This window comes from Hippocampus guttulatus, chromosome 3, assembly GCF_054856545.1.
Source record: "Hippocampus guttulatus isolate MCC_2025c chromosome 3, RoL_Hgut_1.0, whole genome shotgun sequence".
Lineage (NCBI taxonomy): Eukaryota > Metazoa > Chordata > Actinopteri > Syngnathiformes > Syngnathidae > Hippocampus > Hippocampus guttulatus.
The window spans coordinates 16199324-16269346 of NC_141263.1; the positions used below are offsets into that span (position 1 = coordinate 16199324).

Genomic DNA, 70023 nt, shown 5'->3' on the forward strand with positions numbered 1-70023 from the left:
GAGCAGCAGCACATTCTTGCCACTCTGCTGCCATCAAGTGCACGGGATTATGAAGGACATCACAATGTCTTCAGCGGTTTATATTGTATCTACAGCAGTGTTGTTGTTTTTTTAAACCAAGCAAGTGCCACTTAAAAAAAAATACTTGGCTCTCCCAAATACCACCATAATGACTGGGGTTAGGGTAGAAAATAAAGTCGCTTAGTAGTCCCAAGGGTGAGGCTTTATTCTTAACATCATTGTAAGCTACAGTAAACATGCAGTTTGAAAATTCTCACTCGACTTATAGGAAACCTTTTAAATAAATATGTGTGTAAGTAACAAGTTCAATACAACTGATCTATACTGAACAATTCAGAGATGGGCAGGCCTTTGCAACACCTACGTTGGGAATCCAATTATTTCTCCCATTGATTGACGGATCAAACTGTCGCTCGCATTCGATAGAGAAAAAAATGAGTTGAGGTTTCTGTCTGAAGTGACAGTGTTGACGACAGTTACCACGACACATCCTCAGGCTTACTTGGCTGAACTAGAGACCAGATGGGCAGTTAGAGTGTTAAAGGAGAAGTCTGACAGATGGAGGCACTGATGCCATCCCTGATGACGGGACCCAAGAGGCAGGGGCCCAAATGGCCAGGCCTTTCTGGCAGCATGCACATATTTGGGCTTTTGTTCTGCTTGATCTGCTAACCTGTGGAGCTTCGGGGCAGATGGGAATTTAGATGCTTGTCAGAACCCCCCCCCCCCCCCCCCCAACAACAACAAGAACATATGCTTTCAGATGTGGCAATGCCTCAGGAATTAACAAGTTGCAACATCATTTAAAAAGGCACTAAAACGTGACATTTGTTGTGTGGCGGTGCTTAAATTGCCATGGCCAATGTCAGATGAATGATAAATCAAGGCTTAATCGTGTGCAATGTAAAATAGAATTGAATAGGCACGGTGGTCGACTGGTTAGCACGCCGGCCTCACAGTGCAGTCTTCGGGTTTGATTCTGGCTCTGGCCTTCTTGTGTGGAGTTGGCATGTTCTCTTTCTGTGTTATCAGAGCCCCAACAAAGTATCGAGAGCTGTCCATGTACATATTTTTCATGTTTATACTTTTCGGCTGGCCAACATTTTGAAAACTCCTTTCTTTGTGTAGTCTTAAGCATTATTGTAATTTTTTTATTAGTTTCCAGATATAACCATCTAAATTAAAATGAATCCCTTGAAATGCATCATTCTGTGTGAAATGAACGCATGCAGTACACAAGTTTCACTTTTTGAATATCCATCCATCCATTTTCTGAACCGCTTTGTCCTCACAAAGGTCTCGGGGCATATTGGAGCCTATCCCAGCTGTCTTCGGGCATTAGGCGGGGGACACCCTGAACCAGTTGCCAGCCAACCGCAGGGCACACAGAGACGAACAACCAGCTGCGCTCACACTCACACCTAGGGACAATTGAGAGTGTTCAATCAGCCTGCCATGCATGTTTTTGGAATGTGGAAGTAAATCGGAGTACCCGAAGAAACCCCACGCAGGCACGGGGAGAACATGCAAACTCCAGACAGGAAGGGTGGAGTTGGAATCGAATCCGGTACCTCTGCACTGTAAGGTAGACACGCTAACCACTGGACCACCGGGCCGCCACTTTTTGAATAGTATTACTGAAATAAATCAATTTTTTTGACGAGCACCTGTACAGATTTTCATTTTTTATGAGCCAGACGTGCTAACCACTATACCACCGGTCCAATGAAAATAGCAGGGGTCCATTGTAGACCGATTGTGAATTGTCTTCATAAGATGTGTGATGGATTCGCCCACAGAGCCATCATTGATGTTCTTCTGAGAGGCCCGGAAGCAGTAAAATCAAAAAGATTGTTGTAGTATTTTCAGTCGCAGGGGGGCAGCAGAGTCAGTTGTAAACATGTTGGAGCCGGGGAGATGGAATCAGGTGTCATGTTATGCTACATCTAACCCAATGGGGTAGCACTTTCTTTCACCCAATGCAGTCCTGGTGCACACACGTATCAAGTTCCTACTCATCAAAATAGAGATGGCTTCTCTTGCACCTGTGTACAGCAACAACTGTGGAGATATTGATCAATAGGTAAGTGGAAGAAAATAAACAGTACCTATGTGTCAGTGATCAGTCATCCCAAAGAAATGGAGCAAAATAAAACGTTGGGTGAGGGTCGGGGCTTTCCAGGAAAAAAAGACCACAGCACAGCCAGTTACACACACTCCATGTGACCAGCCACTGTCGATAGGAGAATCTCTGAGAGGCATGAGAGTGCTTTGGGAGAGAGTCCAGATACACAGAGGTGTGTGAGAGTGCAGCAGCATCATTATTTTATGAGACCTGTTGTGAGATGTCTGCTCTCAGATGCAACAAGCCTTCTGGAGACACAGCCCTCAGAGTGATGAAAAGAGTCAAGATATCATAACGCAGAAAACAAGAGGGGGGTGACCGCAATCTTGCATGAAAAATCACGTGCATGCAAACTCTCATCAGCCCGCATGAGTGCTGTCGTGCCTGATTCATTTCACACTCGCTTGGCGGAGGACACGGACGTTAAACAAGCTGACAAATGTGGTGGACGGTCACGTTTTGCTGAATCATTCACGTGCCCGGCCTTGCTTTTGAACAGCAGACTAGGTTTTATTTGGAGAGGAGGATGGGGGGTGGAATATAATGACATCATTGCCTATGAAAAAGTACCAATGGTGCCACTTAGAGGGTCTGTGCTGAGGAGGAGGGGGCTCAAATGGAGCCGACATGGAGGCACGGCATGAGACAGGAGAACAGTAGCAGACATACCGAGGAGAAACTGAAAAACTGAACCTTCTTTCTTAGCATCACAGTCGGGAGACATTCTCAACCAGCACCTGCTTTAAAGTGCGTCCCTCTCTAATCCACCAAAAATACAAATAGTATGACACTTACATTTAACTAAAATCCGTTATTTTTACACTTCGGCTTGCGAAAAATGTTTCTTGGAAAATAGTCAGTCCATTTTTGGGAGTTTGCATTTTTCAAAAAACAAAAACACTTTTTTTCCCCCCCTCATTTGTGAAGACTGTCAGTATGACCTGATAGTAGTACATGAATAAAATGATCCATGAAAAAAAATAATAAATCTGCCCTCTCTGGCCCCATCTTGTGGTTCTAAATTGATTTGCAAGAAACCAGCACATCCGAGGAAAAACGACCAATCAGAGACAGAAGGTGTGACTGGAGAGGTGTCAAGCATGCTGTTAATTACCAAGCTATGGTGACAACCTGAAAATGCATCTTCCCTGGATGTCGCAATTTACAGAGCAACTCATTGTCGTTATAATATTCCATGTCTGATTAACTTTACTATTGAAGCGGCCATACCACGTTGGAACACAAAGCATTGTGGTTGTACAACTCGGAGGAAGTATGTGGTCAAGTTTCTGTCATGAAATGTGAGCCACAGCCTGTTTTGTGTTGTGTATTGTGTTTAATAAGCAGTTGACCTTCCCTGAAGTGTCTGTTATGTTGACCTACACACACCGACGACACCCTAGCAATGAGGGGGCGCCGCGTCTAACCTCGTGACCTATCCGTTAGCCGGGAGGAACCGCGATTAGTTTGCGGGTTAACTGGTGGCTAGCGCCTCTCGTCGTGGCATGTAAAGACCTCCAACGACCCAGTGGAATATCTTAAAGCCTTTAAAGCCACAAAAGGCTTTTAACCAATATAATTTCACGGCTCAAACTTGAGTCGGCACAAGAAGGACACTCAATTTAGTGCTGTTTGATTGATAGTTGAGGATGTTGTGGTTTCAGTGCAACAATCAGTGGGCACACTCTTCTCTGTGGTGGGTCAAATTCACTAGATATTTATTGTCAATTTAAAAGGACTTTGAGGGCAATTTGAAAGCATTCCCATTATTGTTATAGGAAAACGTTGCAAAAACCTGAGCAAACTGGAGGTCGATCAGATTGTGTTCAACCGTCGAGGTTTGACTGTATTTAAACCATTTAATGGGTGCAAGGTGACCGGATGCTGATCCACCGTGCATTTAGAGCTTTCACCAGAAAGAAACTCATCACAACAGCTCAATATATTGTGACATCTAATATTTTAAAAGGCTTAAGAACGGTTCAGTCAATATTATATCATCCTCCGGGACACAGCCCTTGGCTCTGGTCCCGTCATATTTCTCCGATGTGCACATTGTTGTTTGCTTCTGCGTCTTTTCTCTAATGGAAACAATGCTGTACAACCGATATTTCAGGTTTTGGTACAATTCCAAATTTGAAATAGTCCTCTTACGCCCATCTTCAATATGGAGGATACTGGGCCAAAGCAAGTTTGGAGTGACTACACTTGCTTTGCTTGTATTCAATCCCCTTGTACTCAATCATTTATCCAACGAAATTAGCATCACTGACATTACATCCACTTTACAAGAGCTACGTGACCAAGAAAGGGCAGAGATAAAACACTGCTAAAGACATTCCAAAGGGCTCAGATTACTGGCAAATTGTCAGACAAAGCCACACCATTCGAGAGCGATGCATTTGTCGCCTTTTCAAATAGTTTTAAAATCTCCTATTGCATAACTAGTCCGCGCAATTTCATCTCCTTTTGTCGCTCATTCCAGGTCAATGAACCAGTATGGTTGAATGGTCATTTCCATAATTTGGTTCACACACTGAAGGACAAACAACTGAAGGGCATCTTGGGATCAAAGAGAATGCTGGGTCCGCTTGATGTGCCGAAGTATGCTGAAGAGGATACCAGCACAAATAGAGAGAAAAGCAGGACTTGTTTCTATTTATAAAAAAATAAAAAAAAAAAAAAGAAATTCGAACCAGGGATCGGAAGTAAATGACTGTCAACAGCACAGAAATGGAAAGCAGAGTTTGTTTCCAAGATGATTTACATAAATGGAAAGAAAAAGTAACAGAACACCGTTAAGTACAGGAAGTACTGAAAAACAAGCCAAACAGACAAACTGGGATCTCCCGGTCAGGAAATTGGGAAACCGCATACTGTAACAACTTGCCCAGATAACACAATCTTGTCAAAATGCTTTGATAAATGGCATGATCATTTTTGATGTTTAAAGAAAAAAAAACTGAATGGTCATGGTATTGAATCAAATTGTATTTGATCTCATCTCTTTATTTTTCTGTTTATGACAAATTCAATGAAACGCTTCATCAACTCATGTACTGTACATGTAGACAGATTTAAGATTTGTGGAAAAACACTAACAAAAGACAAGACGACATCGCTCGAAACTTTTCAAGACAACCAAACTCATTCCAAAATAGCTCAGAACTTCAGTTTACTTTGTGCGAACTCAGAACACACATTACGTAAGATGCTTTCATAACGCCACATCTCTCAAAATTGTATTTAAGTTACCGGAGATGTAGAAGCAAATGTCCAGTTTCACACTCATGCTCACGCTACACATCTACAAGGCCACAGTATTCAAGTCAGGGCTACATAAATATATCTTACTTTGAACCCACAAATGAACGCAGGGCAGAGAAAAAAAATCAAAAAGGGGTTAAAAAGATGAGACAGAGAACGACGCGGTAAGTGGGGAACTCATGATCTCTCACCACATGGTCACTGTGTGCACGCACTCAGATATGACCTCTTGCATAACCGTTTTTCCACCTGTTTCTAAGTTATGAAGCTTCCCTTGTCTCTGTTTTGCCATCTAAGGCAAAGCAGCAGGATATTAAAAGACTGGGTGGAGGAAGATTGCAATTGTATGAGAGCTCAGGAGTTGTGATGGTGGAAATGCTCAGAATGTGTTCCGCAATAAAATCTTCATTGGAGTGTCGGAATGCCATTTCACCTGAAAGGAAAATGGCTGCACACAGAGTGAGTGAGGCATGGCTGTAAACAACAGCAACAACGGATGAGAAAGAAAATGGGGTTCGATTAAATAACAGGCGAAAGTAACATCGGATTCATTCCAGACCATTAGAGGCCATGATGAGGTGAAAAAGTCACGGAAAGGGAATAAATAATTTACGGGTGGGAAAGAATGCGTAATGTTGCGCCTTTTGTTTAATTCATAGGTTTTGGAGTGCAATAACTCCCTCTGTGCTTATATGAGGAGGAACCTTGGGGTTTTATTACATACGGCCCATTTGGGAAGGCAAAGCATATCAACCACATACAAAACAAGCAAAATGGTGGCAAAGATTCTAATTTCAGGGGCTACACAAAGTCATTGAAAGTACAGATCGAGTTCACGCGAATCCATTTTTGTTTTATTCGTCTCTTGATTTCAGTTCATCGATGATCGAAAATGCACGAATGAATATTTTCATGTATTCTTGAGAGGGTCATCAAGGCTCTTTGAGCAAATCTTCCAAAACAAGGCCTGAAGTCACACATAGCCTCAAGTCATAAATTGTCTGGCTTCCTGCACATTGTGTTTGAATAATACAAGGACGTTCAGAGGTCGCTCAATCTTGACAGAAGCTTCACTTGCATTTCCTTCCCCGTTGAAGAGCACAGGAGCAGTGATCCTCACAATAACGTGCTCCTGGTTTCATGTCATGGTCATTCTTTTGATAAGGCGAATACATTTAATTAGTTCCTTTATCATATCTTGAGGAAACAATATTTCTTTGTCAGGAAGGAATTTGTACCAGAAAAATAAAAAACAAACAAATTGGGGCATTAGGATATCTTCCAAAAAAACTGTTAAGATGTTTACTTAAAGACAGGAGAGTCACGTCGGACTGATCCACCGGGCTGATTTAGATTGCTAATGATAAAAAAATACAAATTTAAAAAATAATTACAATTTTTATTAAATGCTGACAGTATGCTATGGTTGCCTTATTTGAGCATGGATCTGAAATAAACATGGGGCCAGTAAAGTCAGGTGTGCTGCCCTGAGTTAACAAGTAATGGAGTGCTAGAAACACCATCTGTACAATGCCCAACTACAGTAACTAAGGTAGAAGTCTTGATGGATTTAGTCAAAAGCGAGTCATATCATGCATACATAGAATTCTAAGTATTTTTGCGGCTAAAGGTGAGGATGTACGAAGGAGCGAGATTCAGACAGGTTCATGCATCTTGACTTTTTGGTAGATCTCTCTTATGGGCATTTGGCAATAGCCTAACATGTCTGATGTCTCAATGAGGGTGGAAAATAAGAAAGAAACATCTGTGGAGAAAAAAAAAAGAAAAGTAAGAAAAGAACAAGAGTTTCTTCCAAGGATGTAAAAGATCCATTTGCAATGTAATCATTCAGGTCCAGTGCTCATAGCGGGAACGAGGTTGGCTGCCGCCGCCGAGGCAAGGCACAGATAATTCACAGGATGCCTCATGAATCATTTCCAGTGAAATTGTCTGCGCATGTGCGCGCCAACTTAAGGGAACGACGTTAAAATTGAAGGACATATTCAAGATGAAGGGAGAAAGGCTGTGTAGGTTTGGATGTAAAAACAACTTTGTGCTTGCAGGCATAAAACAGCGGACCCCTTGCGGAGAGAACGGTCCTGCGACCACAAACAGAGGTTATGTATGCAGCTGTTACCCTGCTGCATCGCGACACCGCTTTCCATAATATGCTTTTACATCATACAACATACTGAGTGGTGTCTCTGTGTCTGACTGGCTACGCATCAAAGACATCTGATGTATTGGCGGAAATGGACAAGTACGTTAAGTAACTTGTTAAGATAAGATAAGATATCCTTTATTTGTTGAAGTGTGTTATTCTACAAAAGAAAATGTATTGTTGATAGAAATGCGCTATTGGTAGAAAAACATTTTTTTGTCTTGATGACAAGTTAGCCCAGAATAATGGTGCTGAATGTGTCCACTGGTATTTTCTTTGTCCCTGGAAACAGTCCCGGTAAAATACATCAGCACACAAATTTTTATTCCTTTGCTACCACGGATGCTATTTCACATAAGTCAAAATGTTTGACATTTTACAAGAGAAATCTGGAAGAGATAATGGTGTATTCCGCCAGAGTTACATTTGAAATACACCGTTGGACTCGACTTTCTTGACAAACGTTTTCAGTGTTTGCACAGAAACAAAGTGTATCTTTTTGATTAACTTCCCCTTGAGACCTTTTCCAAATATTTGCTTTGAAGCTCCAAAGCACAATTATGTAAACATTTTGATTCGTTTCCAACCGCAGTGGTATGTTGACGAAAGGGTGCCTGTTAAGGAGATTTTTCAGATGCAAGCCATCACTCATTTAGACTTTTTGCACGGCGCTGTCAAGTCATCATGCATAAAGAAATGCTTTTTGGTTCGAACGTTTTCCAGCATGACGTGATAGCAGAAGCACAATAACGTTTGGCTATCTATTCCATGTGAAAAGATGGTACCAGGGCTATTGGCAAGCATTGCCCGATGACCGGTTGAGGATTCGATGTGGATTTAAAAAGTCCAGCTTTCAATAACAGCTAACGCTGACCCGTAATGATCTCTTCCTTTTTTCAGGAGATGTCTAAGCAGCCAGCGCACAATATAATTGGCTACTAATATTTACGAGCATCGGCACCTCCTGCGTCTTAGTCCGACAACCCCCAGAAAAAAAAAAGGGGACAGGGGAGCATCATTCCTGCGTCATCCCAAGGACATGTCGGCAGCCACGTTGGCAATGGCGACAGCATACTGCTATCCAAAAGGGGCCAGCAGGAAGTTTTGAAAAACGAGGAGCTCAAATGATCAGATGGGATCATATTAATGTCTGCAGCTCTGCAGTCTCAATTGCACAAATCACAAAATATTAGCGGACATTAGCGCAGCAGAGTTATGGCGATACCGTTATGATGGCGTGGAGATGACAGTGGGAAAAAAAAACAGTACTATCAAAATGATTTGTTTCAACAGTTTATTGAGCATTTATTTAATAAAATAGTGGTCCTATGGTTAAACTAACAGAAAAATAAAGGCTTGTTTTTTTTTTTTTTAGTTGTGCATGCACACGAACATGATTAACATTCAGAGGAGACGGTACAGGTTAAGACATAGTAAATGACAGAACATTAAAATGGAAACGAATCACTGGCATACAAAGTTCCATATTTGACCCAAAACCATGTGAAGGCATTTACTCAAGGAGAGAATGCGGCAATGAATTAGGAAGGAGACCATATTGCAAAACTTATTTTCACAAGAAAAGCTATTTCCCCACTGTCAAACCCCGTCTCTTTCCTCGTCCTCCCTCAAAGTGCAATAACGCGGCGCCAAGTGAACTCGCCCAGAACCAGCTACAATCATAAGTCGTTCATAATCATCGCCATTGACCAAAGTGCTTTTGGCGCTCGTCACCGGACACGTTTCCAACCATCGGCAATCACACTTTCTTCACAAACAAGCACTTGCAAGCTCCCACCTCTTTCATATCGTCAACTCTGGCAACAGTAAGGCGGTGTACACTTGCAAATGGTGCAAACGGTCCAACTCAGGTCAATTACAATGTCAATTTCATTTTCCCGAATACGTTTTCCTTTTAATTATTTCGAGATCAGATTGTGTGCTTTTAAGTCGTGTTTTGTTGTTGGATCACAGGGCAAAACTGAATCTGCTTTTGTAATGTTTTGTACACACATAAAGAGTAATATGAAGGCATTCAATGAGACATTGACGATACAGTACATTTCTAAATACATCTATCCACTATCAGTCAGCTCTGATGAGAAGCCTTACATAAACAGTTAAATGAAACTCTGAAGCTGACAAACAGCCCTTCATTGGGGAGGGATGCACCAATAACAGCTGGCGAGCAGTATCACCACTTTGAATCCAATATAAAACAGTAGAAATGTTTTTTTCCAATTTATTTGGACAACTAAATAAAGTATGTTAGCGCTCGTGCTGCTATCCTGACACATCCCTTTTCTAAACTCGACTTGCTTTCCTGTACGGTCTACAAACAATGTCCAAATACAGTGGTCAAACTAAATAACCAGCAGCTGAGCTTGTACGCTACATATCGGCAAATGTCAACTCAAGACAGCCCAGCTCATTTTAGCAGCCCTATCGTGAACCGTGAATTTTTTTTTTTTTGTTGGTTTCCGATACTGAGTGGGTGTGTCACAGTGGAAGTACTTCAAAAGCTAAGTGCTTACTGGAAAACTTTTTTAATGTGCACATCAGCCGGATTGCATCATTAAATGCAGAGCTCCCTTCTGAGACTGGTGTAATGTAAACAAAGCAATGTTCATATTGCAGCCAGAGAGAAATCAGAAGTGCTCTCACTTGTACTGACAACCATTATAGCTTCACAGACAAACACAGATCAAATATGAGCAACACCAAAACAAGTTCGATTTGGAAGACAACTAATGAAAGTGAATACAAAGCTTATTTGATAATAAAAAAACAGGGTGTGCCACACTTCTCGTTGGGACAAAACTATTTTGGTCACAAGTCAATTTTTATTGGGTCATCCAGAGTTAAAATGTTGCGAGCCATTATTATTGATCAGCAATCAATCGGACAATTTCTTGGAAAATAGCCAATTACTCAGCCTTTGTTGAAATAAAAATGCTTTTAGTCACAGGTTTGTGTGCATGTCAGCATTTTGTCTGTCTGATATATTTTAATAAGATTGAGTCAAACGGGGAGCCATATTGCTAATTTGGAAGGTGAGCTGAAAAGTTCTGTTATCCCTGATAAAAATGGAGAAGCCAGTACAGACAATATTGGAGAGAATGTCACTTCAATAGTGACAGTAGACAAAGTAGACAGTGATGCTTTATACTTGCTTTCGTCCTTACAAAGTACTACAATGAACATCACCGGTGAAAATGAGCTTGGAATAAAATAAAAATAAACTGAATCTGTTCAGCAACATTTAAAAGACTGGAATTTTTGAAAAGGGAAAGGGTTGAGAGGAAATTTCTTCCCAGTGTTTTAGATGGATTCTATTGTCTGTATGCACACAATGTAACGACCAATTCAGATGTTTGGGGGAAAGTAGCTGTACTGCTACAACTGTAATCTCTGAAAATATATGATTAGTGAGCAAAATGAAAACTAACACTGCTCTGCTTCTCTTACAATGCGTTGCAAAGGCATTTAATGGCATCACATAATAGATGAATGAGCTACAGTCGATTTTAACTTTGGAAGATACTGTAAATGAGATCAACCCCCATTAACCCCAATTCAATCAAAGCAAGCTACACTTTCAGGGCAGCGACATCACATTGTGGTTCAGCCTGCCATACTGTTCACTCGTGCAAAAAAATAAAATAAAAATAAACCGACAGCTCACCATAGCAATTAACGTTGCGGCACCTCCTGCAAAGAGCAATGATGCCCGAGGTCGGAATGGCCCGGCACGTTTTTCCCCGCCGTCACGTGTTTCCACGTTACATAATGTGGACGTGCCCTCCCAAAGGGCACCGAGCTGTACAGAGCCCTGACATCAAGGCAAATTACCCCTCACCGGGCACCTCAAATGCTCACTCCAACAGTATTTGATAGTGTCAACCCCCCCCCCCCCCCCCCCACACACGACACTTACGCTAATAACGGCAGAACTAAACGCCCATTTATACACGTTAGTCATTTTAAAAGGTACCCGGGGGTTGACTGTACGCTCAATTAACGCACGCAGTATGACTGACTGAGCTTATATAAAGTGAATCCATCCGTTCTCCCATTCTTTTGGCGGAGACATCTTGAACCGGTGACGCCGGACTTTGTAGTTTTTCCCGTTGTTATTATCCCAAAAGTCCTCGCCGTCGACCGTGTATTTTATAGCGAACTGCAGCGTACCCCCGTTCTCCATGTAAGTGGGCATGACCACCTTGAAGGAGAACCGATCGGTGGCACCGTCGCTCGAGTGGGGCACGTAAGACGCCAAACTGTCCATGAAGGTGATCCAATTGTTGAGGGAGTAGCGCAAGGAGACGCTCTTCTCGAAGGCCAGGTTCAAGACGCGCACAAAGCCGGACAGGCTGAAGTCGTCTGTCTCCACGCTCTCCAGCAGCACTTTCACCTCCCGCACTTTCTGCTCGAAACCGGGCAGGGTGCCCGGGGTGGTGAACTGCAGCTCCATGAACACAGACTGAGTGAGGGGTCGGGGGAATTTCGTACTGGCCATGTGATTTAAGTCCGTGGATTTGGGCAACTTGGCCAAAATGCGCTCCGGGACCTCCGGCTCATCCGAATCGTCGAAATGCTTCACGGAGATGAGCTCCAGACCCAGGGAGTCCGCGAAGCGCACCTTTTTCTGACTTGTTGGACTTCTGCTGCGGGAGATTTCCAACTTGGCCCTCTCCGTGGGAGTGGGAAGGGACTTGCATCTCCGGCGCAGGCTGGGACTCTGCGGAGGCTTGAGGAAGGTCTCCCTGCCCCGCGGCCTCTCGTCCACGACGGGGCTCTCGGCGGGCTCGCAGGTGCCGTTCATGATGTCAAAATCGTCCCCATCGTCCAGACGAGGGTTCGCCGCGGCCAGGCTGCCGAAGAGTCCGGCGATACAGCTGTAGTTCCTGGGCAGGCAGGTCTTCGGGGGCAGCATGTCCAAAGTAGGGCGCGCGCGCTCTGCTTCCATACAACGCTGCAGCCCCTGCACTGCAGAGCCGAACACGGTGGTCGTGCGGAGACCAGCGACTGGGGAGACCAAACCGTCAGGTGTCAGTATCCCACTCGCAGATTGGCGCCGTGGCCGCGTCACTTGGACTTCTGAGTCCGGGACCAATTGACGGTGGTGTTGCTGAGCGCTGTTCGCTTCATCAGATCTGCCAGTTTAAATGTATAAAGAGGCGGTGGATAAGAAAACACTTCAAGCCTCGATATTTCCGCAATTCAAAGCACACTTCCAGTGAGTAAAGACCGCCCACTCGCGTGATAGTGTTGTGTATGACGTCAAAACCTGCCGTGACTTCACTGTGAAGTGTACGTGCAGATCTGAACGTTGCCTCGACACAAGATGGTTCCCACTTCTAGGATTTAATGACATAGTGCACGTGCAGCCTGATATGTAGTACTTTTATCGTGAGCACATTAAAAGCTTTCAGCCTTTCGCGTGTGCTACTCTGCTCCTAAAACAATTAACATAAACCTAATGTCATTACGCCGTTTATGCAAGCCAGAGCTGCAGTAGGGGAACCTCCCCCCGCCCATTTTGTACACGTCACAGTCTGCAAACGAGGTGTTGCCATGGCGACAGCGTGGCTCACCGACAAGCAGCCACACTTCGCCGCACAGTGGCCCTAAAGTGAAACAACTTGCTCAGGAAAGAAAGACAGTTTGTCATGAGTATAAATGATAAATTTGTACTGTGGCATCGGGAATACAAACCTTTTTGACAACGGAACTGCAACCCACAATGGCTGTGAACAAGTGCAGGCGTTCGGAAGGTTAAGTTACTGTTGCTCTTTATTGTATTTCCTTTCATGTATATTATCCGCGACGTTGTAAAAATATGAAATCAACCGAGCCTGAAGTTTAGTTCACAATTGGTTAGGAGTAAAATGAGCAATTCTTAAATATGCCGTGTCATTATTCCAAAACAACGCCATAATTGTTGGTATTTAAAAAAAATAAATAAAAATTTTAAAAACAGACTGAAATTGCAATGTGCCTTGTTTCCCTTTGAAGCTTTCAGGATATTTACCATTTAATCTGATCTTTATAATAAGCAACATATATATAGCACAGCATGTAATGTCTTCAGTGGCCCAAACACATATTGTATATGTTAAATTGCTCCATGTACAGCACTTTGTATGCAGCGATGGCTGTTTGAAAGTGCTCTATAAATACAGTTGAGTTGAGTTGTATACAACCCCATAATGTCATCTCTGTTGCAGATGTCTATCCTCGTCTATTTTCCATGTCGTGAGGCAGACGTGCTAACCAGCCAACTACTGTGGTGCCCACAATGTCCTCTAAATTTAAAGACCTTTTCATCAGAAGCTAGTGAGTATTCATTGTGAGAAGTTCATGTCACAACATACAATCTGCACTTGACTCCTTATTTTTCACCTGAAAACCCTTGGAAGAAAACTACAGAAAGGTTCTGTCGATTGGTATTGTTCCTATGGAATGACTAGTCGATGCAATTTATTATTATTTGTTTTCAAATAATAGTGCAGGATAATGTGAAGTTAGATTTTGGTGGCTGTTTGCCAATTTACCTTGTACAAAAATGGACTGTCACGAGATCCGAGGAATCTTTATAAGCGGAATGAGAGCTAATGTTTATTTCCTTGATCTCTTATTAATGAGAAGCTTTACGTTTCATGTTTTCATGCACTGTGAAATCCAGGAAAGCAGGACACAGCAATAATCATGAGTTCAATATTGCTGGGAAATCCATGGCAGCTTGAAACACCGTTTAAATGGGTTGACGATATCAACAATAGAACATAATGGTAACGGTATTTGCATTTCTTTTTGGAAAGAGAAATCTTTGTTTTAAAGGTTGCGGCATTGTACATCTTTAGTGGCTAATCTGGGCAAGCCCTATATATACACAGGACATAGCCATCCTTTTCGCAGTTTTTTTCAAAACCAGAAAATAGTACAGAGCCATATTTTTAACAGAGGGTGATTATTTTACAAGAGCACAATAATATGAAATCAAGATGACAAACAAGTGTAATTTGACCTTTGGTCTCTGGGCAGGAGTGTGAGGAATAAAATAAAAATTAAAAAATATAAAGCTAACTTGAGCTTGTTTTTTCATAAAAAAAGGCATAATGGATCAAATAGAAATAGGATACAGCAGGTATTACAGTAGTTTGAATTGAAGTGAATTGGCAAAATGAGGTGACTTTACAAATTTTAACTTCTGTCACATTAAGACAAATGTATGGACCTACCTAGCCACGGGAGAGCGATAAGAATCCCAAGGAGTTGCAGAACCAAGTTATTCAGACACTTGGTAAGTTAATACAATTTAAAGATCTGTGTATATGACAGAAAAAATATATTTTTTAATGTACTGAATGTTTCTGCAATGGCAGTACTGGTTTGCTTCATCAGGTCACGTGATGTTACTGCTGTGTGTCTTGTTCGGTTGCTTTACGCCTTCAGAGAAATATAACAGTAGTTGCTAAAAGATGCAAGGAAAGCAAAACCTCGCTATCGAGTGACCATTCCTGATACACTTATAAGGCTGTCAAAATCACATGTAGCATTTCGGGTCCATCTGAAGGGCCGAGTGCACTGAAGGGTTAAAAGAGACGTCGCTATGGTAGCAGTTAAAGGAGTGGAAAAAGTTCGACAACATGAAACATTCAACAGACGGCCAAGGTTCTCGCCCGGAAGGAAGATTAAAAGCCTCAGAAGAAAAAGAGTCAATAAAAACCATTTGGAGCAAGGTCAGCTTCTTTGAAAGTGCGAAGGCTTAACATTGCTCAGTTAGAATATTGCTTTAAATGGGATAAATGTGGAGTTCATGTACAGTATAACACTTGCCCTTGACTGCGTTATCTATCGAGAAGCTGTAATCCGCTTTTCTTAGTGTTGAGCTCACACCTAAGCTCCTTGTTCTCACACAATCATTCTGAAAGAACTGACATTCCATTCTTTGTCATTGTCATTTTTATAGCTCACCTCTGCCTGCTGTCTAATGTGTCCGCTTACCTCTTCTGCTTCCAAACTTTACTCGCACTCCATCTTTCTCAAATTCAGCCGCTTCTGTGCAACCGCTTTACAATCATAGACCAATCAGCTTCTGCCTGGCTTGAAACTTTCTCATCAGCTGTGATCACTCCTGTGTTTGAGAATTGGGGAGAAATTATAATTCAAACAAAAAGGAAACATTATTCATGAACAATGACTGACGATATTTTGGCCACTTGAATAAATACAGCTCCTTTTAATAATACGCTCCTTTTACAAACAATCATGGCACCTACGTTCTCACTTAGTTTGTTCACCAGTGGAATGTTCCAAACAGGTGTTTCATGAGCATTCCTCACCTTTCTCAGTAATTTTGGAACGTGTTGAAGCCACAAAATTTTGGACAACCCGTATCTACACAAATTATGTATGGTACTGGTTGAACAATTAAATGCTCTTTGATTTGAATTGTAGATGGTGCAATTATCCTGCGTAATCCACCTGTGGCACTTTATACAAACAGGCTAGGCAATCAGCTTGGTACGCAATCAAACACGCCCAGATTTTACACGAAGTAAATCAATTTGTGAGTAAAACTGAGACAAGATCATCATCATTATTATCAGTAGTCATACTTTTTGTGATATTTTTAGTTTGGTTGTGTCATTTGCCATGAGTGTTCTAATGTCAAAAATGGTGTCTTGACCCAATAAAGGTTAGAGAACACAGAGTTACACTTGTCCAAACTACAAGGATGAAATTAAAATTAATCTCGTGGTGTAAGTACTGCAATTAAAATCGGAAAAATTATATTGCAATTTCTTCAGAAATTGTGTTCAAAAGTTGTGAAATTGTGCTGCGAATCCAAAATGCAGGAGGAGAGAAATCGATTGTTTGGAGTGAGACAAGTCACTGAAACAAGTACATTTTTTTTAAAGCAACCTTATCTTAGCATTCACGTTCATTGGGATGAACAAAAAAGATGCTTCATCATGAATCATGCAAAGCATTAGATACTTATTCCTTATAAGGAAATATAAACGTATGCACTTACCTGCGTGTGAACGAGAGGAATGCACATTCAAACGACACGACAACAGTGTGACTTATAGTCCTTACAGAGACATTCTATCTAAAACACTTATGGCCTAAATAAATCTCCCTCGCGTTGGGAAACACTTCCAAATGTTTGGGACTGATTTAACAACAGCTTCTTTGCATATGTTTAAAGCCATTCACAAGTTGTGTCATGCGGCTTTGTCTTCCGGTCACGCCATATTTGGCGACTCGAGCTCGACATACACCCGCGCATTTTTTGCCCTGACGTCTCGCGGATTTTACGTAACGTTTAAAAGCACGGCCACGTCATCACGGCTGTTGTCACCCACGAACGATTGCCTGTATGTATACGTCCGCTGCATTAACTGTTTCTTCACAACGTAGTGGATATCCTAAATTACGACTGCGACTGTTTTTTTAATGTAATGTTCAAGGTGTATGTCTCTATGAATGGTAACTGCACAGACTCGGGCGTGCTTATCATCTGATAATGTTCACGTGAGCTGCAAATTAAAAACGTCTTGTGTTTTGTTGTAATCATTAGGTTCACATGCATTTTAATGAATTGAATACTTTGAAACACAGTAGCTACAACTGGAAAAATGACAAATCTACATGAAAGTTTCCTTCACGGGTCATTTCAGAATTGGAGGACAATTCAGGCGCCAACATATTTGAAAAAAACATTCTATATATTGTCCTGTTTTGAAGAAAAACAGGTAATAAACCCATCTAATTTGATTCATTCAGCTTAACCATCAACGGCACACTTTTTATAAGATAGTTTTAATCGTTTTAAATACTACAGACAGCACCTGAAAAATGCATTTTAAAATTATTGCTGAATAGCTACAATAAATACTAATTAAATTTTAGTATTATTCTAATAGAAGAACAGAAACAGAGCTAGCTGCTATGCTAACTGGTCCAGAACAAACTTGCATGTATAATTTCAAAACAAGGATAAACATGTTTTACAACAGTAAAGACTTAAAGGGCACAATTACTACGCGGATCAAACATTTACATAGAAGACATAACAAATACCAAACAAAGCATAATTTGGTGTTTTTAAAAAATATTTAGAAATCATGTTTACTAAATCTAGCTACTTTATCTCCACACAGCTACAATTGATACTAACGTATCTGTATTTGTACATGGATTATTTAAAGCTTTATGGGGCTATAGAAAGTGTTCTCCAATTCTAGAATGACCCTCACATAATCCATAATGACTACTTAAATGGAAACGATCATAATGTGCTATGGGCAATTATTTATTAGCAATATATAAATATTTTTGATAATGCCAGATGAAGTCAGGATTTAAAGATAGCATGAAATAATGTAAGTTATTACCAGCTTTTTATTTGTTTAATATAACTGCTGCGTAAGAGAAAAGCAAGATCACCGATGGGCATTTGATTGACAGATGCCAACATTTCATTATTTCAAGTTACAATTTAGCTATTTTCCATTCATGTTTGTCTGTCACGTTGACATTTGACGTTTTGTTGAAAATCAGACTTATTTATGAGATAAATGACCATTGTATTTTTTTTATCTCACAAAAAAGAATCCCACAGCAATGGACGGATCAGATGAAGAAAATCCTGATCAGGAAGATGCTGTTGAGGAGCAACTGTACAAAGCACAAAGGATTCACGTCGATGTCCTGCTTGAGATGAGTGAGGAGGCCTTTTTAAAAGAAACGGATCCACACGAGTATCATTGCTACTGTGGTTGGGAAGAGGCCGTAAGTGCATTTCTATGGTTAAGCGATTGCTACAGAGCACATAGTTTTGATGACGGTCATATCAAAACGTTTTTTTTTTTTTTTTGTATTACGGCAGGTGCGGGGCTGGGACAGAGTTGCTCCAGTTAGTTGCATTCTACTTCCTCAAAAGAAAGACAAGAAACCAAAGCCGCGTAAGGACACAACAGACAATCCTCCCTCCACGCATGCAGAGACAATTCATGGAGACACGTTAGCCATGAGTGGAGAGCACTGTGGCGAGTCCCAGTCGAGCCCTCATTACTCGAAGAAATCCACACCGTCCAGCCAGAAGGCCATAATCGAGCCAGAATCCCCAGAATGGCATGCTATGGATGGCGCAGAGGAAGACTCGTCACATCTGCTCCATGAAGAGAGGTCGCATGTCAGTGGGATTCCTTTGCACCTACATTTACCCTCAAATATGACAAAGGGCAGGCCACCCAAACCCATGAAGCGCCAAACTAAAAGCAAAGTTGTTCCCATTACCAACTTCACATTTTTACCTCCAATAAAATGATGGGCCAGCCACAGCTCTGCTTTATATGCCATGAAAAAACAAAAAACAGGAATATTATGAAAACGGTTGCTTTTTTTTTTTAAGAAACGTGGACTTCCAAATCAAACCAAAGATGAAGTCAGCAACTTTTTTTTTAAACAAGGGTTTCTGAGCTTTCTACTTTCCAAAATGCATGTGGTGAAATGTACTCATTTGGAATGTCAATTTTCAGTACTAATGTGCCCTGTCCTGTTGATTACCACGCACGCACATTAAAATATGAAGAGTGATTTGGGATTTTTGTCAACAGTTTCATTACTAATCAACATCGAATTGGTCAGAAACTGAGTGCAAAAGTTTATCGTTAATCTTTTTTTTTTCTTCAAAATATTCAGCCTGTCGACTGAAATTTTTTAAATGTACAGTATATATATATATATTTTAACATGACTAGATGAAGAGCACCCAAGACCCCCTCAAGTTTACTCGAGTGAGAAAATAAGCACACAATAATTAAGGTTCCAGCAGTTTATTAGGAACATCTGTCGTCAATGCGCGACATTTAATCAAGGCAACATATAATTCTGGTTACACTAAACGGAAAGCATTTTGTGCGTTGAAAAGACATGCAATCTAACGAAGGAAATGCTTTGTACTTGAGAAAAAGGCATCTACATGAAGCAAAAGATCAGTACAACTATTCTTCAGATTCTCCAAGAAACACAAACTGAGTACTGAGTAACAGAATGTTGTACTTAAACCTGTCCAGAATGATGAACACAATACACCTTCGTCAAAATGTTTAGATATGAAGAAAATAGACCGTGTTGTACATCAGCCTCTGCCACCATGTAAATAAGGACGGCATCAAAAACTGTTTTCAGTGAAGCGCAACATTGTATTTTCAAGTGACACAAGTCTTTGAACAGAAACTACGAGGAACAGCATGCAACCATAAAAAAAATATATAACCATGCAACTATCATGATCTTATATTGATCTTTCCAAAGCGTTAATCTTTCCAAAACGTTTATTTGCGCTAAGTGTAACAGAACAGAAAAATAATCCATCCATCCATCCATTTTCCGAAACACTTTATCCTCACAAGGGTTGCGTGGCGTGCTGGAGCCTATCCCAGCAGTCTTCGGGCAGTAGGCGGGGGACACCCTGAACCGGTTGTCAACCAATCGCAGGGCACACAAGACACAAACAACCATCCGCGCTCACACTCACACCTATTTAATACTTCAGGTTAAGGCACCAAAAAGGTCAAATAAATTAAATGTATTCGCTCTCTGTTCCCCACGTAGAGCTTTAGCTGCTTGGTGTGCCTCGGCAATTTGAGGTAACTCAATGGGCAGTAACTCAGTGCAATCCAGAAAAACTAATTCAGCAGGTTTTTAAAGACTAAAAAAAAAAAAACCCCCCCTCAGTAATTCAGGATTAAATGAACGGAATGGATAATTCTCTTAAAACAGAACAAAACATGCATGAAATTTGTGCCGAACTAGTAGCTAATGTTCATCAGCTGTGTTTCTGTGCAGTCATCGAATGCGGTCGATCCAAAGTGATGATTTGTCAGCGTGTACATTTACACCAAGCAAAAGTCAAGATAAAGACAGGCTAGTATGACATTTTCCATTAAAAGGACCACACATCCTTTCAATCAAAAGGTGTGCTCCAATTAATGACATTATTTTTTTTCTTGTGCAACTGATGTATTATTTTTTTTTGTTCTCGAAAGAGGTTTTGATTGAGGTTTCAAATCGATATCATAACACTTGTCCAGCTCTGCAATTGTGTGCTAACCTTTTGATTGACTAACCAGCCGTTAAATGCGGAATATGTGAAGATTTACTGCTCAAGCACATTTTAAACACATGTAATACAACTGCATTGTTAACTCTAGAGGTTATTTCATTTGTTGTTTTTTTTTTAAATCCAGTCGATGCTATTAATTCAGCTATTTTTATCATCTGCAGATGTAAAACTTTTGTGCTAGGTTTTAATCTGCGGGATACAGGACAAACGCCCAAAAAACATGACACAGGCTAACAGTGAAGTAAGAAATAGCGTTTCAGACAAGACACATTGTTACATGTATGTGCAAATAAATAGCCAACCGTCAGAAGCTGAAACTGAGCGAATAAAGTGCACAGAGCAGTCAGATATTGACCCGGAAACGCTCTTTTGACAAGATGACCATAGCGGAATGATTCAAAGACATTTCCAGCCTTCCTTCACCTTCATTGCTGCGCCACTGGAGCACGTCCTTATTCCAACGATAGCGGCAAACACAGGAAGCGTGTCGCAAAGATGAGGCAGCGTCATACAGAATAACCTCAGCTGTTTGGTTTCTCGGGCTGCTGAAAGAGAGAGCAGAGCTCCTGGCACGTCTGCGTTTCCACCGAGCTGAAATGGGAATCCATGTTCCACAGCAAGTCGGCCGACAAGAAGTCGTCCACGACCGTTTGTGTTTCGATGCTCGTGAGGAAGAGGTGTCCGAAGCCTTCCGCCTGGCTGGTCTGCGTCTCCGTGCTGTTCGAAAGCCTCCCCTGCTCCCCCTGACCGAGAAGTGATTGAACAGGGAGGCAGGGAGCAAATGAATGCAGGTCAGTCTGCGTTTCTGTGTCGGAGGACTCTGTGCTCATCGAAAAGCTTGGATGGCGCAGAATGCTACTCAGTGGCATGTTGCTTCCGGCGCTCAGAAGGAAGTTGAGGTCAGTCTGAGTCTGAGTATCGAAGAGCTCCAAGTCACTGGCTTGGCTTCGACTTGGTCCATCGCTTTCGTCCAGTTCATCCATCAGGAAGAAATCGGTCTGGGTTTGGATGTCTAAGGACTCCAAGGGCGTGTCACTGTTCAGGCCCCCCAGATCGCTTTCCTCTGTCTGTGTCTGAATGTGTACGGAGCTGAGAAACTCTTCAAAGTCAAAGTCAATGGCGCCGTGGTGCTCCTGAACAGGACCCAGGTTCGACCCGCAGCCAGCTGCGGAGGCGGTGGTGGTCAGCACCTGATGGCCTGACATGCTGTCAGAGAGAATGTGTTCCAGGTCGTGTAACAAGGTCATGGTTTGGGTTTGGTTGTCTGCCACGCTGTTGGAGGTCAGCAAATCCGTCTGAGCCCCGAAACACAGGCCTTCGGCTACCTTTGCGGCCTCGTATAAGCTGCTTCCTGCGGCTGCCAGATTCTCGTCTACGTGCAGCGCTGTCTGGGTGGAAACACTGAGTGCATCGCTGCTGAAAAGGTCAGGGTACATGAGGACCTGATCCTGAGCCTTGTCATTGGATTGCGGAACGGTGAAGCAGGTCTGCGTCTGCCTAGTTTTGCTGAATGCCGCGGTTGAGGAAAAGGAGGGGCAAATACTTTGGTTCGAGGATTGGCTGTCAGTCTGAGCGCCGATAGAGGAGGTGGGTCGAACCCGGCTGTTGAACGTCTGGGTTTGAACACTGACTGGCAGGAGGACCTGGGCACTCACACTGATGTCAGTCTGGGAGCAGGATGACATCGAGGACTCCCCCACAGAACACAATTCGATCCCCTCCACAACCCCCATAGGTAGTTTGGATAAGTAGGACTTGTCGGTCTGAATGTTGGTCGAGGTGCTCCTCCCTCGCTGCGCTCTCAGGATGCTGCCCGAGTCATGTGTCACCAGACTGTCGAGTCCAACCTGTACCCCTGTGCTGATGGGCCCCAGGCAAGAGCGAGAAGTAGGCATGCTATCCTGGAAACCTAAGCTCTTAGCATCCAGCTGGGGTACCACAGCTCCGGAGGCCTGTGGCAGAAGATGAAGGGTGCTAACGGAGCCTTGGCTGTTGACCGCCAGCACCACGGACCTAAGTGTGCCGCTTTCTGTAGATGGAAGGAGGACAGGGAGGTGGGCCAGCTGCATTACAGGCACACTGACCAATGCCATGTTGGGTTTAGGTAGAAGCTGCTTCTGGAGGCTCTTGTGGCCACCAGACGGCTGACTGGCAGAGTCTGGACTTTGGACGACGTCAGAAGATGAAGAATCCTCCATTAGCTCGTGAGTAGAAGGAATAATCACAGAATCGGTGATCTTAACCTTTTCAGAACTGGTGGAGAGTTTCTCCATTTTTCGCTTTTTTACGGGTGGAATTCTGAAATTAAAACGGACACATAAATCAGGAAAAACAGCGGAGCTTCTCTCATATGAAAAGCGACAGTTACTTTGGCAGAATACCTGTGCTCCGTAGGAATCTCGTGTCCCGTCCTGAAGATGTGTGACAAAAGTGCAGCTCGGCTGGCATACGGGCAGCCACACGTACACTGGTAAGTCTTTCCGCAGTCCTCTGCGTGTCTCTTGAGGTCCCACTCGGTGCTGTAGCCATTGTTGCATTTGGAGCACTTGTGTTTCTTCTCTGCGTGCATCTTCATAAAGTGCTGGGAAAATATGAACAGATATGTTTACAACACAACTGACATGACAAAACAAATATTGCATTTTGCAGCTGTGGCTGAAAACTACACTGCTGCTTTTAGGTCCTGGGTGCAGAGGCAGCTTTGTTCTGTAAATGTTGTCTCTGATAATGCTTTCGGTTGTCGCAAAAGGCGCCATTCCAGATGGGATCGTCGGTGCTACGCGAATGTTTGGCGCAAAGTAAGTGCTGTCTCTACTGTAGGGTATTACAGCGTCATGCATGGACATTTATTTTTCTCTTTTGGCATACAGGAGATCTGCACACTCCCCTTTTGTTTAATGTTATTGAAGAGTTCGGGCATGGTTTTGTCAGTTACCCCTGAGTGCAATTTTAAAAAGTGGAAAAGGGATAAGCCCACACTTAGGCGAGCTGAAAAATAAGGTCAATGTGGAATTGGTCGTCCCCAAGTGTGAATGTGTACCGCTGTGATCAGCCATAAATCAGACGTGAAAACAGATTGATGAGTGCAATCGAAAATTATTTGGATAATATCATCAATAGAAGAAATAAAACACAAGCTGACGAGTCTTGGATATTTGGGCCCAGTGTAGGCACGAGAATTTATTGATGGAATAATTTCAAGAGGATTTGACTCACACATGATATATTTGTGTGGGAGGTTTCTTTGTACTGGATCTGTGTAAGCTACTGTATCTATTTTCCTGGCATGTCCACTGCATTCGAATGAAACACAGCACTTTTGGTGTTTCGATCAAATGAAAATATGCTTCGATGGGCAGCTGTAGACTTTGTGAAGTCTTACTTGTTTCACCAGGGAAAATTGGGAGAAGGGTCTTCCGGGCCCCCTGGGACAGCCTTCAATGGGGCAGCAGTAAAGCTTTTTCGATGCCTTCATGTCCTTTCTCACGGTGGGGTTGACGATACCATCCTGGGGGGGGGGACAGAGGACACACAACACAAGCATTTTTATTTTTACTTCTCTTACAAGGATAGCGCTACCCTCTGAAGCTTGACCTGAGACTATTTACCGCTTGAAAGACATTGTACGACCAAGTTTGTCCCCTCTTTACTGAAAGGCAATAATATCATGATAAATGATCCAAATTGTGCTCCTCATTGCAGAAGAAAAAAAAAACCCTCTTGCGCATTGACAACTATTGAGGCTTCACAACACTGGTCACTACGCAGCCAGAATGTGGTCAACGTCACCTTCATCTGAGGGAGCAGAAGAGAAGCTAAAGCTGATAAACACACCCTTCGCTTTATCACAAGGAGTGAGCAACATCTGAGATATATAACGACTGCTTTAGCAGCCGCTTTGAACAGAATCCGATGCATGGAGGGAGAAGCCAGAGTGGTGTTGAATAAGGGTTCATTCCAGACGATGAGATACATTCATGCTGTGCAATGATCTCGAGAGGCAAAGGCCACATGAAAGAAAACGCATCATTCTCTCTGTTGAACCTCATCAATAATGCGCACGACACATACAGAGTGAGTCATTCCAGCACCTAAAAGTGCTCTGTCACGTCGACCAGAGAACAATTACTGCATCTGACAAAAGTGCCACTTCAGTGCATTAGAAACAACACACTCAATCTGTGTCCCCATTCAGCATACTGATGCGGCTTTTTGGTCTTTATTATCAGGCATTCTTTCCAGGTACAAATTGGATCGTTGTGCTCATAGAACTGTGTGGTGTCAATGTGACTTGAATTTCTTTGCGATGGGGGGGGGGGGGGGGGGGGGGGGGTTATCGCATTAATTCACATGACAAAGAGTATAGATCAAGAATGCCATTCAACCGACCGAGCCAGAATCTTCACCAAAGCTTAACAAACCAAATTTGAATCAGCATCGAATGGTAAACTTTAATCAAAACCTATCTCTCATGCCTGAATTCGGTCATTAAAAACTATGTTACTTCAAGATACCCAAATTCCAAAGAGGTGGAAAGGTTATCTGTATCTAATCTAATTACACCAAGCACCACTTCAAAAAAGACAAAAGAAATGTGGCTCTCAAAGTACTACAATGGCCAACGTTAAAATACAGTAGCACGCTGGGTCCAACAGTTAATCAAAAACAAGGTTCTTGTCCTAACCAGTTTATCCAGTGGTGTCAGCTAATGTAATATTATACTCAAATTGAAAGTTAACACTGCACCTTAAGAGAGATTTTTGGGGGTTATTTTGTCCATAAATTATTCAATTAGAATGTTGTGCAAACTAAAGTTACATCAAAAATATCTGGTACGTGGGTAAATGCTAAACCAACTTCTGCTTTCTGCAAAATAGATAATACAAGCACTTCCTTCAGAATCAGAATCATCTTTATTGGCCAAGTATGTAGAACACACAAGGAATTTGTCTCCGGTATAACACGCTGCATTAGTATCATCGTAAACAACAAATCATTGAACCATTTTAGAGTAACCAGTAGCAGTATTTGTAGTACAAGAAGAGTGACTACGTCAGTGACTGTTTAAGGAGTTAATGGCTAGAGGGAAGAAGCTGTTTAAGTGTCTACTGGATTTGGTGCGCATGGATCTGTAGCGTCTGCCTGAGGGGAGTAGCTGGAAAAGGTGGTGGGCAGGGTGCGGGGGATCCAGGAGGATTTTCCGTGCCCTTGTCTTGATTCTTGCAGTGTGCAAGTCCTCAAGAGTGGGTAGGGCGGTGCCAATGATTTTTTCCGCCGTCCTAACTGTCCGTTGAAGTCGGATTTTGTCCTTTTTTGTGGTGGCCCCAAACCAAACCGTGATGGAAGAACACAGGATTGATTCGATAACTGCCGTGTAGAACTGTCGTAGCACCTCCTGTGGCAGGCCATGCTTCCTCAGCAGCCTCAGGAAGTACATCCTCTGCCGGGCCCTTTTCAGGATGGAGATGGTGTTGACTTCCCACTTCATGTCCTGGGAGACTGTGATTCCCAGGAACTTGAAGGTCTCGACGGTTGACACAGGGCAGTTGTATAGTGTGAGGGGCAACTGTGGAGAAGAATGTTTCCTGAAGTCCACGATCATCTCTACAGTCTTGAGCGTGTTCAGCCCGAGGTTGTGTCGGCTGCACCAGAGCTCCAGCTGCTCCACTTGTTGGCGGTACGCAGACTCGTCGCCGTCTTTGATGAGACCGATGACCGTGGTGTCGTCTGCGAACTTTATGAGTTTGACAGCTGGATCTGTTGAGGTGCAATCGTTTGTGTAGAGAGAGAAGAGCAGTGGAGAGAGGACACATCCCTGTGGGGCTCCAGTGCTGGTGGTGCGTATTGATGATGTTGTTGCTCCCAGTCTCACCTGTTGTGTCCGTCCCGTCAGGAAGCTGAGGATCCACTGGCAGATCGTAGGGGACACACCGAGGTGGAGAAGTTTGGGGGTGAGGAGTTCCGGGATGATGGTGTTGAACGCAGAGCTGAAATCCACAAACAGAATCCTTGCGTAGGTCCCTGTGCTGTCGAGGTGCTCGAGGATGTAGTGCAGACCTATGTTGACTGCGTCTTCCACAGACCTGTTTGCCCGGTAGGCAAACTGGAGAGGGTCCAGCAGGGGTCCGGTGACGTTCTTTAGGTGGTTCAGCACAAGGCGTTCAAAGGACTTCATAACCACAGACGTCAGGGCGACAGTTCAGTTCCGATGTTGCCGATTTCTTGGGAACTGGGATGATGGTAGACTGTTTGAAGCAGGATGGGACCTCACACAGCTCCAGGGATCTGTTGAAGATTTGTGTGAAGACCGGAGCCAGCTGGTCAGCGCAGACTTTCAGGCAGGAGGGGGACACTTTGTCGGGCCCCGCAGCTTTCTTGATCTTCTGCTGCTTGAAGAGCCGTCTCACGTCCTGTTCGTGGATCTGTAGTGGAGAAAAAGAGGGTGGGGGGGTAGGTAGAGTGGTTTCTGGTAGAGGTGGGTGTGTGTGGGAAATGGGGGTGACCTTTTCAAATCGGCAGAAAAACATGTTTAGTTCATTAGCAAGACCCTTATTGTTCACTGTTTGGGGGGGGGGGGGGTGGCATTCTATAGTTAGTGATTGCTTTCAGGCCATTCCATACAGATGCAGAGTCGTTAGCAGAGAACTGGTTTTTCAGCCTCTCCGCATAGCTTCTCTTAGCGATGTTAATTTCCTTTGTCAATTGGTTTCGGGCGTGTTTGTACAGTGCCCGATCTCCACTTCTAAATGCGGCCTCTTTCTCTTTCCTGAGTTGCCTGAGTTTGGGAGTAAACCATGGCTTGTTATTGTAGGCAAGGGTACCGTCAATGGCCGGACCTTAGGCTGTCAACCATCATGTCAGGAATCTGCTGTTATGATCGTTCTCCCAGCACACACAGGAAGTTGGCTCACCTGTTTTCCGGGTTTGGTGACGTGACATTTCACATATAGTGGATACGGTACATTTTTAAAAGCAACGCTTTCTTAGTATCCATCCATTATCTGAACTGCTTCATCCTCACCAGGGTCGTGGGCGTGCTGGAGCCTATCCCAGTTATCTTCGAGCAGTAGGCAGGGTACACCCTAAACTGGTAGCCAGCCAATCGCAGGACACACATACAACAACCATTCACACTCACAATCACACCGAGGGACAATTTAGAGTGTTCAATCAGCCTGTTATGCATACTCTTGGATGTGTGAGGAAAACCGTAGTACCTGGAGAAAATCCACACAGGCACGGGGAAAAAAATGCAAACTCCACAGAAGGTCAGAGCCCGTTTTCAAACCCTTGACCTCTGGACTATGAGGTGGACGTGCTAACCAGTCAAGACACCCAGTCGCCATTGCTCTATAATAATAATTAAATGCAAATTGTTTGTACTTTAAAGTGAAATACAATCGAACAATTACAAGTACTGTATTGGTTTAAACAAATGAAGCCATAATCTCATGACGCACAGGTTGAACATTTAATTCAGTGGTTCTTTTGCATTAAGATTTTTTTAAAAAATTTTAATCAGAAACTATTGTCATGACAGTAGTTTCGATCGAGAACACATTATTTCAATTAGAAAAAAAAAATTACATCAAAAGTTACTACAGAATGGATTTGGTTGTGAGCCTGTCGTTCAACGCTTCAAAAGCCTGTTGACACTGAGGTGTCCAAGCTGACCTAAACAACTATTAAAAGTTTCTTTCTCACCCAACTCTTGAAAATAGTTTAGAAATACTGTAGTGTGCTTTTCACATGATCCTGATCATATCTTAACTGTTGCTCGCAGCACTTCTCGAGTTCTGCATTGGCATTCTCTGAAGACATGCGACTTAATTTGAGTTGAAGCAAACCAAAGGAACGATATTTGCCCCCAAAAATGGAATGCGGGCCTGATCTAAGAACTTATTAGGGATGGGACATTGCGATTTCCTAGTAATACTGCATAAGTGATGATTTCAAAGTGTAAACACTGATATAGATATACTGTATGTGTAAATATAGATATGTATAAACACCTGCTTCCTGCTAAATCATTGTTGATAAACATTGTTAGAAATCATCAACATTATCAGTGCCTTCACTCAACTGTATTTATAAAGCACTTTCAAAACAACCACAGCTGCATAAAGTGATGTGCATAAAACAAAGACATCAAAACAAAGATAGGTGAAACGATAACTTCCTAACAAAAACTGCAAACACAATAAAACGCTAAAACATTGCTGAGTAAAAAGCCAAAGATCAGAAATGTTTTCCAATGAATATTCAAACACACATTAATTATAAAAATAACACAATTAAAGGTCATTTGGGCAATCGTGTTGTTTCAGAAGTGTGGATCAAAGCAGTAGTCCTTCAAATTAAATTAATATCCAAGAAATAGCGCTTGGTTTAAAAAGATTATTGAACCCTATTGGTCACAATTACCGAACGGGAAAATCATTGCATCTCAGTGCCACAACAAAAATATTGATTTGACGTACAATACAAATATTTGAAGACAATAACCTTAATGCTTCCTTGATTTTGAGAAGGGCCGAACTCACAACACCCATTCCTATCGAGTCAGTTTAAACAAAGAGCTTTGGCCTGTTGGAGAACAACAGGCATCCTTAGCATGCTCAAATCTCATTCATGGTGGACTGTGAATCACGACCTCCTACGAATGAGCCTCTTAGCGTGGGTCGCCACATTCACTGCCTCCACATTGGTTAACAATGAATAACGCCTTTGAGTGACGAAGAATGGACTCAAGAAATCAGCAAGTGGGGGGGGGACAAGGCACGGACCAAGCCCACGTGAACCACATCATCACTCGGTGAGAGAAAGCAATATAAGCACCAGTGAACTTGAGTTTTGCGACTTCCCTTACGTAAGGCATGCCCGAACTTCTTGCTAAGGTACACCGTAAGGCAGCACGTCATCACTACATTACAGCTATATGGCGAAGTTCGGAGGGATGACTTGCGTTTTCGATTGCAACATTTTCAGGATTCTGAGCTAAGTTAGCTAGTTCATAGGTTCCCCCTGAGAACGTTCCCGTGGTTTCTAAGCCATTTTACCTTCACTCTGTGCGACTTTACAAGATGCATGTTCAATGCAGGTGTGTTGGGAAGGATCTTGCCACATCCTTCAACGGTGCACAGGATGTTGGTCCTCACTTCTTTGGTCAGCTCCAGTATAGAAGGTTTTATTATCTCTCGAGAATGCGACACGAGCTCCTCTTGACAACCAGGGTTGTCTTTGGCGTTGCTATCCCCGTTCCTTGCCTTGTGGCTCGCCGAAAAGGCAGCCATGTTTCTGTGTTGACAGTAACTCCCGAGTCAACGTTACGATTGAATGGGCCGTGACATAACGTCCTGAGATTTGACGGACAGCCTGCTTGACCAATGAAGGAACGAGAACGGGACGCACGATGCATCAATTTTATGGCTACTACCGGAAAACGCACCGGATATTAGATTTTCACAATAACAGCATGCCAGGAAAGAGGTAGAAGGACTCAAGCCATTGAATTAAAGTAGATACTTAAAAAAGACTGATATCAGCACAAGTACTTAATAAAGTAAAAATAAGTAAATAAAATAAATACATACAGACTCAGCAGGGGGCACCAACCTTTTTGAAAGTGAGAGCTACTACAAGTGCTGCAATTCTCTCTTAAAAATACCAAAACACACCAAAATAAGTCATACAATATACCATTTTGAGTTACAGTGCAAGGAGAGTGGATCAGTTTTGATGTTTATTGAGTTCAATCTAGGCATCATACTGTAATTAATTTGAACAACAAACAAAATAAAACCGCTATTTACATTGACTATATAAAATAAACGATATAAAAAAAACATCACGGTGAAAGACTTTTTTTAAAAAGCCAATTTCAGTGAATGCGGATTAGTTAACAATAACAAAAATGTCAATTAACAGTTTGATTGATTTGTGAAGAAGGTCCTGAGACTTTGTCTGTGATGACGAAATAATTTCTTCCTCTTCGTGGGATGGATGAAAGCAGAGGTGTTATAGGAGTGGAAGCAATTCCTGTAAAGTATATAAGCACATAATATGCATTACTAAATATCAAACTACGCTGCAACAACTAAAATCTAACCAACATTAAATATCTCAAATCAAGGGAAACTATTGGGATTCTTTATTTGCCAAGACATTTTTCTTATCATGCAATTTTTGTCTTCAAGGCTTGGTAGAGTTCTAATTTCAATATTTTTCTCTGTTTGTAAAAGCCCAATTTTTGCAGTCCAACAGACTTCACCTGTAAGAGTAACATTAAGCGCCGTGTGACTTTGATATAATTAAAATCATTGACTTCACCATGGTATACATTTTTGGGTCTGTTGGTTAAGCTCGGGGACAAACATCTCATAAATGAATGAGATACTGCAATCTGGTAAATTTGGAAAACTATCACATTCCAGACGTTCCCCGCCAGAACCGTTAATGCTTAGTTTGTACATGCGCGCCCTCTTGTGGATCAACTAAAACAATGATTTTTTTTTAATTAACTGGTTCAACACAAAAATAAATGTCAATGTCTGTTGCATAAATATACTCTAATGTGTTATATCATAATTTTGTAAATAAGAACACCGTTTCGGTCATATTCAATGACAATCTTGTACACGTTGACGAAATGACAAAATGAGACCATGATAAATCAATACAAAAAAATATAATTATAGTGACCTAAATCCTTCAGCAAGTCTTGATATTTTTTTTAATTTAGAAAGTCTGAAATGTATACAGGCACCTTGAATGATGGCACGTGTGAGCCTACTTCCTTTTAACGTGGTAGAATTTGACTGGTCAATCAATGTGGAACATAAAGCAGCCACACCACCAGTTGGAAGGGGTTTGTCTTAGTTGTATTTTACTTCCCCACTCGAAAAGATTTTTTATTTCTTTTCAATGGAATTGTACAGATTGTAGATCACATTAAAGGTTGAAAAAGTTGGGTCTGATTTCATTACATCACAAAACCCTAGCGTTTAAAAGGGGCGTGTAGACTTTTTATATCTCCTGTAAATGTATTCCTACATATTTCTATATGTGGCCAACAAAGTGCTGTTACCTGAAGAAGCGCAGTGCCGTAATGACTCCAACAAATTTGTGCTTGTAAACGTGACGACACAATTGAATGGTTTCTCTCGTTCTGCAATGGTCTGGTTTGGTGGGTCTTTGAACTTGGTCTCCAGCTGCCGACAAGTCAATACATCACAATCAATGTTCACTGAACGATATATGCGGTAGAAATGAGTGCACTGAAGGGGTGACTACACAAACTTAGTGATTAACAGTGGATGTGTGACATTTCGGAGAAGTCTGGAATCATTTCACAATGCAAAAAAGAAGTGCAACATGCGTTTTGTGAGGCACAAATGTCTGAAGTGACACAGTTGCACAATACAGTATCATTAGCTCATTTAAAATCACCTACCACGACTAGTTATAACGAATTGTTTCAATCGGTGTACAGTATTGAACAAATATAACACAAGAACATGTTTGCACACAGCCTGCCATTTTGCACAAGTGATGCCGAGTCAGTCAACGGCGAACAGTGAGCCAGTTAACAGACAGCCAACTGAAACCGAGTCCCACATCACTGTACACACCAGGCTCAGGCTTTTAAAGTCACACAGTCAGTCACAATCACAGATATATTCATGTCGAATGTGAGAATGCAGCACCAAGTGGACAAAAATAATACCTACACCTAATATGCGTGCAGTATTGGCATTATGAATAAAGCTTTGAAATACATATAAACAATAAAAAACAGAAAGTTTCCACTTTGCAAATTTCATCTGTCGTCAAGGTGGTCTAAAATAGGGGATGACTGTCCAGTATTTCAGAATATAAGCAAAATTTAGGTTACCTTGTAAACTACAGACTGTAGCTGGGGTAACTTGCCACCACCAAACGCTTCACAAGCCATCTGAAGGCGGTTTACTTCAGCCTCAGCTTGCTCTCGCTCTATGTTGGGGACTGTGGAAGGAAAGATAGTACACCGTGATTACGAATTTAATGACCCCCCCCCCACCCCATCCCATCCACATAATAAATATCGTTATGATGTGAGAAAATGGTTAAGATCACATGATTGTACATACGTGCGGCTATTTGATTCCTTTCTACAAGAGCGCTGGGATACTTCGCAGGGAACACCTGCACAACAAATCATAGTATTTGAAATTACATCCGAGTAAAGCACAGTACATACGTTTATTTTCTTACTTGATGCCTATCAGCAAAGTTCAAGGGTGACAAATGGATGATGGTGCTTTTTAGTGTTTGCACCCAAGAATGGACTTACAGTACCTGTTCATACTCCTGCATCAGCAGGTCCCGAATTGCTGAGAAATTTCGTCCACTGAGGTGAGCATCCTTAATAGCCTGATGTCGGGTGGCTATAATCATTGCCTGAAAGTTAAAGTGGTATTTTTAGACAAAAGTAGGTCACAGTAGCCATACAATGTCATCTATGCTCCTTATCCCCACCTGGGACAACAGTGGCTTTTGCTTGGACGTCAGTCTGGTCACAAACACATATGGAGTTTGAAGATAGTGAACAACATAAGTTGGTCTCATGTTGTTTGGCCGAGAGCAGCTGTCCCCCCATGCAATGCGGATCCAAATCGCCTCATCTGTATTCTTCTTCATCTTGACAGACACCTTGGACGTCAAACATAAAGATTACGTGAAACACTGAAAACATTTGGTGCACGGGGACTTCAGAAAACAAAAATCTATCAACCGTATCATGTGTACGACTTACATTTCTTACGAGCTCATTGAGGTGAGATTTGAATTGTTCCTTGAACTGCATCAACTCAACAGCGGGAGCATCAGCTTGACAGAGTGAAAAGACAGATGACAAAATATGGATCAGCACCAAAACACATTTGTATCTATCATGTTGTATGACTTCATCTGTCCTGTTTACAGTCAAGTCAAATGAGCGTCATTTAAATATCTTGGAGGGATGGTGCTCACATTGCTTTGGAAGGTTATTACAGATGTGTGACGGGGTAGATGCTTGCTGACAGGTTTTCAACTTTGTTCGCCTGTCTATGTATTTTGTTTGTTCACATTTAGATGAAATGGCTTTGTCATTTCAAATACAAAAGATTTCACAAATATCTTTGTTGTATGTTTAGTTTGACAGTAAACTTCAACTGGGAGTGGCAATACACAGTTTGAAAGGTGAGTGTTACGAACGATGGCTTGCATCTCAAAAAAATTGGGGTCAAAAAGTCGAGTCACACGTCTGAATTGTATCTCATGACACCACTCTCAACCACTCTGGAACTGAATGAAAGTTTTTGAGCTCAGGGGAAGTCAACTCGGAGCTCAGGTTTTGATTAAGAGCAAGTTGAATCTGCTTGCTGGAATGCCATATGTAATTGAATTATATTCCTCGAAAACCTAGCTAATCTTTATTATCAGACAAAGCTCTTACATTCAGGGTCCACGAGTTGGAATGCATGCCACATCCCCTGGTTTGGATTGTCAATTACATCTGAAAGATGAATAAAACAGAACATTGAGGGCACTGAAATTAAGAGTGATGAACGTGAATGTAAAAATGACTTACATATCATCTCTAACTCTGTTATATGACGAAGGGTCAATCCGTTTTCCTGCAAGAGAGGGAACAAAGTCGCATAAAGACCCACAACACGTTATAATTAGCTGCTGTATGTTTAACTGTCCATTCATTTTCCCACAAGAAAATAAAATGAAACTGTTATGGGAACATGAACAAAATGAGCTTAATTACAGCAGGAATGGGCAGAGGATGGTGACATGCGGCCAGCCCTGTTCTATAATCAGACCCAACAAACCCTTTTATTATAAATACTGTAGCCCTGTTATTCTTATTATTGAACCTTAATTAATTGAGCCATTTCCCTCCAAATTGGTAAATTATTTTAAGTAATGAATTAAATGTGTCAAATAATTATTACTTTACATGGTATTCCCTTCCACTGCTATGCAGATGACTGCCAGATCTATGTCCCACTGAGCAAGAAAGACGCCTTCTCATTAAGGCCACTCCTATCCTGTCTGGAAGATATCAAAACCTGGATGGCACAAAATTTCTTGAGATTCAATGAAAAGAAGACAGAGGTGATATTGTTTGGTCCCAGTGGCCCTTGTACATTCCATCCTGTAGACTTGGGCCCCCTGTCTCCTTATCTTAAGTCAACAGTCTCAAACTTGGGCCTTAAACTGGACAAATTTTTCAAACTCGATTGGCAAATTGGTGCCGTTGTTAAATCCAGCTTCTTTCACCTTAGACAGCTGGCCAAAATAAGACCTCTCCTCTCACATGTACACTTTGAGAGTAATTCATGCCTTTGTCACATCCCGGCTCGATTACTGCAATGCCCTTTACTTTGGAGTCAGCCAGTCCTCCATTAAGCGCCTTCAGCTGGTCCAGAATGCCGCTGCTCGCCTCTTGACTGGTATTCGTAAGAGGGAGCACATAACTCCTACTCTGGCATCCCTTCACTGGCTCCCCATTCATTTTAGAGTTATTTTCAAGATCCTCTTATTTGTTTTCAAATCTCGGAATAATCTCGCGCCACCTTACCTCTCTGAGCTCATCTGCCCCTACACACCTGCCCGGCGCCTCAGGTCTGTGGACCAGACTTTATTAGAAGTACCAAGAACTAAACTGAGGCTCAGAGGGGATCGAGCCTTTTCTGTTGCTGGTCCCTCTCTCTGGAATGACCTCCCACTGAACATTCGGCAAGCCTCCTCGCTGCCCATCTTCAAAACCCTCCTCAAAACTCACTTGTATTCTTTGGCATTCGACTCAGCATGACTTAGATTTGTTCTTGGTTTTACTGTTTGGTGCTTTCTACCGCCTTTATTACCGATTTGTCTTACTGTTTATTGTGCATGTTAAATTGCTCCATGTACAGCACTTTGTATGCAGCGATGGCTGTTTGAAAGTGCTCTATAAATACTGTTGACTTGTTGACTTGACTTTATTGCAAGTCAACATTGTATTGAATCAATACAAGATGAAAAGTTCCAGGACAAACCTAAATCTTTTGTGACACCAGATCTGTCACTTTTGACACATCTAATATTCATTTGAGTAAATCATTGGTACATAAATTATAACAAAGTGAGACATCGAGGCTTTCAAAATCATTTCAAATAAAAACAAATTTAAAAAACCCAACAACAACAATGTGCATTTTACAACAGCGTGTACCTCACTATAGGCGATCAGTTCGTCCGCCAACGCCCATTTCGTTTGAGTAAAATCGAAGTTTTGCTGTTGAGCCACCGTCAAACGGCCCCACTTCTCCAGCGTCACTTTTAGAAGTTGAGTCGGTATCCGTCGAACAAGCTGACGTAACAAAGACTTCATCTGGTCCTCCATTAGTGATTAAATAGTATTCGACTGATAAAGAAATAAAAACAGAATCCGATGGAAATGTAGACTCACGCTGGTTCAGCTAACTAGTCAAGTCTGAAAACAAACCACCCGCCTTGGTGAAACAAACGGACCAATCGACTAACTGCAAACATGGTTAAGACGGTTGATGTAGCGCCCCCTCTCGAACTGGAGTAGTTCAGGAAAAAGCATAGTGGTGGTTTTCCTCCAATTCAACAATTTAAAATGTACACGATCGTGCCCTACTCTCACCCATCATGTGAACATGTTTCTTGTTTATCATATATAAAAGCTATTGTTGTAAATCGGTTAGGAGTCAAGGAACATTAACTAGATCCTGGTGTATGCGGTTAACGTTGATTTATTTAAAATGCGGTCCTGGAAGGTACATTGCGCGTGACAAGAGTTATTGTTGAAGAAGGAATAAGCCAGAGGTGGAAGTGAAATTCGTTTTCGAGAGTTACTATCTTGACGGACGTACTTTACAACCGTCAGTGACGTGTTGAGCGGTCTCAATAAACCTCGTGCACGCAACAGAATCTCAATTTGTCTTTCTCGGCGTCGGTGCCATTTTTTTCGGAATCTAAGACGTATTATGAAGAATGCTCTTGCAACGCCTGCGAAGCTTTGTTACTGATGGCCCCACCTTTATGAAAAAAATCCAACAACAAGGAACTCCATTGGTCAATAGATGAAGACATGTTCACCGATTGGTTGTTACCGATTGTCATTCAACCGTTGGTCCTTCAGTTACGCAAACCAGTGTCATGTCTCCTCGCTGTTTGACGATTTACTTCCAAGTTTATACAGCATTAAGGGTGATCGCTAGGTAATGTGTTGATTTGTCGTCGCCCGTGGTGCTAGTCAAAAAGAAAAAGACAAAGGACTATACAAGCGATACGTTTGGTAAATTTTAAGTGTGTTTATGCTCCGCTGGCTAGTTTGTAGCTTAACCAAACATCTGCACTATTTGTAAACTGACTGTCTACCGCTGGTAAGGGTTCATTGGTCTAGAACGCTAGGTTTTTATCCTTTGGTGTGAGTCGGGATGAATCGAAACCGATTTTATCTTGTACTCTTGACTGTGTATGCAGGTAAGTGTCTTCTACAGGATCCAGCATCTCAATGACATTACAGGAGGGAGAGGGATGGGGAGGCATTAGTATCCTTCATGTGGCATTAGGCAGGGTATTTGATTTTTATGGCCATATTTGACGAGGTTCCCATCGTAATTGTTTTTAATAATCAAATAATTCAACCGAGTGTGCGTGTTGTTTGTGGCTTTTCTGTACAGTATTTACACAGTGCGACCTTAATTCAGCATGCACTCTGACCTGTCGCCCCACCTGCACACAGATGAGTGTAATGAGCTCATAAAGCGTCTGAAGCAGTGCCACTCTGAGGTATGTCAGAAACTCCCCCTTACTGTTCCTTATAACACATCTAGGAACTAATTTTGTCTGCCCCCAGCATAACATCCTGAAGTTCTTCGGGACGTGTAACGACGTTGACCGCGCCATGCGCCAGTGCCTTAAGAATGAGGTGAAGGTCACATTTGGATGTGTAAAATGAGAAGGATTTTGGCAGGGCCGACTCACCGCTGTATTACATTGTTGTCATTTGACAGAGACTGGAAAGGCGGGAGCGCAGCAAACAGCATGCACAAGCCATGAAAAAGAGGTTGAAAGACGGACCCAAGGAGCAGCTTTGAAAGACATTTATGCTGCAAAACTTGTGTCCGGTTGAGATACCGAACTAAGCCTGCATTGGTGTTTGGCCACATATACAGTGGATAGAAATCATCGGCCTACCTCTCTGTTCAAATGCCAAGTTTTTGTGATGTATGAAAATGAGACGAAGAAAAATCTTTTTGAAACATTTTCCACCCTTAATGTGGTCTATAAACTGGAGAACTCAATCTTTTGAAAATAAAAATAAACCACTGACATATTTTGGTGGACAAAGTGTGCATACTCTTATAATTGGGGAGCTTATGCGTGGACTGGAGTATGAAAGGAATTGGTTAATTCTGAAAACAGCCGACGCTTTAATTACCTTGTTCTATTACAAAAACCTGGCATTTAATCAGGGGAGCGTAGACTTCATGTATGCAACGAGGATGCTGGAATCATGATGACTTGGATGCAGAGGTTGGCATGTGACTTACCGTTTGCCATTGCACACCAAGCAGCGACAAATCCCATGATTATGGACAGCTTACTCCCACACGAAAAGACCGTCATCACATTGTCATCTATGCCTTGAAACGTGTTAGCCTCATTGAAAGGAACTTTGTGACACTTACGGTGAATGATTGGATGTTGGATGAGAACGGAGAGTAGAATGGCAATGGGATGTTTTCTTGACAGTAAGCCTCACGGTTACATAGCATTCCACTTTTGCAGTACACCCTGATGAATGCCTTCGTCATGGAGACATCACATAACGAAAGCAATCTTAGTGCACAGCACATTTCTGAAACTGTTTTTTATAATGTTCATAGGGTTTGCCAAAGATCCCAACTTTAGGTTTGAAAATACAGTCCTGCTTACTCCACTGAGTATGACAGATATCAAAAAGGGTATCGGACCATATGCTGGAAAAAGAGTGTGGCAATTACACTCTCCCTGCACTGATTAAGAAAGTAACAGTGTATCAAAGAAATATTCCTTATACATACATAAAAGTGATTGGCTCGTTCAGGGGCAATATGTGTGCAAATTTAGATACTGCCCAATAATATCAGGTGAATGGAAACAATGAATGCAATCTTTATAAAAATGAATGAACAAAGTAAATTCTGCCACAAGACGTGATTTTAAATAATCTCTCTCTTTTGGGGATTCGCCAGGTATAAATGACAGACCATGAAGCGCTCTACAGCTGCCACAGCAGCAGACTATCTGAAGGGATTATGCATTTTTAGGTTGTAGGCTTTGCTTGTTAGCTAGCTAACTGTATGGTGCACTAGGAAACCGATAATGCAAACAAATGGCTCAATATAGCAATCGAGAGCGAGGCCTCATGCCAGAGTTGGATTGCATCACTCGGCACCATTACCACTATATTAAAAAAAAAAGGGACAGTCCTCAACTGCATTTCAGTTTTCCAATCTCCACAAATGAGTCTTTGCACATGCTTCAAGAAATTATCCTCAAAATGTATTGAGAAACACATCTCTGAATTTCCTTTGCAGAGTTTTACAAATGTCTGGGAACATTTTCATTCACATCATTTAATTCTCTGGGCAATGAATCCATCCCAATGGGACTGTTGTGGTTGTGAAACGTCTTCAATGTCAAGAACATCCCAACTAGCAGGACAAACATCAAGTGCATTCCAAAATGGGGAAAGGTAAGAAAAATAAGGCACTAATCATGCATTTACCATATCTTTATTTCATGGAAGTACGCTTTTATTTATTTTTTGGGAGTGGGGCATGTCTTCATATCATTCATCTGCAACGGCCTTATATAAATTTGCTCAAAACCTCAATAAAACACAACATGAAATATTTGACATGCCTTGACAAATTCACAAATGATTGTTCATCTCCGGTAAACATGACATAAGTGCAGTAGCATTTGCTCTCAGAAATTATAGTCAGCTCTAAAATGAATAATATCCTGTCTAAGTCATCTAGGCAATTTTCAAACACCTGTTTAATATATTTCATTTGAAAGAATAGATGGTTACTTCAATTCTGGGTGATTCACAAGCAAAGCACACCTTTTCTTGAATAAATACAAAAATAAACATCCATACATACAACCCACACCTTGAAAATGCTACTTACAATGCAGGTATAAAATATACCCAGAAAAAACAGGCCACACTTTCAAAGTATCTCACATGCAACACGTTACGGCAGTCTACATGTTCGAGAACTAGAGTACTGCATTTTATTTCTTGTTTCACAAAATAGTTTCCTCACATATTTTTGGTAAAACAAAATAAATCCTAAATACGACAAACATCAAAATAGAATTTCTCTTCAGTCATCACGTGCTGGTATGCAAATTTATGACAGCGACACTAATCGCTGACCATTAGTGAAGCATAATTTGATCACTTGAAAATCAGTTTAAAAAAAAAAAGAACAAGACTGTCAATAAATATGACGATCGTACTTACTTGTGATCCGTTTCATTCCTCCATTTTAACCTGGAAGCCAAATGATGTGCATGCGTTTCCTTCCCAGAAAGAAATGGAATCAGGCGCAAATCTTACACTTTAGGTTGTGTATTAATTATAACTCATTTAATTTAAAGACACTCTTCATCGACAGAGGCATTCACTAGACTTCCAGTGTTTTCGACGTCCATCCCATGGACAGAATAAGAACCAAAAACAAAAGAGAAAGAACACTAACACTGAGCATGGAAATTGTAGAGCAGGTAATTGCAATACCGACAGCAAGAATTGTTCAAAACGTGATCCAAGCATGAAATTTGGTCCATGTATTTTTCAAATCGCACCATTTTCAAAAACATCGCAAGACATGCAAAATTCCAAGATTAGCAGCCTCATACTTAATGGTGTCAGCCCCAAAATGTGATGTTCCATTGATACGTTTTATTTTATTTTCTTAAATTTTCACAAACTGAATCATATAAGGACCAAATGTCATGCTTTTAACACCATTCAAAGGGCCCTTTCACTTAGCCACTCCACCATAACTGAACAGTGATAGTTAAGTGAGTGAAGTATTAAGATGGCACATTGTTCTTTTGAGTCAACAGTGCCGATTTCACACAAACCCTGGAATTGATAACTATCAATTAATGGATTATTTAGCCCACAAAAACTGATGTTTAGTGTCGATCACAGGTGTCAAACTCAATTTCCGGGGGCCAGATCTGGCCTGCCACATCATCTTATGTAGTCCGCAAAAACAAAGTAAATGCATCGATTTCATAGTTCTCATTAAAATACAAAAAATGTCAATACAATAAAAATACAAACTGTCTTCACTTTTAAAAATTTTGAGAACCATTTTTTTGTGAGCAATCCGCCTTTTAAAATAAACGCAATAATATTTGAACAGCTTTTACTGGCCTCTGATTTCAAAACTACTTATTCATCAATTTCTTGTGTATATATCAGATGAGGCAATGACACATTTATTTGCTCTCACAGTCATAACGGAACGGCCCTCCGGTGAAAACCATAACTATGATGTGGCCCGCGACAAAAATGCGTTTGACACCCTTTGGTATAGATACTGAAACCCATTAGCTGACAACAAGAACGTCTCCTGTAAGTAGCCTGAGGGGAATGTACAAGCTGCATTTAAATAAACAGTGTCTTCATGCCAACTTTGGTTTTCACTTGAAAACATGAGGCAAGTCAAATAAAGTTGTTATATGCATAAGTTAACTTTTGCACTAAAATAATTGTATACATACACATTCATATATATTATCATCACTTTGTCATGTGCAATCAGATACATTCACCCCCCCCCCCCCCCCACCTAAATCCGCATTCATTCTCACATCGTTTCAGAAACACACTGTACTTCCCTTGAAGACCCTGTTCATATGAAACTAATGCACTTTTGAAAGAAGACTCAACATCTGGACGGTCCATTTTCAAAATGTCCTTGAAAAACCTGATCGAGAAGGACTTGTTGGAAGCAAATCCAACTCCTTGCTTTCTTCTCTGCTGATGGACGGAAACAAAGGTCTACGTTTAAGATGCTTTAGTTTGAGGTTATTTCTCACACGTTTTGTTGTGTAGGTAGCTGAAGAGCGCCTCCAGTCCTTTGGTGGAACACCACAGCTGCTTTAGCATCTGACACTCCTTCTCATTTACTTCCTCCAGGCAATGTAGTAGGATGCTCCTCACCAGGCATTTGGATTCTTCTAGAACCTATGATGCAAAGACAGGAGCTTTGTTTGGTTTATTTCAAGAGGACAACGACATTGTGACCGTGCGGCACACACCACAGCATTGCACGACGCCATCTCCTTCACACGGAGCATCACTTCCTGATTAAATGTGGTTGGCCAGAACACCTGCGACACCAGACCTCGATTGCACGCTTCTTGCGCTGTCAGCTTTCGACCACAGAACAGCATCTCATTGGCCTGCCATTTGGACAAGAAAAGAAGTCATATTTGAGGGAGTCTAAACTTGAACTGGACTCGGACTATTCAGATTTGCTTGGACTCACCAAAGCCACACCAAGGATTTGGGGGAAAGTGTAAGAGGAACAGCCGGAGGGGGTGAGGTGGAGGGCCGCACAGGGAGTCTGGAACCAGGCTCTCTCACTGGCCCACACCACATCACAAAGAGGCAGGATAGAAGCCCCCAGGCCCAGGGCGGGCCCATTGATTGCAACCACTATGGGCTTTTTGAAGCGTATGAACGCCAACACAAAGTCCCTGGATGAGGTGAAGGGCAGTAAACCTTGAGGACACGTTTACACAACAATTGAAATCTTAATTTAGCCATCTAGATTCCTACCCTCACCAATTATGACAACCTTTGAGCAATGACTGAAAGGATAAGGTCGAGAATACAACCAGCAGGAACTAGTTTCTTCCACAGGGTGTCTTGTGCTCACCCTCAAATAGAGGGTGAAGAGTTCAGTCATCCGGGAGAGACTCACGGTAGAGCTGGTGGTACTCCTCCTTATCAAGAGGAGCTAGCTGAGGTGGTTCTGGCAGCTATTGAGGCTGCCTCTCTTTTACCTCCCTGGAGACAGTACAGTACTCTGCCTCACTGAAGGTGCGTACGAGAACACACAGGTTCACATTACTGCCGGTCTTCAAAACAGACTTAGCTCGCTGCAAGTCCAAAATCACGTGCACAGCTGCAGTCCATTCATTTAAAATTTTACACCTTCATGAAAGCCAAATCTGGAAAAGATCGAACTTTAAGAAAATCTTCAAGACTGGACTAACAGTCAAAAACAGGATCTAATTGGTGTAAGACCAACATCAGAGATTGAAAATGAGTTTCTCTTTCTGTGTCTGCCCTTCTCAAATCGAATCAGGCTGCTAATTTAACTGACAATGCACCACTCTGATTTGTCAGAACAGTGATCCCTCGCTATTTCGCGGTTCGTTTATCGCGGTTTCGGTGCATCGCGGATTTTTTCAAACATTCATTCAACTTTTTTTTTTTTTTGAAGTCCGCAAAAATCAGTGTCTAAGTGTTGTTTACTATGCGTGCTAGTGTGTGCGCACTCTGCTCAAGCCCGGAAGGTCCACGTGCGGCACGTGTGTGTGCGTGCACGCATGGGCGAGCAGGTGAGTGTATGTGTATTTCTGAGAGACAGAGAGCGAGAGAGAGGTAGAGGAGGCTTATAAGAACAAAAGCAGGTCTCTTTCATCCTTAATTGTCTTAATTGACTAATCATAAACACGTCTGCTGCTAGCTGCGGGATGCTGGCCTGTGTGTGTGTGTGTGCTCTGCTCAAGCGCAAAGGCCCACGTGGGTCAATTTTATATACGGTATTTATATATATATATACTGTGTATATATATATATACACATGCATATATACTGTATATGTTAATTGGTCGCTACTTCGCGGATTTTCGTTTATCACGGGTGGTTTTGGTCCCCCATTAAGCGCGATAAACGAGGGATTACTGTACATTTGTAAATAGACTCTCACAGCAGTGCCTCACCAGAGACGATGCTCACCGCACGTCAGTGTTTGGAAACAACAAAGGTTGGTTTTTAGACCTATAAATTTCCAAACGTGCCAAATGTAATGGCTTTCTCAGGGCAGTGAATAAACATATTCACAGGCGTATGGCGTGACGTCATTCTCGACTCTTCTTGGTGACAAGAATGCAAACAGGAAGAAGCTTTGCTCTTTGGACCGAGTAAGACGTGATAAAACAGCAGTCAGAAAATCAAATGCAACTTTAATAATTATTGGGAAAATCTAGCAGACCACAATAAACACTGCAGAAAAATCACAACTCAAGTACATTGTCCACGTTTGTGTGGTGAACAGACGGCATGCTGCTTTCAGACGTCAATGCTGGTGCTATTAGCAGACACGCTAAACCAAGGATGAGTCAATGAAGGGTCTAATCTTTTTACGTCACCCGCTGGAGGGCTCGGACTGGATTTTTTTTTTCATCCTTTTTTTTTTTTTAGCCCTACCAGAGTTAGTTTGTTGCATCCACACCTGTCAAACTGAACTGCACCAAGGGGTTAGGGAATGCATTAAAGTTGTACTAAGACGAATTAAGGTATGCTAGAGTGAAAGCACCTTCAGAACACAACATTTTCAGTGTTCGTGTAGAACCGGTTATTTTGTTGTTGTCAGTTGACAGTTGTCCTGTAAACAACTGACGTCTCCATCTACTATAAGGGGGTAAGCCATTTTCAGTAAAAATGGCATTCTGTAAATAGCCCGAGTCAAACAGCAAGTGAGAAGTCCTGGGGTTGTGGGAGCGCTTTCAACTTACCTTACGGCATCTGCAATGCGACTGCTCTCTTTCCTGCGGTCGGTGGACAGACGACCTATGAGGTAGGATGGCTCTATCCCACTGCAGAATATAGTCCCCACAGAGCTGAGCAATAACAGTTTACTGTCATCGGCCGCTGCATTACCCAGAGCCCGACACACCTCCTTCATGATCTAAAAAGGAACGCAAGGACTGTTGTGAAATATAACGCTACCCGACAACAAATGGGCCTACAAAAAAAACAAAAACAATTATGTTAACAACTTCACCCCTCACATTAACCCATTCACCCGCAAAGACGTTTTTCAACGTCTTTTCAGACTTGGTCCAGAATTGGCTGGTACTGAATGAGTTAAAGACACAATGGAGCCTGTTGGTCAGTGCCGGCACACATAACAAATCGCCACATTAACTCATTCAATGCCAACAAAGTTTTTTTTTAGAATCCACCGGGTACGTCTTTATGTATTTTTAAATGTTTTTCACGTGGTATGGTAAAGGCACTGAAAAAGGCTGGTGCTGAATGTGTTAAGCCAAAACCATTGCATCGAGCCTCCATATTCAATGGGAGTTAGGCAGGAACTTTTCGAAGGCGAAGAAGAACGCCAAAAAAATGTCAACGCATGAGTTAAAAGACCATTAAGGTCTTCGAGTCTTGTGTGTGAAGCCGTTGTCGTTCCTACCTCTGGCGTCAGAGCGTTGTTATCCGTTGTTTGGCTGGAGAGGAGGACATGCGTGAAACCGTCCTCCTTCCGGACGACGATGTCCCGAAATCGACAGCTGTTCTCGTTCTGTCGCACGTTGTACCTGAGCCGCTTGTCAAACACGTAGCACTTCTCCTCCGTCAGTTTGCGTTTTACTGAGCTGTGGAGCTGCATCTTGCCATTACCCAGAGGGGAACCTGACGGAGGGAGGATGGCAAAACAGGTCAACTTAGTCTTGTAAACATACAATACTAAATTGGATTTATTTTAACATTAGTAAAATTAATGTTTGTAAACTTTGCAGAAGTTCCAAGTGTGTATATATATATATATATATGTACAGCATATATATATATATACCTGTATATATTTTTTCCCCGATGAATAATCAAAATTGTGGCAGCATTATGGGGTCGAGCGGTCAATACATGTGCCTCACTGTCAAAATGCTCAGGGTTCCAATGTTCCAATATTAACTGCACCCTTCATGTTAGCATGATCGCCCTGTGCAAGTGTTGGTATTCTTTGGGTTCGATATTGTAACAAATAACTAAATAACGCAAGTATATTTTAATTATATTTGAAGAGCCTGTATAAATCCTTGTACCGAATAATTAATATACTATAATAAACACAAACTTTACTGTACTGTGCGATATGCGTTAATAGGCTGCTTTGTAAAGTCTGATTATGGTATTTTGTCATTCATAATACATCTCAACAGCCGGTGAAATATTATGTCTTCCAAGGGATCATTAGATGAAGTTGTAGCACCTGCGCAGACTCTTGCTGGAACATTCCAAATGTCCAGCAACAATTCTGCTGTTTGCAAAACATTCACAATCAGCTTCTGGATGTACTGTTGAAGTGTGTGTGTGTGCACAATCAGAGACAGTCTTATTACCCTGAACTGTCACAGAAGTGGGATAATCAATGGCACTGAGAGAACTGAGGTGAGTGGAGGAGTCTTTCAAGGATTACGAGATTAACATCAATAATAGCTGTCAGTGTGGTAGCCACCGTCTTATATTTGTAGCGGGGTCTTCTTAAACGTGGGTGACTTCTGATGAAAAGCTGCATACCTATTGAGGATCAGTGGTGTTGTGTAGAAAATGGATTGGGGATAGGTAGGTTGGATGGATCATAAAAAGAAGCCATCAATTGTTTGGTTTTTTCACATGGACGCTACATCAGGAAAGTAATTGAGGTAGTGTGTCCATTTGAATGGAGACCACTATTTTAACAAGCTAACCAATAGGAATGCTGTTGTGAGGTAAAGCCTTCTCTCATTAACCACACTGTGCTGTATTGAACAGCAAAGATACTTCTCATTCTCTCATCGAGCAACTGTAGCTGGTGTATATGAATGAACGCTCATTTAAGGGTTCACAATCCATTTTAGGCATTTGAATTGCCTGTTTTCAAATGGAGATGACATTATGAAATGAATATAAATGATTAACCAAGGCCATGTGGGCTCTGGACTGTGACCACATTCGAAGGTGTTACCCACTTCTGCAGCAAAGAACCATGGAAGGAACTTCATATAGTGGGTTTAAAAAGTGCACGATTTCAAAAAATGAGGCCCCAGTTCGACCCAAAAAAACCTGCCCTTGTTCATGATGCTACCACGACCATGCTTCCCTGGCATGGTGTTCTTCTGGTCATGAGCAGTGTTGTGTTTGCACAAAACATACCATTTAGAATGATGTCCAAAATGTTGTACTTTGGTTTCATTGGACCAGAGCAGAATTCCTGAATGTGTCTGGGAGATTTCAAATGAAACCTGGCATTTGAATAAAAGTCTTGAGGCTTTTTCTATCCACTATAAGCTTTCTGCCCAATTCTCCTATTCAACCGCAGGGAAGATGTCTCCACTTTGTGAGCAGAATGAGTGGCTCTGAGAGTGCGAACAGTGAAACAATTGATTAATTAACATGTTGCTTGTAATACTTTACTGCAGGACAAAAATAAGTTTGGAGGTACACTAAACAAACGGACGTTGTATCGGTCTGTCGTGGTGAAGAAGGAGCTGAGCCAAAGGGCGAAGCTCTCAATTTACCGGTCGATCTACGTTCCAACCCTCATCTATGGTCACGAGCTATGGGTCGTGACCGAAAGAACGAGATCCCGGTTACAAGCGGCCGAAATGAGTTTTCTCCGCAGGGTGTCCGGGCTCTCCCTTAGAGATAAGGTGAGAAGCTCGGTCATCCGGGAGGGGCTCAGAGTCGAGCCGCTTCTCCTCCACATCGAGAGGAGCCAGATGAGGTGGCTTGGGCATCTGATTCGGATGCCCCCTGAGCGCCTCCCTGGTGAGGTGTTCCGGGCATGTCCCACCGGGAGGAGACCCAGAGGAAGACCCAGGACACGCTGGAGAGACTATGTCACCCAGCTGGCCTGGGAACGTCTCGGGATCCCCCGGGGAGAGCTGGAAGAAGTAGCTAGGGAGAGGGAAGTCTGGGCTTCCCTGCTAAAGCTGTTGCCCCCGCAACCCGGCCCCGGATAAGCGGTAGATGATGGATGGATGGATGGATGGTACACTAAACAAATTGTATTGTACTTTGGCACATGCCTCCCACCCCCTACACACACACACACACATCCGTTCTACTATGCAGATGGTTCTTTTTTTTTTCTTTTGGGTTAGTCAATTATTTATTTAATCCTTTTTGATGTCAATGTGCTGGATGTTTTTTTTTTGGCCATACCACAAAGAAATTTGTGTTGAAAAAAAGCATGTCAAATGTGTTGAAGCCAAAGGATAACAAGAACACAGGGTAGTGTGGATTAGGTTAAAGAGAGCGAAATGACACTGGGCAGTATCCAATTGTTTCGATCATGTACAGCAGGGGTGTCAAACTCATTTTTGTCGCGGGCCACTTCGGAGTTAAGTCATCCCTCAGAGGGCCGTTACGACAGTGAAGCCGAATAAATGTTTAATCATCACATTTATTACTTGTACACACAAAAAAAAGATGGCGAACTAGTTTTGAAATCAGTCAAGTATTTGTTCGATTATTGCTCAAGTGAGTCTAAACAGGGTAACAGACTTATTGCAAAATGTTACCGTTATTTATGACGTCTGACAATTTGAGATTTCGGTACAGATTTAAGCAAGGATAATGGAAGTTGATACGGGTAATTTGCTTTCGCGGGCCACATAATGATGTGGCGGGCCGGATCTGGCCCCCGGGCCTTGACTTTGACACCTGTGATGTACAGAGTCCGTATAAAAAATGTAGCTGTTTTGGGAATGACTTTCAATCAATAAAAAATAAAATCATAATTTCACAAAAATAAAAGAAAACAATACCCTGTTTGCCCATGCATTCAAAACTCACCACCGGCCACTGGTATCCAAGTAAATATTTCAACAACAATTAACCTTCATTTCTAAAAATCTTACCCAATTGAGTAGTATCTATTTTATCCAGGCTTCCATCCACTCTGTCTGAGGACACTCTGTGTGACTTTGTAGCGGCCCCCAAAGTGTGTGGTTGCACACATCCATTCACGTGCCCATTATCAGTTTCCCTCACTTGGGCCAGGAGGTGAGAGGCTTCTATCGGAGGAGTTCTAAACGTCATGGCTTTGCCCATTTTGTCCTGGAGCGGAGCATGCTTTCCGGGTCCGAGGCCAACATTCCCCAGTTTATGAACATGTCCTGACCCTCTACTTCCGATCGGTAGAACAGTTCCTCCTTGAACTCCGACAGCTGTCCCATTGTTGCTTTTCTTCTTTCGTGCTTCAGACCGAGCTCTGGGGTTTTCTGTGGCTGCCGCGTGGCCATTGCTCGTACTTTTGGGAATTCTGTGCTGTTTGTGCGGATGTAGTCGAATGCTGTTGAAGCGATCAATGAACTCCTCGCAATGCAGGAGGTGGTGCTCCGGCTCCCAAGTGTCCTCTTTACTTCCATAGCCCTTCCACCTGATTAGATACTCCCACTTTCCCTTCTTATTCCGCCTCCTGTCTACAATATGTTCCACCTGAAAAAAAGGAGAGAAGGAGAGAGCATTAGATTGCATTTCTCCTGCTTAAATATACTTGAATACAGCTATGGAGGCATACAGTGACAAGTCAAGTTTAAGATATTTAAGGTATGTTCATGATAGGCGCAAGATAAAATACCAGAGTGGAGCTGAGACACCGTGCTACTATGACAAAAGTGAAACAATGGCATTTGAAGGTGAGGCTGTTGTATTGAGAAAGCCGCATGAAGGCATAGAGCACCAGCAAGTAAACTCAGCTACATATACTCTTGTTACTGCAGTAACACATGATAAACATATTAGTGGCTTATATCGGGGCCTTTCCAAGTTACACCAAATGTGAAACAGTGAGCTTCCCAACAGAGAAGACAGAACAGCTGGGGACACTACTCATTCTTTTCTGAAGGTACCACAGAAAAATAATTCATGACTGGACTGTGTGAACATTTTGCTTTGTGTATTCTAATCGTATTTACATGCTTGCACTTTCAGCCCTCATGAGACATATTTGCAAAATCGAATTTTCTTGCATTTCCTAGAAATCTATCAATTTTGACTTTGCACTTTTTTCTGAATGATTAAACTCCAAGAGTAATTCTTGTAGCACATTAACACAAAACCACTCGCCGTTCGCAAAACTAAAATACACAAATACTGCTTTGTACTCAACACACTCCTTGCAAAACGATACACATTTCTGGCTATTATTTGGACTATTATGCCAAACGTCTGCCCAGGCTGTCACAGGAAAAAAAAAACTGTTTTAGATAATTAGCACAATCCACATGAGCACTATCAGCCTCGAGTAAACTGTCAGTGTTGAGGGAGCAGGAAGAGCGAGAAGAGTGAGAATTCGAGGAGGCCGATCATTCAGACGTGGAAGTGAAGAAGCAAGACGGAGAGGCGGAGGAGGAAGGCGAGTAATAAATAATATTACTGAATGACATCAAAGCTCCAATAGTGGACCATAAAATCAACCATGGAATGACTCAGATGGACAGTGAACACTCACCATGACAGTTCACCGGTCATGGCATTGCTGTTTCACTGATTTTCTTTTATTTATGCTTTTTTGTTGTTGTTTTTTTTTAAACAATGCATTGTGTTCCGCATCCTTATTGGCTAAGGGACTGTAGACCCATGTCAACAGTCTCCGAGCCACGTCCTTACTTTACAAGCAAGGAACATCCCACAATCGACCCGTTACCGCACGTCCACGCATGCACGCACACGCGCGCGCACACACACACACACACACACACACACACACACACACGAAATTTGGATCTGTGTGTTTACAGAACAATGACAAAAGCTGACATAGCCTACCTTGTACGCCTTGTGAGAAAGCAAAAGCCAGAAGTGTTAATCATTTTTTCCGTCATTGTGTAGTTGACACATTGTGTGCTTACTAATATTAGGGTTTGTCTTAATTTTTCTGAAGGTTTGAACAGTTAAGAGGGCCTAATCGGCTTTTGCAAAAGGACAACGAAGTTTTGCGATTTTGGTGAAAGTTTTTCTTATTTATGTGATGATTTTGCATAAATAACCAATAGTTACAACAAAAAAAAGTTGAGCCACAGACAAAAAAACCTGCTAGATATAGATGAGGTTACCAAGTTTCAAAAGTGATGTAGATTTATTTTTCTCATTTGGGTCCACCTCCCTTAAAGACCTCTGACACCACCCAGGAGAGCTGCTCATACAAAAGCTGCCTTAGCCTTTCGTCGCACAAAAAAGACACGCAGGAAGTTTGGCAAATACAGGCAGTGCCGGTGGGTTCTAAAATGAAAGCGGCCTGTGCACAGTGTGGTCAGCCGACCTCTGTGGTCGGCTGTTTGTCACTCCTTGATGCTCCTAGTTCAAAGCTCCTTTAATTACTGTTGATGTCAAGCCCCAACTGTGGTTTCGTTGCAGGCAACATAATGTATCACTGCCTTCTTTTGTGAGAAGAATAAATGATACAAAGATATGAGTTGATGGAAATTTCATCTTTTCGTTTGAGGCTCATTGTTCTCTGACTGTAATATAAACAACAAATGTAACAGGTAATCAGATTTGAACACCGTTGGGATAGAATTTAAAATAGATCTACTTATAATTATAGCCTGGGACAGGGATGCGATGGGATTTTTTTTCTGTGGATATGGGATGGGATGGGATTGAGAAACCACTCCCGTGTCACCATCTCATGCAGATGCTAAGAGATCAGCATGCGCTAAGTACATTTAAAAGAAACTGCAAGATCTCCATTTGCGGATGATGGAAAGTTGCCCGGTGTGAGGAGCCGGCCTTCTACCCATGGTCACGTGTCTGTATGTGACAACTTTATATATATTGCTTGTGGGTGTGTGTCTGTGTGTACACGCCTGTTGTTTGTTTTGTACGTGCATGAGCGACTGATGACTGACCAAAAAAACTAACAAAAATCACTCTTTTAAAGGATAAGAAAAGATGAACGCCTGATGTGCCCACCACTGATATGGAGACAAAGCCAACATTCATAACTTTGAGAATCACCAGTAGTTATAAACCTTATCATAGTTTTTCTCAAAACATAGAGCCAGCAGTTTTGATCAGCAGTTTCTGGACAAATTCTTCTGGCTCAGCCATGTTAAAGAAGGCATGCTCTGTAAAATAAGCCAAATGCATTGTGCCAGTCCTGAGCCATGCAGCTGCAAACATCCTCAAAGCCTGTCCAGACCGCAGATGTGAAGAGGGGATTATCTGCACTCAAAATTGTAATACAACGCACCTCCGCTATTTGGGACTGGGCCACCCGACGAATAGCAAAAATCCGCGGAAACTGATGCCAATTGAAATGCATTGAAGAAACAAAAATAATTCAAATAAATCATGAAAACACTGATAAACCTCTGGTATTTCTGGACTTGTCTTTAAGTGTCAGCCTACATTTTGAATGCATCTTCAAGGAAGAAGGATTACATTTCTTGTCTGAGCATCAACAAATACTGTTTATTGATTATGGCATGTTTTCAATTCAACCGTATGAACTCTAAGTTAACCATCAAGCAGTGGCGAGGAGGTCTACAATATGGTCTCGAGAACTTAACAGGTTCCAGGTTGCATCCGACCAACATTTGATGGAAAAACATAAAGTTGCCCCCCCACCCCCCAAAAAAGGTGTACATTTTTAACCCCTGTCATGATTGACATCAAAAGTTCAGTGAACATTAAATGATTAGCTTGTTTTGCTTTCCCTAAGGCTTTTGGGGGAATTTTGCAACACTTGTCTCACCCTCAACGTGGGGTGTTCAGAAAAAAATTAATTAGGTGAAAATGGAAGAATATACATTTGAAGACACATAAATTAAAGGGCCTCGTATTTAAAGAGTCCAGCCTCATCTTACATTTGTTATCGAAGTTGTATTTTCCACTTTTAAGTGCTTGACTTCATAAACTGCATCTGTGATGCAACTCATCTAGAACATATTATAATCAAATTGCTTGCTTATTTATTTTTTACACTTGGAAAACTTCAAATATTACTTAAAATGTGACCTTTACAGTTTCCCATAGAGTATCCGATTTCTATCCAACATTCATGCTCAGACAGAAATTCATCTGTAGTTGCAAAAACAAAATGTGGAACATATGACTATGGCTCATCATTACCTGCTTCTCATGCATCAGGATATGTGTCACTGCTACAGCTAGATAAAACGTTATCTGCTTGAACACGCAAACTGGATCGAGAAGGCTGGTTCTGACATGGGCGGCACGTTTAATCAGTGCCATTTAAAAAAAAAAATTCCATGACTAATGTTTTTTTTAGTATCATGTGAAGTGCATCTTGCTTTCTTGCCACCATGACGACGAACATTATGACACAATGCAAAAAGATTCCTATAATTGACACAGGCAGTGGGAGGCATACGACCAAGTCTACCGAGGGCAACCGAGCAATTTCTTTGGACTTATTAAATGGTTCTCAGAGAAGTAGGACTATAGTAGGAGTGTGTACCTGTTCCTAGGCACAGTACAATTTAGAGTTAAGACGTGGTAGCAGTGCCCTTTCCAAGCACCCAAAAGTACATGTATTAAAAGAGCAGGACCTTTGAGGGTACTACTGCAGTGACTTATCCCAGCAATTTCTTTTTCAATCATTATTTGAAATCAGTAGAATTAAGGTTCAGACAGTCAGAAATCAGTTGAGAACTGTGATAAGAACAGTTGAGCTATTTGACCAGGATCACACACTGATTTGCTCTTACGCCCAAAGAACCAGACTCAATGAAGCTGCCTACCAAAAAGTATGAAAAGATTTAAATTCAATTCCTGTGGGAAAATCAATCAGCTGCTGAAAGTTGGGGTACCTGGAACCTTCTCGGTGAAAAAACGAAAATGTGTTTCTCGGCCCACAGCCGAATGTGAGTGGTCAAGTGAAGGGTTTTACACGATTGTCAATCAATTGCAAATAGCATTTGTTTAACCCTAAAAGCAATAGTGGAAAAGGGAGTACACCCACTTTTACATGCAAATTTAATTGTAGCTTGATTTGTTCATTTCAATGTCTTTAATGCTTCAGGATGAGCTGGAAAGCGCTGCTGGGGAGAGGGAAGTACTGCTGATTCAGCGGTCCAGCCCCTGATCAGGGGTTGAAAAATGGATGAATGGATGGAAAGCTCAGGAGTCTAAGTCCGAGTCTATTCTAGCTTAAACAACATCATCATTGACACCGTTGTTTTCATGTAACATTTTTGAAACTTCCACATGCTGAGAGGCCCTTGACACTGCATCTTCTTGCAGTCATCCATACAAATAATGCTTGTGAAATGCAGTAGCTCCTCAGGAGCCATAGGGTCAAGTGTTGGAATCGGCACATAACTATGAACTCCCACCATCCATATATACGAGCACACTGCTGACGAATTTTTGTTGAAGGAATTTATTGCTGGATTGGCCGGACAAGCATGGACATGCAAACTCGTCACAGGAAGACCCCAAAAGTCAGGTGATTATAGGTGCTGTGGGGGAGCAGCACTCGCCACAACACCTCCAGGGCTGTATATTACTTGATGTCTGAAAAGTCAATTCATTAGCCTGTTCTTTAATGATCGAGCTCTGTCTGTCTACCCAAGATGGCCGCTTGTGCGCCAGTGTGTTCGGCGACGCTCCTGCCATTTCGGGTTTTTTTACTTTTCGCAATGCTTGTTACCTCCCTAGCAGCGTCTCGGTTGGTTTATGATCGCCGATCGTTGTTATTGATTCAACAACACGTCGGAGATTCGGCCGCGTTTTGGCAAGACGGTGGTGAAAAGACGCTACCTCCGTTCTTGGCTAACCTGCCGGCTAATCTCTTCCGCGTTCGCTCGCCCCCTTCACAGAAGCGCCGCCGCCGCCGTCGCCGCCGCCGCGGCAAACGTAGCGGTCAGCTCGTGAAGCTAAAACGGGATCTGAGACACACTTCGATCGCTCCGGCGTGGTGTGCCCTCAACCCCGTCGCCTCGTGCTTGCTAACAGTCGTTGGCTCTCCCATCGCGCCACGGCATTTCTACCCTCCACGCCTTTCTCGGGGAGGAATCCAGCGAAAGCTTTTGAGGGAATTCCCCCGGGCTCGGCGATCGGAAGAGGCAATCCCTCCCGTTGCTACTCCCACAAGGATCGCGTTGTTAAACGCCCGGTCGCTGACGAACAAGACCCATATTCTGAGGGAGTATTTCCTTTCCAATGACTTGGATTTCCTGTGTCTGACGGAGACTTGGGCAGGTACTGGTGAGTACAACGCTTTGCTTGAATTGTTGCCACCCGACTGTGGTTTCCTCGATACCCCGAGGACATCAGGCCGTGGTGGAGGAACGGTGAGCATCTTTAAGAACAATTTCAAATGTAAACGGTGCACATTCACCACATCGGCCACCAGCTTTGAAGCAACCTTCTTTGAAGTCGGTCGTGTTTTCCCGGTGCTCTGTGCTGTCATTTACCGTCCTCCTAAATACAACAAAGACTTTTTAAGCGACTTTTCAACCTTTCTTGCGGAAATCAGGCTGAGATATGATCATATCCTCCTAATGGGGGATTTTAATATCCATGTGTGCTGTCCGGAAAAAACGCTAGCAAAGGACTTCTTAAGACTTATCGACTCTTTTAATTTCGTGCAGTATGTGACCAGCCCGACACATGAACAAGGTCATATTTTAGACCTTGTCCTTGCTTATGGTCTACCGGTGTCAAATCTGGAAGTCCTTGAAAATGGGATTTCTGATCACATGGCAGTTTTATTTGACGTAGTCTTATCGCGTGCTGCTGTGAAATCTGCCGCTCCTAGTTTTAAACGCCGAATTTTTAACCCTCGCACTGCTGGTCGTTTCTCTGATGCCTTTAATAACCTTTGCGTATCCTCGTCTAACACAGAGGAACTCACCTCTTGGTTCAACTCATCATGCTGTGCCATCCTGGATTTGGTGGCTCCTTCAAAAACTGTGCTCCCAAAACCTAAACCCGAGCCATGGTTTAACGACATTACCCGCGCAGCTAGGCAGGGGTGTCGCAAAGCCGAACGCAAGTGGAAAAATGACAAATTGCATGTCTCTTATCAAATTTGGAAAGACTGCTGGCGTAACTACCAGCTCACAGTAAAAGAGGCCAAAAGAGAATATCTGTCGGACCTTATTCAAGCTAACCGTCACAACCCACGCGCACTATTTAAAACAATAGATTCTGTACTCAAACCCCCTCTGCCTACTTGCTCGGATTCTTCACCCGAGATGTGCAACAGATTCCTTCAGTTTTTCATTGGTAAGGTCTCTACAGCTAGGACTCCGGTCTCAAATACCGCATCTGACCCCTCTGTCCATGTTCCATGTTCAGCTGTGCTAAATTCTTTTGAAACTGTGTCCTTTGCGCTTTTGGAGGATGTAGTTCGCCAGACAAAGCCATCTGGCTCCCCTTGCGACTCTCTTCCCCCGCACTTCTTTCAGGAGGTTCTCCCGAGTGTTGGCGCATCAGTCTTGGATATCATCAACAGCAGCCTCTCTTCTGGTGTAGTTCCCCAACAGTTTAAACATGCTGTGGTCCAACCCTTGATCAAGAAAGCTGGCCTTGATCCAGATGTGCTGTCAAGTTTCAGGCCCATTTCCAAGCTGCCTTTCATTTCCAAAATTCTGGAAAAAGTCGTGCACATGCAGTTGAAAATTTTCTTGGATGAACATAACATCTTGGAGGTCTTCCAGTCAGGTTTCAAGACGATGCATAGCACGGAGTCAGCCCTGTTACGCGTTTCTAATGACATCCTCCTGGCAAATGACTCTGGAGACCACGTGTGTCTAGTTTTATTGGACTTAACTGCAGCATTTGATACAGTGGATCACAGTATTCTGCTGTCTCGTTTGCAGCACTTGGTGGGCATTGGCGGCAGTGCTCTTGAGTGGTTTAGGTCCTATTTAGCTGACAGAACCTTCTGTGTCAGCCTTGGCTGCTCTGAGTCACGCACTGCTCCCCTGTCATGTGGTGTTCCACAGGGCTCAATTCTGGGGCCTCTGCTGTTCTCGCTGTATCTGCTCCCATTGGGTTCCATCTTAAGGAAACATGGTATTCCCTTCCACTGCTATGCAGATGACTGCCAGATCTATGTCCCACTGAGCAAGAAAGACGCCTTCTCATTAAGGCCACTCCTATCCTGTCTGGAAGAAATCAAAACCTGGATGGCACAAAATTTCTTGAGATTCAATGAAAAGAAGACAGAGGTGATATTGTTTGGTCCCAGTGGCCCTTGTACATTCCATCCTCTAGACTTGGGCCCCCTGTCTCCTTATCTTAAGTCAACAGTCTCAAACTTGGGCCTTAAACTGGACAGTGATTTCAAACTCGATCGGCAAATTGGTGCCGTTGTTAAATCCAGCTTCTTTCACCTTAGACAGCTGGCCAAAATAAAACCTCTCCTCTCACATGAACACTTTGAGATGGTAATTCATGCCTTTGTCACATCCCGGCTCGATTACTGCAATGCCCTTTACTTTGGAGTCAGCCAGTCCTCCATTAAGCGCCTTCAGCTGGTCCAGAATGCCGCCGCTCGCCTCTTGACTGGTACTCGTAAGAGGGAGCACATAACTCCTACTCTGGCATCCCTTCACTGGCTCCCCATTCATTTTAGAGTTATTTTCAAGATCCTCTTATTTGTTTTCAAATCTCTGAATAATCTCGCGCCACCTTACCTCTCTGAGCTCATCCGCCCCTACACACCTGCCCGGCGCCTCAGGTCTGTGGACCAGACTTTATTAGAAGTACCAAGAACTAAACTGAGGCTCAGAGGGGATCGAGCCTTTTCTGTTGCTGGTCCCTCTCTCTGGAATGACCTCCCACTAAACATTCGGCAAGCCTCCTCGCTGCCCATCTTCAAAACCCTCCTCAAAACTCACTTGTATTCTTTGGCATTCGACTCAGCATGACTTAGATTTGTTCTTGGTTTTACTGTTTGGTGCTTTCTACCGCCTTTATTACCGATTTGTCTTACTGTTTATTGTGCATGTTAAATTGCTCCATGTACAGCACTTTGTATGCAGCGATGGCTGTTTGAAAGTGCTCTATAAATACTGTTGACTTGACTTGAATTTCCACAACTATTTTTAATTAACTTAAGATAAGAAAAGATAAGAAAACCTTTATTAGTCTCGCAGTGGAGAAATTCCCGATTCACAGCAGCAAAGTTATGAAAGGAAGAAGTAGAACAACAAAATATAGGAGCTGCTGGAAAGGCAGCCACTCTCGCGGCACCATTTTGAAGTCAAAATAACAAAAATAACACAACACAACACATAAGACACAGACAGTCGTGCAATCTTCACCAATTTTCTGCATACACTTTGTTTACCCGCTGAAATGTAAATTACAGCCAACGTTCCATCTCCCTTTGAAAGCAATTTACACCACATTCTTCTTTTGGGTGTACACTTAACACCCCCTCAAACTACACTGGTAGAGAAGAATGCTAACATCGTCATTGAAAGCATATATCCTGTTTTCACCTTATGCCGTGGTCAAATGACAAAAGGGGTTGTCAACTCATTGCGCTGGAAATTTGGACTACCGGTATTTAACATTCGGAAGTATTAGTGACAATATGGGGAAAGGTCTTACGGGGCATTTATGATCAAAGCCTTTGAATTCTGCCCAGCAACAGGTGGCCAAGCAAACATAACAAAACGGGGAAAAATAATGCAATTGTGTTGAAGAATGAACATTGGAAGCACAAAAAAAAAAAAAAAAAAACCCTGATATTGTATTGTAGTTTTTCCTGGAATACAGGAACAACACCAATCAAGAGAGCCCTTTTTAAGAGGCCCAAAAGTGCGTTCTCAGCTATAAAAAGTGTACGGTAAAGGAACTAAAGCCCTATATTTGAGGGTGCCACCCAGTCACGAGCCTCGAAAGATATTATGATGTACAGTGGTACCTTACGATAAAAGTTGAATTCATTTTGTGTGCATGCTCGTAACACAAAAAAAGTTCTCATTTTATCTAAAAATCATCTTTCCCCAGGGAAATGCCATTATTCCATTCCAGCCCCCCCAAAACAAAACAAAAAAAATACCGTTGTTTTTAAAAAAAAAAAAAAAAGAATAATAGCACTCTTTATAATATATAAAGATGTACTTTACAACAAGATACAGTGATAACATAATTCAATATAATGTAAAGAACTAAACAGTTTGTGCATTATGATTAGTTCATTGTGATTGAGTAGAAATATGGAAATACATGGAGATGGTCATAACTCTTCAGTGCATGCAAATAGGATAAAGAATATATGACTGTGATTATTGTTATATTGTCTGTCTACATGTGTTCTACTGTTTGTGTTCAAATGTCCATTGCTTAAAGGATTATTACGTTGATGCTATTTTTTGCAGCAAGTCTATGACATTTTGAATTGTGTAATGTATTTGCATTAAGCTAAGGGGGCCTTCCCAAGGCTATATGGTTGTTGTTTCACAACATGTAATCAATCTTCTCTGTTTTATGTTTAGTTTGACAGTAAACTTCAACTGGGAGGGACTTTAAACATCTTGAAGCCGTTTTTTTGAAGAACTGATTGTTGTGAAATGAGTTTTCACTGCCACCATAGTGCTTGTACCTAAAAGTCAAAACAAAAATCAAGGCTCATAGTTCAGGTCACTCGAACCTCAAGGCACTGCTGTGTTTTTTGCACATGGGATGAGTCGCGAACTGGAACCATGGGCATTGAAAGTAAAAAAATATATAGGAAGTAAAAAAATTACAAAAACTAACAAATCAAAACACTGTGTTTTACGTATCTCCTACAAATGTATTATTTAAATATTTTTTTAATATACTGTATGAATACCAGTGCCTCGGGGGTCAAAAGGGTACAGGTGTGTTCTCACGCAGCCAAAAAGTCAAATTTGAAGAGAACAAAAACATTACAAGTATCCTGCATGTGAGCACTTCCAGTGACTACCTGAGCCCCAAAAGGTGCATGTACATTCTCCCGAAAGAAGAGTCATGAACCGAAGGTATTTATCGATCTCGACCCGATAACAAACTTGATCACCAGCAATCGAACGGCCTGTCACTGCGATGCTGAGCAGCTCATTCCCGGCATGTGTACGCACCTCCGCGACCATCCCTCCCGTCAGCGGCCGTTCAGCATGTCCGCTGTCACTTTACCAGCACTTTCAACTCGGCGTCACCCGGAGCACTTCGGCCTGTCCAATACCCGTCACTTGTTCGCGACAACCGTCAGAAAATGTGCGAAACAGTCTCACGAGCGACATGAAGTCGAGTAAAGCTTGAGTTTCGTCTCTTTAAAGGGCTCAGGACGCCGCTTTTTTTTTACACACACACACACACACACACACACACACTATGTGACGCCCTCCCCTTTACTTCCTAATTCCAATATTCGTCAAAAATGACAGTGAATATGGCGTGGACGTGGCTTTAACCTACCTCATAAAGGTCTCCCGAAGCCATAGTGGCGTGCTGGCACCGCGACGCGTTGTTCTTGCCTGCCCTGTGGGCTTTTTTTGGAGGCTCTTTGGACGGGGAATTAGCGAGCAGCCTTGTTATTGCGAGCGATGGGTAGTCAGCACGCAGATCAGCAGACAGTGTCAATCGAGCCCGGCGCTTTGCGATGGATCGTTCAACCGCTAGAAACAAACAAGCACCCGGACGGTGCTTGTTTACTCAGCGCAAAAACCGACGCCGAAAATGAGTTGATACAAGGCGAGGATGGCCTATGATCGTGCACCTCCTCCTCGTCTTACTGGGGGCACAGCGAAGTGTCTTGTGACGACGCTGAGCAACGTCGAGATCCACTCCACCTGTTCACACGACCTGATTTAGGAACACGCTTTTGTAAATAACACCTTTAATACGGTCCTTTTACGATCACAGTAATTGAGTCAAATGATTAAGACGAGTATTAAAGCTATCAATAAACTGCTTTGAATCAGCCTCTTGTTGCAAACAACTGATGATATGATGCAAATAGTTTTTTTTGTCTGACAAAATCAAATGGTTCAACATACTTCGTAACTACACTTTTACACAATAGGATCCAATACAAGAACACTGTCATTCAGATAGAAACGTTCAATATTGATTTAAATTTACCAATACATAAGTTAATGTACCCATTTTTGAGTTGTGCTTTGCAGTTATGAGCAACATAGTTTGTTTCAAGGAACAATTACAAAAACAATCATTGTTAAAATCTTCTTTCAAAGCAGAATTATATTAGATACAGCTCCTCCTTTGTAATGTGCATTGTGCTGGTGCACACGTGAACCCTCGTCTGTACGTTTCCCCCCTTAAAAACTAATAATTTTATGGTTCTCGCGATACACATTAGGATGCCGTAAGATGTCACCAAGGCCCTCGCTTATATGCTATTAGTAACAAGTCAAGGAAGTCATTCATCTCGAGTGAGAGACTAACATCTTTGCCCGTCTGGGAGGAGCTAAGTTTGGCCTGGGTTGTTAGCAGTAGTTAATTATTATGTTATATTACATGTGCATTTTTTTTTGCAATCAACTAATCTGTAAACATTTTTTCCGCTCAATGTTGTACAGTGAGTTTGAATTGACCAAGTGTTTTGGGATCACAGTTTATGGCATATTTCTGATTTAATATATGCACATATACATATTTTGAGGGGGCTATTGCCAACAAGGCTTGGTTCCTACCCCCCGCACATGTACAGTGTGTGTGAGTTTGTCTCTCTCTCTCTCTCTCTCTCTATATATATATATGTATATACATATAGATACTGTATATTTATCTATACAGTATATATATACAGTATATACTGTATATACATATACACACACACACACGAGTGCGTCTGCAAAGAGATCCTGCGGTATTTGCCTGCTCAGCGAGCGAGAGGAGGCAAGAAGACTTATGGCGGGACAACTTGTGGCTGCTTCATTTTGCCGAGAAGAGCGTTTCCCTGCTGGAGCACCCTCGCTGCCCACCTGACTTGACTGCGTGTGACATATTTTTCTCCTGGCCTCTTCTCTTCTGGACTCCAGGGGATTACTTGAAAGGAACAACGTTACAGTTTGGATTTTAAATATATATTTTTATGAGACCATTCCAGGTACTTTTCTGACCCACCTATTGTAGTAGACATACATACATCCATTCATAAATACACACGTTTGTATTTGGGATTGTTATGTTCATTTGAAATAGACCGAGATAATATTATCACCCTTAGAACTTAAGATGTATGTACTGTACGTACACTGGGCTTATTTTACATCCATACTATCCCTCTCTTGCATTAAATCGGTGACTCCCCCACACAGTTTTTACCCCTTGTCACTGGGCTTCACACTTGGGCAGTAGTATTCCTCCCACGTGTTCTGACTTCTCTGGAGGACAGATTGGATTCCTGCGGTTATGTTGCAAGACATTCCCTCTCTAGGGTCGTGAAAGAAATCACATCTAGTGTGCACACATTCTTCGGTGTGTCCACTTTGCTACTTTTGCATGAGTCATTCAAGACTAATTATCAAGTAGTCGAAAAGTGAATTTCAATTAGTTCTTTGTTTTCTATGTTTTTTTTCCTTTACACTGTCTCTATAGATATAAAACCAAATAAACCACATAGCGTCAAATAACATTATACATAAGCTTGAACGCAAACAAGTGTTTCTTTTGGTTTGATGGAGTTAAACTTGGTTTTGTCTAATACAGTTTCTGAGCCTTCTCCTTGAGTCCGTACAATCTGAAACATTTCCAAAAACATTTTCACATAATTTGTCTTTATTCTCCTTGGAAAGTCAGTGCAAACAATCTTGTTTGCCAAAAAACTGCCCTAAGATCTGGCACAGGTATGGCTTTACTTCACAAGACTACATGCGCAATGGTCAAAGAAGGTCATACGAACTGTTGCCAGGGAAATAAGAGCTTGTCAAGAGCTGCCAGGTAGCTGTAGATGCCCAAAAGTCCAAGTGTGAGAGCAACCATGGACACCAGCGAGTACCGTCTTTGAATCAGGAAGTAGATGAGAACCAAAAAGAAAGTAGACAGCAAGGAAAGCACCACTTTCTGTTCAGTGCTAGGAAGAGAAGAAGAAACACTGTAAAATCATGCAGTTATACCGTTTCCAAATTAATGTTTTGTTACTAAATTCACTTCTATTGAAGATCCTCCAATTCATGCCAAAAATCTCATGAGTCCATGTTAATAAAAAGATATCCTTTATTTGTCCCACGCTGGGGAAATTTACTTTTCAACCAGTACAGTTGTATACCAAATTATAAAATAAATTTGATGGCTGACAACACAAATTTCTATGCACTGCAAAGTGGTACACCAAATTCCAAACTGACAAGTTTGATGACTGACAACACAAATGTCTATGCATTGCATAGTGGTCCGCGAAATTCCAAAGTGACCAGTTCAGCAGTGATCAGAACGCTAATTGGCCTCTATCTTGCCTTGTATTCTTTGGCATTCGACTCAGCATGACTTAGATTTGTTCTTGGTTCTACTGTTCGGTGCTTTCTACCGTCTTTATTACCGATTTGTTTTACTGTTTACCTCTCCGGGAGCCGTCACCTTACCGTGGTGGAGGGGTTTGTGTGTCCCAATGATCCTAGGAGCTAAGTTGTCTGGGGCTTTATGCCCCTGGCAGGGTCACCCATGGCAAACAGGTCCTAGGTGAGGGACCAGACAAAGCACGGCTCACAAAACCCCTTATGACAGACAAAATCGATGGCACTCAGTTTCCCTTGCCCGGACGCGGGTCACCGGGGCCCCCCTCTGGAGCCAGGCCTGGAGGTGGGGCTCGTTGGCGAGCGCCTGGTGGCCGGGCCTACACCCATGGGGCCCGGCCGGGCTCAGCCCGAAGAGGCAACGTGGGTCCTCCTTCTCATGGTCTCACCACCCGTGGGAGGGGTCAAAGGGGTCGGGTGCAATGCGAGCTGGGCGGCAGCCAAAGGCGGGGACCCTGGCGGTCCGATCCTCGGCTGCAGAAGCTAGCTCTTGGGACATGGAATGTCACCTCTCTGGCAGGGAAGGAGCCCGAGCTGGTGTGTGAGGTAGAGAAGTTCCGACTGGATATAGTCGGACTTGCCTCCACACACAGCCTGGGTTCTGGTACTAGTTCTCTCGAGAGGGGTTGGACTCTCTTCCACTCTGGAGTTGCTCATGGTGAGAGGCGCAGAGCAGGTGTGGGCATACTCATTGCACCCCGGCTCAGTGCCTGTACATTGGGGTTCACACCGGTAGACGAGAGGGTTGCTTCCCTCCGCCTTCGGGTGGGGGGACGGGTCCTGACTGTTGTTTGTGCATATGCACCAAACGGCAGCTCAGCATACCCACCCTTTTTGGAGTCCTTGGAGGGTGTGCTGGAGAGTACTCCTGCTGGGGACTCCCTTGTTCTGCTGGGGGACTTCAATGCTCACGTGGGCAATGACAGTGAGACCTGGAGGGGCGTGATTGGGAGGAACGGCCCCCCCGATCAGAACTCGAGTGGTGTTTTGTTATTGGACTTCTGTGCTCGTCACGGACTGTCCATAACGAACACCTTGTTCAAACATAAGGGTGTCCATATGTGCACTTGGCACCAGGACACCCTGGGCCGTAGTTCGATGATCGACCTTGTGGTTGTATCATCGGATTTGCGGCCGCATGTTTTGGACACTCGGGTGAAGAGAGGGGCGGAGCTGTCAACTGATCACCACCTGGTGGTGAGTAGGCTCCGATGGTGGGGAAAGATGCCGGTCCGTCCTGGCAGACCCAAACGTATTGTGAGGGTTTGTTGGGAGCGTCTGGCGGAATCCCCTGTCAGAAGGAGTTTCAACTCCCACCTCCGACAGAGCTTTTCCCATGTTCCGGGGGAGACGGGGGACATTGAGTCCGAGTGGACCATGTTCCGTGCCTCTATTGTTGAGGCGGCCAATCTGAGTTGTGGCCGTAAAGTGGTTGGTGCCTGTCGTGGCGGCAACCCTCGTACTCGCTGGTGGACACCAGCAGTAAGGGATGCCGTCAAGCTGAAGAAGGAGTCCTATCGAGCCTTTATGGCCTGTGGGACCCCAGAGGCAGCTGACGGGTATCGACTGGCCAAGCGGAACGCAGCTTCGGTGGTCGCCGAGGCAAAAACCCGAGCGTGGGAAGAGTTCGGTGAGGCCATGGAAGCCGACTTCCGGACGGCTTCGAGGAAATTCTGGTCCACCATCCGACGTCTCAGGATGGGGAAGCAGTGCACCACTAACACTGTGTACAGTGGGGATGGGGCACTGCTGACTTCGACTCGGGACGTTGTGAACCGGTGGGCAGAGTACTTCGAAGACCTCCTCAACTCCACCAACACGCCTTCCTTGGAGGAAGCAGAGCCTGGGGACTCTGAGGTGGGCTCTCCTATCTCTGTGGTTGAAGTCACCGATGTGGTTAAAAAGCTCCTCGGTGGCAGGGCCCCAGGGGTGGATGAGATCCGCCCGGAGTTCCTCAGGGCTCTGGATGTTGTGGGGCTGTCCTGGTTGACACGCCTCTGCAACATCGCGTGGTCAACGGGGAGAGTGCCTCTGGATTGGCAGACCGGGGTGGTAGTCCCTCTTTTTAAAAAGGGGGACCGGAGGGTGTGTTCCAACTACAGAGGGATCACACTCCTCAGCCTCCCTGGTAAGGTCTATTCAGGGGTGCTGGAGAGGAGGGTCCGTCAGGAAGTCGAGCCTCAGATTGAGGAGGAGCAGTGTGGTTTTCGTCCCGGCCGTGGAACAGTGGACCAGCTCTACACCCTTAGCAGGGTCCTCGAGGGTATGTGGGAATTCGCCCAACCAGTCTACATGTGTTTTGTGGACTTGGAGAAGGCGTTTGACCGTGTCCCTCGGGGAGTTCTGTGGGGGGTGCTTCGTGGGTATGGGGTACCGAACCCCCTGATACGGGCTATTCGGTCACTATACCACCGATGTCAGAGTTTGGTTCGCATTGCCGGCAGTAAGTCGGAATCGTTTCCAGTGAGGGTAGGACTCCGCCAAGGCTGCCCTTTGTCGCCGATTCTGTTCATAATCTTTATGGACAGAATTTCTAGGCGCAGCCGAAGCGTTGAGGGCGTCCGTTTTGGTGGCCTCAGTATTGCATCCCTGCTTTTTGCAGATGATGTGGTGCTGTTGGCTCCTTCAAACGGGGCTCTCCAACTCTCACTGGAGCGTTTCGCAGCCGAGTGTGAAGCGGTTGGGATGAAAATCAGCACCTCCAAATCTGAAACCATGGTCCTCAGTCGGAAAAGGGTGGAGTGCCCCCTCCGGGTCGGGGGAGAGATCTTGCCCCAAGTGGAGGAGTTTAAGTATCTTGGGGTCTTGTTCACGAGTGAGGGCAGGAGGGAGCGAGAGATCGACAGGCGGATCGGTGCAGCGTCTGCTGTGATGCGGACGTTGTATCGGTCTGTCGTGGTGAAGAAGGAGCTGAGCCGAAGGGCGAAGCTCTCAATTTACCGGTCGATCTACGTTCCAACCCTCATCTATGGTCACGAGCTATGGGTCGTGACCGAAAGAACGAGATCCCGGATACAAGCGGCCGAAATGAGTTTTCTCCGCAGGGTGTCCGGGCTCTCCCTTAGAGATAAGGTGAGAAGCTCGGTCATCCGGGAGGGGCTCAGAGTCGAGCCGCTTCTCCTCCACATCGAGAGGAGCCAGATGAGGTGGCTTGGGCATCTGATTCGGATGCCTCCTGAACGCCTCCCTGGTGAGGTGTTCCGGGCATGTCCCACTGGGAGGAGACCCCGAGGAAGACCCAGGACACGCTGGAGTGACTATGTCACCCAGCTGGCCTGGGAACGCCTCGGGATCCCCCAGGGAGAGCTGGAAGAAGTAGCTAGGGAGAGGGAAGTCTGGGCTTCCCTGCTAAAGCTGTTGCCCCCGCGACCCGGCCCCGGATAAGCGGTAGAAGATGGATGGATGGATGGATGGATGTTTTACTGTTTATTGTATATGTAAAATTGCTCCACGTACAGCACTTCGTATGCAGCGATGGCTGTTTGAAAGTGCTCTATAAATACAGTTGAGTTGAGAAAGTGACAACAATGCCAAGGCTCTGCCTGTATTGGGAAGCTGGGATGGATGTGAGTATTTTCAGATTCACAGTGCCGTGCATTGTGATGGATTATTCCAGCTCTGGTCAAATTTGCAGTTAGGCATCAATTTGGAAAAAACAGCTCAGAACAATGTGTTTTTCAAAGCATGCCCGCCCTATGAGGTCATACGTAGTACATGATTGGAGATTCCACTCCAGGAGAACCTTTGTATTGATCAACAAATGGTGTACTTTCGCAAAATTGTCAAGCAGAAAAATGAAAGGCAAGCCAGACCTATGGCGAGTGAAGATACACTTCCAGTGTGGGAAAAGTGGCATCACCTCTGACTTTATGCGGCACCAATGCACAACAATGGAGTTATAGTACCACAAAAGCAGAGAAGCAGTTTGGAGGTGGAGCTTGGCTAGCAAACTACCAACGGCATCAATTGTTTGACAATTACTTGACAAGGTGCAATTTTCTGGAGCTGTTGGATGAGAGCAGAATTCATGCCTCTGGAACAACAAGAGTCTCTCAGTTTGCCCGGACTTCTCTACAATAAGCTGTTGACAGTAAGGTCGCAATGGCAGAGTGGTAGGACAATGTGTAAAATGTTTGAATATTGGTTACTCCCACCTGTTAAGCCATTGGCCCAGGTCAGGAAGATGAGCCCACTGCTCACCTGTCTGGTTGATGGAGCGCAGCACTCAACAGCAAATCCAAACAAAGAGGGGCGTGGCTAACATTGGCCACTTCTCTGTGTAAATCTCTTCCTTAGGCTGTACCTTATAGGGAAGGCCATATTCTTCTCCACCTGAGCCTCTGTTTTTTCCAAAGTACTTCTGACACAATTCCTGGAAGACCGCAAGGCAAAGGGTGGTGAGCAGAAAGTACCAGGTGAGATGCTTCTCCTCTATGAAGCTGCTGGACGCAAAACTGAGGATGTGACTGGCTGTGCCTGCCAGTCGCAAAACATCCAACTCTGACCATTTGCTGCCACTGATTTTCAACAGTGACTGTGAAAAGAAAGAAAAGTTGAACCTTTAAATTGGCAGCTGAAAATAAATGCCAAGCAAGTGTATTTTTGAACTTGGACTAAGACTGAGTCACCCATTAAGGAATTGAACGAATCCTGACGAAACAACATTCACTAGTTGCGCACACACTTGCAAACCTCATCGAGGTCTGGCCTAAGCAACTACTCTTCTTTTTTCCAAGTGCATGTCGATATCATAATCTTATCCGCTTGTACATGTACTGTACGGTGTTGTAAAGCAGAGGTGAGGGACTCAAGTCGCATGAGTTGATTTGAATCAGACTCGAGTTGCTACTTCCAGGGCTTACGCCCTTGCTTGGGTAAAACTCTCATTAGATACTCGACTTGGCTTTGGCTTGGTATTTATTAGAAGGTTTGTATCACCTTCCCATTCAACTCTTGTCCCAAGGGGAGTCTTCTTGTCATCGTAGAAAGCAGCAAACAAGACATGGCTGAAAAGCAAGCAATAGCAGCCAACACAAGACCCCAGGCGAAGTTGCAGAAGTAGCAGGAGCTCTCATCAGATGTGCACACCAAAACGTGCACGGTCGCAAGCAGCATGCACAAGAGGAAAAAAGGGCAACGAGAGCAAGGCTGAAATGACTGGGACTTCCACAGCTGCTGAGTCATTCAGAGCTTCGGGCATCGCCAATAATAAGACGAACAAGGGCTTTGAGAAAACAAGAGTAAAAAGCTTGTGTTAGTACAACATCATGGTGAGCACGTTGCAGCAGTTACATCAAGATTTGAATAAGTGTCTACTCTCTGGATGTAAAGTTGTGTTTATTATCTGTGAATGAACATTCAAGCGATATATGACTCAAAAGTTTGTTGTATATTCATTGGCGGTTTCTGTGATGAAATGTACAACTGATCATCCACTTTCAAAAAGGGCTTTGTCATCTCAACATTGTAGTGAAGCATCGAAGGAATATTTTTGTGTTTTTATGTATGGCAGTCCGCCACTTGAGCTTACAGTTGTGTGACATTTACGAATGTTGACGAAACAGATGTTTGAATCAGATTTGGAAATAAACTCATTATGACAGAACACCATTGGCTTAACTTTTCTGCCACAGAGGGGATATTATTTTGACTTTTAAGAATAAAAGTGGACCTTTTTTTCCCCCAGATAGTTCAGAACGCTAAAATCAATTAGAAATTGCTTGTGCGTGTAATGAATGTTTTATGATGAGAACAGTTTGACCCTGAAATGTCCATTTCCAGTATTTTCTGTCGTAAAAACTGTATAGTATAAAGACTAGAATAGTAATAGTAGCATTTGTGGTACCTTTCATGTTTTTTTTCCGGCTCACATTGAGCAATCGCATGGTAACCGGCTAGCCCTTCACTTACTCTGCCATGTCACAAAAAGGCACACGTCAATAACACATGAACACTATGGCCTTTGTGTCTTGTGACTTTTGGCTGAACAACATTTCATTAAAACTGTTTTATTATTAACACTCAGATATTTTTTCATGATCCTTTTATACTACTTGTATTGTATATTTATATTTTTTTCTCGATTAGAAACATGAGGTCAGCAGTTTCATTCTGACATAACATTCACTTACATGCTTCTTCTTGACAGAAATGCACAAAAGGAAAATCCTCTGTCTTTACCTGAAGTGTGAAGACCAGTCCAGTAATCATGCAGTACATGTCGTACTTGCCAAGCTGTTTTCTGAGGGTTGAGCTCATGGCGGACAGAGCTTCCAAATACTGTTTTAGGACTTTCTTGCCCATGCGGGCCAAAACCTCTGATGTGCTTCCCTCCATATAGCACTTTATTCATTTGCCGTGTGCCCTCTTAGCCAGATGGCATTCTTCAAATCCTGCCTTCTGGACCAGAAAACAAAAGTTTATTTTACACTCCTGATTTGGAGCTGTGTTTTATGGATTTGGCATATTACTGTTTTGAATCATTAGCTGTGCTGTCGACGGATGTTGTGTGCAAACACAATTGGTGAACCCACCACCAAAGTTCAGAGACCTATTGATGTTTATCCAAGACAGAGATGCAATATGTGTAGCTTAGAAACACTTTCCGAATTCATCCCTCATTTCATCTGAATGACGGTAAAATAAGGTTCCAAGCAGTTGGCAATTTCTACACATCTTTATACATATAATTTCTTCATGCAAAAAAAATGAGACAGCTGCATATTAGAAATGAGGATCAAGGAGTGCAAAACA

The 70023-nt window shown here is 43.0% G+C and overlaps 6 protein-coding genes across 14 annotated transcripts; 2 read left to right on the forward strand and 4 right to left on the reverse strand.

Moving 5' to 3' along the window:
* Positions 1–11619: 11619 nt before the first annotated feature.
* On the reverse strand, positions 11620–12543 carry LOC147207663 (protein phosphatase 1 regulatory subunit 3E). The gene has a single exon (XM_086107350.1). It carries the CDS (start codon positions 12541–12543, stop codon positions 11620–11622), a length of 924 nt encoding a protein of 307 aa, XP_085963476.1.
* A 126-nt stretch (positions 12544–12669) lies between these two features.
* On the forward strand, positions 12670–19192 carry c3h16orf46 (chromosome 3 C16orf46 homolog). 3 transcript variants are annotated; one of them, XM_086107351.1, is made up of 4 exons: positions 12670–12813; positions 13805–13913; positions 18201–18380; positions 18478–19192. In XM_086107351.1, exons 3-4 carry the CDS (start codon positions 18213–18215, stop codon positions 18916–18918), a joined length of 609 nt encoding a protein of 202 aa, XP_085963477.1. In that variant the 5' UTR covers positions 12670–12813; positions 13805–13913; positions 18201–18212; the 3' UTR covers positions 18919–19192. The 3 variants fall into 3 exon arrangements, with proteins under 3 accessions (XP_085963477.1, XP_085963478.1, XP_085963479.1); XM_086107352.1 differs by lacking the exon at positions 12670–12813 and adding an exon at positions 12841–13351; XM_086107353.1 differs by lacking the exons at positions 12670–12813; positions 13805–13913 and adding an exon at positions 16938–16963.
* A 218-nt stretch (positions 19193–19410) lies between these two features.
* Positions 19411–30020, reverse strand: atmin (ATM interactor). The gene is made up of 4 exons (XM_086107464.1): positions 29778–30020; positions 24101–24226; positions 23100–23299; positions 19411–23016 (listed from the first exon to the last, which is right to left on the reverse strand). The coding sequence occupies exons 1-4, from the start codon at positions 30009–30011 to the stop codon at positions 21240–21242; spliced, it is 2337 nt and encodes a 778-aa protein (XP_085963590.1). The 5' UTR covers positions 30012–30020; the 3' UTR covers positions 19411–21239.
* A 427-nt stretch (positions 30021–30447) lies between these two features.
* On the reverse strand, positions 30448–36277 carry cenpn (centromere protein N). Its single transcript, XM_086106706.1, has 10 exons — positions 35966–36277; positions 34331–34376; positions 34196–34255; positions 33512–33585; positions 33235–33408; positions 33055–33156; positions 32847–32901; positions 32612–32721; positions 31805–31928; positions 30448–30756 (listed from the first exon to the last, which is right to left on the reverse strand). The coding sequence occupies exons 1-10, from the start codon at positions 36134–36136 to the stop codon at positions 30635–30637; spliced, it is 1038 nt and encodes a 345-aa protein (XP_085962832.1). The 5' UTR covers positions 36137–36277; the 3' UTR covers positions 30448–30634.
* Positions 36278–36860: 583 nt separating this feature from the next.
* Positions 36861–38101, forward strand: cmc2 (C-x(9)-C motif containing 2). 6 transcript variants are annotated; one of them, XM_086107073.1, is made up of 5 exons: positions 36861–36980; positions 37246–37313; positions 37484–37554; positions 37622–37693; positions 37779–38101. In XM_086107073.1, the coding sequence occupies exons 2-5, from the start codon at positions 37277–37279 to the stop codon at positions 37860–37862; spliced, it is 264 nt and encodes an 87-aa protein (XP_085963199.1). In that variant the 5' UTR covers positions 36861–36980; positions 37246–37276; the 3' UTR covers positions 37863–38101. The 6 variants fall into 6 exon arrangements, with proteins under 6 accessions (XP_085963199.1, XP_085963200.1, XP_085963198.1 ...); XM_086107074.1 differs by having other exon boundaries at positions 36883–37145; XM_086107075.1 differs by having other exon boundaries at positions 36885–37057.
* A 1428-nt stretch (positions 38102–39529) lies between these two features.
* On the reverse strand, positions 39530–60551 carry LOC147207668 (chromodomain Y-like protein 2). Of its 2 annotated transcripts, none has more exons than XM_086107070.1 (7): positions 60212–60551; positions 48700–49279; positions 45273–45490; positions 44590–44762; positions 42330–42540; positions 42100–42243; positions 39530–42025 (listed from the first exon to the last, which is right to left on the reverse strand). In XM_086107070.1, the coding sequence occupies exons 1-7, from the start codon at positions 60233–60235 to the stop codon at positions 41867–41869; spliced, it is 1509 nt and encodes a 502-aa protein (XP_085963196.1). In that variant the 5' UTR covers positions 60236–60551; the 3' UTR covers positions 39530–41866. The 2 variants fall into 2 exon arrangements, with proteins under 2 accessions (XP_085963196.1, XP_085963197.1); XM_086107071.1 differs by lacking the exon at positions 60212–60551 and adding an exon at positions 59875–60063.
* Positions 60552–70023: the final 9472 nt, after the last annotated feature.

What these genes read in the sequence shown, in the direction of transcription:
- LOC147207663 (XM_086107350.1), bottom strand. Translation starts at nt 12,543, where the DNA reads ATGGAAGCAGAGCGCGCGCGCCCTACTTTGGACATGCTGCCCCCGAAG.
- c3h16orf46 (XM_086107351.1), top strand. Translation starts at nt 18,213, where the DNA reads ATGGACGGATCAGATGAAGAAAATCCTGATCAGGAAGATGCTGTTGAG. An exon ending in ACTGTGGTTGGGAAGAGGCC is followed by an intron (nt 18,381 to 18,477) that starts GTAAGTGCATTT and finishes GTATTACGGCAG; the next exon opens with GTGCGGGGCTGGGACAGAGT.
- atmin (XM_086107464.1), bottom strand. Translation starts at nt 30,011, where the DNA reads ATGGCTGCCTTTTCGGCGAGCCACAAGGCAAGGAACGGGGATAGCAAC. An exon ending in AATTTTCCCTGGTGAAACAA is followed by an intron (nt 23,300 to 24,100) that starts GTAAGACTTCAC and finishes ATATTTTCCCAG; the next exon opens with CACTTTATGAAGATGCACGC. An exon ending in GAGATTCCTACGGAGCACAG is followed by an intron (nt 23,017 to 23,099) that starts GTATTCTGCCAA and finishes TTTTAATTTCAG; the next exon opens with AATTCCACCCGTAAAAAAGC.
- cenpn (XM_086106706.1), bottom strand. Translation starts at nt 36,136, where the DNA reads ATGGAGGACCAGATGAAGTCTTTGTTACGTCAGCTTGTTCGACGGATA. An exon ending in TCAATGAGCTCGTAAGAAAT is followed by an intron (nt 33,409 to 33,511) that starts GTAAGTCGTACA and finishes TTGACGTCCAAG; the next exon opens with GTGTCTGTCAAGATGAAGAA. An exon ending in AAAAGCCACTGTTGTCCCAG is followed by an intron (nt 33,157 to 33,234) that starts GTGGGGATAAGG and finishes TTTAACTTTCAG; the next exon opens with GCAATGATTATAGCCACCCG.
- cmc2 (XM_086107073.1), top strand. Translation starts at nt 37,277, where the DNA reads ATGACATTACAGGAGGGAGAGGGATGGGGAGGCATTA. An exon ending in AGAGGGATGGGGAGGCATTA is followed by an intron (nt 37,314 to 37,483) that starts GTATCCTTCATG and finishes GCATGCACTCTG; the next exon opens with ACCTGTCGCCCCACCTGCAC. An exon ending in GCCAGTGCCTTAAGAATGAG is followed by an intron (nt 37,694 to 37,778) that starts GTGAAGGTCACA and finishes GTCATTTGACAG; the next exon opens with AGACTGGAAAGGCGGGAGCG.
- LOC147207668 (XM_086107070.1), bottom strand. Translation starts at nt 60,235, where the DNA reads ATGGCTTCGGGAGACCTTTATGAG. An exon ending in CTTCGGGAGACCTTTATGAG is followed by an intron (nt 49,280 to 60,211) that starts GTAGGTTAAAGC and finishes CCTTTTTTTCAG; the next exon opens with GTGGAACATATTGTAGACAG. An exon ending in TGGCGTCGTGCAATGCTGTG is followed by an intron (nt 42,026 to 42,099) that starts GTGTGTGCCGCA and finishes TTTGCATCATAG; the next exon opens with GTTCTAGAAGAATCCAAATG.